At 49.7% G+C, this 71,519-nt stretch overlaps 1 protein-coding gene across 2 annotated transcripts; it reads right to left on the bottom strand.

Moving 5' to 3' along the window:
- Positions 1-10,949: 10,949 nt before the first annotated feature.
- Positions 10,950-39,500, bottom strand: WDR31 (WD repeat domain 31). Of its 2 annotated transcripts, XM_065418931.1 has the most exons (10): positions 39,454-39,500; positions 37,673-37,802; positions 37,436-37,543; positions 36,756-36,830; positions 26,385-26,529; positions 26,198-26,298; positions 22,648-22,715; positions 21,219-21,360; positions 18,516-18,678; positions 10,950-11,110 (listed from the first exon to the last, which is right to left on the bottom strand). In XM_065418931.1, the coding sequence occupies exons 1-10, from the start codon at positions 39,498-39,500 to the stop codon at positions 10,950-10,952; spliced, it is 1,140 nt and encodes a 379-aa protein (XP_065275003.1). The 2 variants fall into 2 exon arrangements, with proteins under 2 accessions (XP_065275003.1, XP_065275004.1); XM_065418932.1 differs by lacking the exon at positions 37,436-37,543.
- Between the last annotated feature and the right edge of the window lie 32,019 nt (positions 39,501-71,519).

Raw genomic sequence — 71,519 nt, 5'->3', positions numbered from 1 at the left:
TGAGGGGGGAACGTGATAACAGTTTTCAAGTACATAAAAGATTGTTACGAAGAGGGAGAAAAATTGTTCTCGTTAACCTCTGAGGACAGCACAAGAAGCAATGGACTTAAACTGCAGCAAGGGAAGTTTTAGTTGGACATTAGGAAAAAATTCCTGTCAGGGTAGTTAAGCACGGGAACAAATTTCCTAGGGAGGTTCTGGAATGTCCATCATGGGAGGTTTTTAAGAACAGGCTAGACAAATAGCTGTCAGGAATGGTCTACTTATTACTTAGACCTGCCTTGAGTGCAGGGGACTGAACTAGATGACCTTCTGAGGTCCCTTCCAGGCCTACACTTCTATGATTCTGAGGCTTGTGCCTCAGTTTCCCCAGCAGACACAAAGGGCTAAGGCCGACTTCCTTTGTAAAGCATTACGAGATCTACTGATAACAATCACTGGAGATGAGCTAGGTAGGCTGATGATGATGATTGTTGTTTGTCATTTGTATTATCATAGTGCCAGGAGGTAATTGCCCTTAGAAAGGCAGTAGTTGTCACCAGGAACCGTCCCATGGCTGCCAAGATACAGCTCTGATTCGAAGTAGAGGGTTAATCACTAGGGCTGCATGGGCTGAGTGGCATGTGGGAGAGTAACTGGGTAATATGGACCCCAGAGACTAGCAGCCAGGGCACGTGGGGCACTGAACAGCTGGTGGGACTGCTTTGGAACTAGTGACCAGGGGTGGAGGAGCTTGTGGCTGCAGGTCCCTGCTGGGAGGCTCTGGGAGAGCCACGTCCATGGATTGCAAGGGGGCAGGGCTGAAAGAAAGAACCTGATGCTACTTGGTGCCATGGGAACTCCTTCAGGCTGCTGGTGGGGGCAGAGGCAGGGCCAGCAACCACAGGGCAGGGAGCAGCAGCAGATAGTTGGTGGCAGAGGTTCAACATCGGGGCAGCAATTCCCAAAGAGAGCTTGTCACATCACACCCGGCAGCCTGGGCCATTCAGGCAGCAGCTAGCGAGGCACTAGCCCAATGTTGCCTGGGGGGTGGACGCTGAGCCCCAGTGCTAGGAAGCCAGAGGCGGATGGGTTGTGAAAGGCCATGTGCTCACCTCAGCAGAGTGCTCACCAGCTCCCCTGGGAAATCATGGCGGCAACTTCATTGCCTAAACCAGGAGCCTGACTTGAGGCCCCCATTTCTGATAATCCTGGCCAGGCTTTAGCCAATAGCAGCAGGGCCGGGAAGCCACTTATGTGCACAGAGCCTCTGGCAGACACAGAGACGGAGGGGCAGACCGTGTTCAGTGTCCCCGCTGCAGCTTTCTCTGGGGGTCATGGGGGAAGTGCACTCTTGAAGTGCCCCTTTAAGAATGGGCCATGTGTTCCCTGAAGTGCCTGCATGCTGGACAGTGGAGGAGATGGCCGCCCTGGCAGCAGTCTCACCCTGGCTCCTCAGCATTGATAGCACCACTGCCTGTGTGCTGCGGGAGCACAGACTCCAAGGCTGGCTGGCCTTTGTGTCAAGTGGGGGCTGTTGACAGGGCCTGTGTGGGCCCAGCACCAAACATATTTATGGGCCCTATGACCAGGTGAATGCACCCTGCACTGGATGGGGAAGGGTTAACTCCTCACTGTGTGTAGAGGAAGCCACACCCCCCACATCCCTACTGGGCATGCTCCAGCTGTAGCAGCAGTATAAGATGACTGCTGGAGAGGGAGGGTCCTGCCTGGGAACCACTGGAGCCCAGGAGCAAGGAAGCCAGAGGCACTGAGACCCACACAAATGCCCAGCTAGCGATGGACATCCCAGGGAGGTCCAAGCTACAGGGAGTTGCACCAGCCAAAGAACCAGAGACCCTAAAGACGCACAGATCACAGACTGGAGTGACAATGTAGGAAGTAGCCCGGGGGGGACAAGCCATTGTCCCAAGGCCGGTCAGCGTATTGTGGATGGATTCCCTCGCCACTGCAAGGGCCCTGGGCTGGGACCCAGTGGAACAGTAAGGGCGTGGGTCCCCTTACCTGGCTGCCACCCAGTGGAACAGTAAGGGCGTGGGTCCCCTTACCTGGCTGCCACCCCCCACCAACTCCCCCCAGGTGGTGGCCTACACCGCCCCACACCAACTGGCTGCTTGACCATACAGCCTCGCCCAGAGGATGACTTTATTGACTCTGGCCGCTAGGCCTTACAGCTGCACCTGGAGGGGTATCTCCATCGACTTGGGCTGCTAGACCTGGCTGCTGGCGAACCTTAATGACTCTGGCTGCTAGGCCTTACTGCCCTGTAGACCCAGGGTATCTCTACTGACTTTGGTCATTGAGCCTTACTGCCTTGCAAACTCCAGGGTACTCCTATGGACTCTGGCCGCTAGGCCTTGCTGCCCGGCAGAGAACGGCTATCCCCTGGACATGGGTCATGTGATGCTATTGCCCTGTGGAGCAACGTGATTCCAGACTCTGGCCAGTGGGCCTTAAAGCCCTGCGGACCAGGGCATCTCTGTGGCCTCCTGCCCTTAGGTCTCTGGGCCTGGAGACCGAGGGCAGCTTGAAGGATGGGGTGAACTCACCCCGTACTGGACAGGGTCTCCCCCACCCCGTCACAGCCCCCATGGAGGGAATGGAGCATGGCATGGGGACGTCAATCCCCCAGATTGAGGGGCCAGCCAGTAGCAATGGGGCATGGCATGGCAGGGATGGCCCCACTCCCCCCAGCCCAGTGCGAGGGCACTATTTACAAATAGTCAGTTTCCAGATGCACAGTGGCCTGCCTGGCCCTGTGCTGCCAGCATGCCCCTTCCCCTTGGGGGTGGGCCCATGCCACGCCACACAGCTCCCCCGCCCAACACTGCAACACCCCCTGAATTCCCTATGGCCAGAGCCCCTCCAGATCTGCTATGCCCAGCGCCCCCCCACAAATGCACAGCACCCTGGCCCAGCACCACCATGCCCACAACCCCACCACAACTGCCCAGCACCCCCCACAGAATCTCCACTCCCTAGTGCCCCAACACAGATCTTTCCTGCCACCTCACAGCCCAGTACCCACCATTCCCCCCCCCACCCCCACCCCGCCTCCTGGCCCTGCTGGGAGGCAACTGTGTCTGCCAGGCTGAGCCAGCAATGCAGCCAGAGCTGGCTGGGAATCACTCTGACCCCTCAGGAATGGCATGATCAGCCAGGCCAGGGCCTGCCCTGACCAGGCGCTCTCGATGCACTTGCCTGGAGGGGCCAGGCAAACCCCCCACACTGTCACCCCCCTCCACACCTGGCTGAGACTGGCCAGGCTTCTGCACCAGTCCCAGGCAGCTCAGCTCCGAGGGGCCCGACAGGTGGTAGGAAGCAGAGACTGCCTGGAGCCGGAGGTGCACTGGAGTCCAGCCAGGAGGAAGAGAGAGGAGTTGGGGGGTGAGACTAGGGGGCCGAGAGGAGCCCTCGGGCTGAGGAACAAGTGATGGGCAGCAGGGAGCCAGCGGGGTCTGAGAACGCAGTGCAAGCGGAGCAGGCTGGGGCCCCTTCTGAGCATGGGTGGGAGCTTTACACAACTCACCATCACAAAACACCTGTGCACTGATTTTTATTGGCTTCTGCACAGTAACATTCAATGCAGTGATGGAACAAACAAGGAATCTATAAAGCGTCTTCCATTTGTATTTGCTATGTAAAAAGTGCCAGCCGATCCGCTAAGTAGGTTACAGTAACACACGTCACTCCTTTCAGGTGAGACTAACAGGTAACACACGGGATGCCACACTCCCTGCTACAGTAACATTTATTAGCCTAACAAGAATTGCCACCAGCACAGACACTTAGACTTTACTTTAAAAGAATGTAGAAAAAGTAAGCCAAAGCATAGTACAGCAGTTCCTTGTCCTTTACAAACCAGCGCTAGCACAGACTGTAGTAGCATGTCTGAAAGAGCACGAAGAGGCCATTTCCATTTTGTGCAGATCCTACAGAAGTGACACACAAAAGTGAGGACATGTATCTTACACCTGAGTTAAAAACACATGATTGTTCAGAGCATGGGGGTGGAGGCTAGGCAAACACATCCCTGGATGACAGATACACAGAGAGCATAATTCAACGAAGGGGCACATACCAAAACTAAGGATACAATAAAACTGAGCTCAAGAGGCACTGAGCACCAGCAGCTCATCTGATGTCAGTGTCACACTCAGGATTGGGTGCATAAGAACACATTGTCTGATCCTGCCAGCTCACTCAAAGTGCACATCTTTGCTGGATGCTGGTGCAGGAGGAGCTAAAGCAATGGGAAAGGGCAAATTTCAGCAAAACAACATTGTGGGCTAAAGCCTGAAGGAAATGGGGAGCTCAGGGAGCTAAAACACGGGGCGGGGGGGGAAGAGCCATGGAAAAGGAAGGAATTAGTGCCCAGCGCAATGCTGTTGCCGAGGCCCCACATACAGTGGTGCAGGAACACTTAGAATAGTGGGGGTGCTGAAAGCCAGCCCCCTTACCCGTCTGCTCCTGAGCTGGCAGCCCAGACGCAGGGGAGGCGGGGGGAGAGGGGAGCAGTAGTGGAGCATCCCCTGCACTCCTATTTGCCGCGCCTATGCTCACACAGTAGGAGTCAGAGGAAGACGGAGAGAAAAAGGGTGGTGGTGTCAGGGAAGGGGGATTATGGAACAAGGAGCAGCAACATGGTGGGTGAAAAGGGAAGGGGCAGACTAAGAAGAAGGGATTATGTCAGGACAGTTCTCTGGCCTGTGCTACGCAGGTCAGACCAGATGATCAGAGTGGTCTAAGGCCATTCAGTGAATCAGTGACAGCAGGGAACAGGCAACTCGCTCATCAAGGGCCCAGTTCGGCAAAGTGCTGAGAACCCTCAACAGCCCCTTGCAAGCAGGGCCGTCCCTAGCCATTTGGGTCTGGTAGGCAGGAGCTGTGGGGGGCCACTTTTGGGGGCCCCACAGGCCCAGAGTGGTCCAGTGGATTAGTGGCGGGCTGGGAGGAGCCCGCTCCGCTTCCCTCGCCCCGACTGCAGCCATGTGGCTGGGGGGAGGAGGCTTGGGGGAAGGGATTCCCCTCCACTCACCGGCAGCGGCAGGAAGCAGAGCAGCCCAGCCCCAGCCCACTCTACTCTGCCAGCTCCCAGCCGCGGCGCTCCGCTTCCCGCCGCTGGTGAGAGCCGGGGGCGGTCCTTTCCCCAACTCGAGCGACATAGGCGGAGCAAGGGAAGTGGAACGGGCAGGGGCCTCGTCGCTCCACTTCCCGCTGCCGGTGAGCGTGGGTGCATCCTTTCCCCACTTCCCCGCACTCACTGGCGGCAGGAAGTGGAATGCCGCGTTGGGGAGCTGGTGGAGTAGAGCGGGCTGGGGCCGGGGCCGGGGCCGGGTTGCTCCGCTTCCTGCCAGTGAGTGCAGGGTCGCTGGGGGAAGAGCTGGAATGGGGGTGGGCTGGGGGCAGAGCAGGGGGAGGAAGGGTAAGAGGTGGAGCAGAGGGAGTTGTCCGGGGCCCCACACCCCCCTAGGGGCGGCCCTGCCCCTTGCAGTGGGTGCAGCCTGCGGGGGGCTGGCAGAGGGATACGGCTGGCTGCCAGGGCTGGTGCTACCGTGTATGCCCCAAATGTCATGGTGCCCTACGCAGCTGCGTATGCTGCATATGCCTAAGGAAGGCCCTGCTTGCAAGGGGCATTTCCTCCTCACAAGATGGCATCTAAAGCACAGGAGATTAAGAAAGACGCATTGAGACGATGCAGCAGCCGCCCTTAGCGAGTCACACAGAGAACAAGGGACAACTCTACTGGGCCAGAAACACAAGAACAGCCCTACTGGGTCAGACCAATGATCCATCCCGCCCAGTATCCTGTCTTCCGACAGTGGCCAATGGCAGGTGCTTCAGAGGGAATGAACAAAACAGGGCAATTATCGAGTGATCCATCCCCTGTCATCTAGTCCCAGCATCTGGCAGAGGTTTAGGAAACCCAGAGCATAGGGTTGCATCCCTGACAATCCTAGCTAATAGCTAATGGACCTATCTTCCATGAAAATGAAGGCTAATGAAGGTGCAAATTTAGGGTAAATTTATTTACACAGTAAAGAATGTAAAGTGCCAGTAAGAGCAACAGTTATTACAATTTACCTTTTTAAATGGAGACTGTTAGCTTTTGGCCTAATGCTTGTCTAACCTAGACCATAGCCCACAAAGAGCAGGGAAGGGAGGGAAAGGCAGTATTCGTCTGAGCTGACAGTGCTCTCTGTGTCAGGTACTCAGCCTCGCCTTCACTACAGACAGATGGAGCCTGGACTTGGGTTTGCTAATGAGCAAGGGGTATCCGGCAGGACCAGCTTTAGAACTGACATAAGAAGGCAAATCCCACTGCCGTTAATGCAGGTGTGTCCACTGCGCCAGTACAGTCAGACTTGGCAGCCATCTAAGATGATTTCATAGTTATTCAGTCTCATCTCTGCTTTGGCTAAACTCCACCACATGCAGACAGCTGCTGCTGCATATCTTGGCCTAACTTGCAGACAAACGGGTTACTCTGCAAAGCTAGGTCTCAAGTGTGACCTTTCTACACTGCTGCAACTTGGAGTCTCCTGCCTCACTGTGCATCCCTTACAAACACTCTTCTCCCTGGCTCACATGGCAGCTCCCACAACAGGGTTTGGTTACCAGGGGTCACCAGCTGGGAGTGAGGGGTTCTGTTACTCCCACGCTGCATCAATGTCAGCTTAAAGATACACTGGTAGAGTCCTTAGTGTAAAACTTTAAACCCTGGATGGTCAGTTTCCAGCCCCAGCAACCATGACACGGCCTGAAATGGGCCATGTGTCCTGTGCACTGTCTGGCCCCAGTGAGGGGCACAGTTTGACATAAATCAGAGATGGGGTTTAAAAGACCCTTTGATGTGCTGTAAGTGAAAAGGTGCCAAATTGCTACAGAAAGAGCTGTACACTGGTATTAATCCAAATCCCTACAAGAGAAAAGGGGAAAAGACAGATCACTGAGGACAGACATGAAACAACATTACACAACAAGACAACCCAGCAGCCATTTTAACTGGTGGGCATTTAGATAATTTTTTAAAAAATTGGTTGGCTCAGGTATAATCGTGCGGAAAAAGTGCCCAGAATCCAAGCCAGTGCTACAAGTGCTACCCCACTACACAGTCTCAGCAGTCTAGGCAGAGGGGTCCCAGGTGACACGCTCTGCAGTGGGCATCGCCCCTAAACCTAGCACAACCACCATGTTAGATCACATCTGGGTGTCACCATTAGGTTCAGTAGAGGGGAGCTGCTAGCATCCCCTGTATTTAGGTTGCCCTACACTCTCCATTGGCAGAAGTTCTTGTGACCTTCCTTTGAGCAGCTCTCACGTGTCTTTTGCTGGCTGCATGTAACCCTGATCAGGTCTGGCCCAGTTAGAAGGGGCTGACAATCACCATTTCCCAGCTGTGTTTTCACAGAGCACAGCTCACCTTGGAAGCATGCCCTGCAGATCCTAAAGGATCACACATGTGCCCTGCCCCAGTGCCTTATTGCAGCACCGCCCAGAGAGCTGGGTCTCTGGGCAAGACATGGACACAGTGAATCCAGGGGACATGGAGCAGGGGAAAAGGGGACATCTTTGGGGGACCACTACAGATGGGGGAGCCAAGGGCACAAAGAACATTGGGAAGCTCAGAAGGTCACAGAACCCTTGGGGAGGGGACAGAGAGGAGCAAACTATCCTTTGGGGAACAAAACGGGGGTTAGAGCTCAGGGGAGGCACAGTTTGCTCTGTGTTCCCTTCTAATGCCACAGAAGGGAACAGCCTTCTCCAGCATCCAGACCCTGCAATTAGCCTTTAGCTCATGGGGTATCAGTTCCGAATGTGGACCTATGAAAGTGTTATTAGCCAGAGTCACATACGTAGCAGGCAGCTCTGTCAGACAAGACCCGTAAGGGAACAGCAGCAGCAAGGACACAGCTAATGCTTGTGAACTGGGAGGGTTTCACCTGGTGCCATGATGGAGAAAAACCCCCAGTCACAGTTCACATGTGCTGAGGGGATCTCCCAGGAAGCCCAAAGAGGCAAGTCCTTGGGGACCAATAAGGCAGCAACTCAAAATACCATTAATTATTTAGTCAGATGGGAATATTCCAGGTATTTCAGGGATTACAGTGCAGATTAGCACCACCCAGTTTAATCTAGTTCTATCTGCAGCACAGAGAGCAGCCAGATGGGTCGGAAGCCCATAGCCCAGGGTTCCCTCCTTCCCAAAGACTCCGTCTCTGGAAATGTAGATCTACAGAACCTCACCTCTGGCCAAGGAGTGTACAGCCACATTCAGGAGGCAGCGGGAACGATGGCGCCAGCCCAGGGCCAGCTGCCAGGCCACACCCCCAACACAACTCAGAGAACCCTAAGGCAGTGCCAATTAGCCTACCAACCAATTCTCCCTTGGCCTGTCCCTGGCCAGGGACCCCCTGGCGACACCCCTATGCCACGAACGGGGAATGGCATAGCTGCCAAGTTTTATGCAGCTACATGTGTGAAATTTCTCACCAGTGAGAATCACCAATCTCCCCCTTCCGAGCAGTGGGAAGAACCTGAGAGGAGGAGGAGGAGGGGCTGTGGCAATGCAGGGGGTGTCCAAGGGCAGACTACAGGAGAGGTAACGGGCTCGTCTGCAGCAGAGAAGGACAAGTGAGCCTTAGGCAGCCTGGAGGGCTGTTACGGGTGGGGCTCTCCATCCTTCTCCCCATTACCCTGCATCTTCCATTCCTCCAGCTTCTCCTCATCCCACCAAAGCCCAGCCACATTTCCCTCTGCTCCAAACCCCCTGCTGAAAAGTGAGTGGGGCAGAGAGCTGCTTCTGTCTCCAGCCAGCTGGAGGTAGGCCGGGTATCAGCCCGGGGAGCAGGGAAGAGACTCCCTGCTTTAGTGCTGGTGTCTGGCACCACAGCTGCCCCAGGGCGATAAATGCAGGAAGAGTCTTGCTGAGTCTCCGCAGCCCTGCTGGAAGCCTGAGACTCCATCAGGGCTGCAGGCAGGCATAAGGCAGAGGGGTAATGCATGAGTGTCAGGTCCAGTGGGTGACACTGAACAGCACAGTGAAGGGGTGACACAGCAGTTGCTTTATGAGCTCTGTGCCATCACAGCGTCCCCACTGCACTGGGGTGACCCTTCCACGGGCAAGCACCCTGAGAGCATAGCACAAAGCATCTACATCACGTGATCTGGGCCGTAGCTCCTAGTGCCCAGTAATCAAGCACCAATCAAGGATATTAACCAACACAGACGGCATTTTCCAGGCTGCCAGCCAAAGATTGGCTAGCCCCTGCAAACCCCACAGGGGGAGCCCGATCTGTACATACATGGAACTCTCTCAATAGCCTTTCTTGGTGGAGAAGCACCCTGTATTATACTAAGCATCCTCCTCAACCTCTGGCACACAGAGGAGAGGAAACGTCTCTTGCCTACTTCTGCTCTCACTCAGGGCATCTCAGTCAGCAGTAACCCCACAGCAGTCACTGGAGCTGGCATTGTGAGCTCCGAGCCTATTGGATCAGGAAAAGAAGCCTCTGCCAGTGGTGGACAGACTCTCCCCATAGCACTGTGAACCTCAGAGCCAAATACACCCATGGAAAGGAAGGCATCTGAGAGCTGGTTACTGACTCACTGGACCACTTTCTGCACTGAAAAGCTGGCTACTGCCCTAGGTACCACACCAGGGCAAAAGGGGCAGGCTGAGACCAGGCAAACCTGTTAAAAACACCGGCCAAACCATCTGCAGAATCAGCTTTACCTGGAAGTTAAAACTCTCCCTAGCCCCTCTTCTGGGGTTCTCCCTGCGCCACCTCTCCCTGAATTCTTTAGCCATGGCTTCCGCTCAACAGGCTGGCAATGTGCCAAGAACATGTGATTATTTCTTCCACCCCATTAGTCTTTTTTATCAGCTTGCTTCTGCCTTGGATTGTGGAGAAATAGCTACCTTCACAGCTGCTGCCAAAGCTTTTGGTGACAGGCTAGGAGCATGAATTCTCTCCCCCTTCCAGCAGGGTGTATGTACACCAACCCTGATTGTAGAACAAGCATTCGCTTTGGGGCACAGCATTCGACACCATTAAACAGCACACTGAACCTGAGCAATGAGAACTGGGCTGAGCTTCTCTAGCCGACATCTTAGTATGTTCATTCAGTTAGCCAATCACTGGTATGTTCCGAAACAAGCCATTCATTCCACATGCTGACATCTGAAAGGTGGTTTTCAGATCTGTAGCAAGTTTGCTGCTTCACAGCACAGTACTCAGCTTCTACCCTGAGATAACAGAATGGACCCTTTGTTCCTCAGTCTGCTACTGCACACAGCATCAATAACCCAGGCTTCTCGGTGAGCCAGACTCTGCCCTGGTGGCAACAAATGGGGACGCCGACGTAACACTGATAAGGGAAGAGGGACAACGATCCATGATTTTTCCTTACCTCTGCTGACAAGCATCCAGGCCCTCTTTTATAGGTTCTTTGAAACAAGAAAAGCAACGCAACCTGCAGCGTAGCAAGGAACAGATGCTTGCACGACAGGATGGAGGCTACCCCACTGTGGTCAGCAGGATGTTCCCAGAAACACACTTCCCTGTAGGCTGGCAGCCTGTTTCACTAGAGTCTCTGCTTGTGTCTCTTTTCTCATCTAACTGTTAGACCTATAACTAGTTCGCTTGTGATTTTGTGTGTCAAATGCGCAAGGCTTATTTCAAGTTAAAATTTGGCCTAAATGCTTCTATGACTTGGCTTTAAAAATGGATGCAGCTAGTTTCCATAATCTCAGAAACTGGAACCTGATGACCCTGCTGGCTCTGCACTGTTGCTTATTTGGGGCTAGGGACATTACAGGTGCCTGGCCATTAAACCTAGTCAGCCAGGAAACGAGTACCAGCGACCGAGAGACTTCTTAACCAGAGAGGCAATTCCTGCTTTGGATTTTGACCATGATGGTCTGGGGCAGAGAGGGTCACTACGAATCAGAACGTTGCCACCTCCTGGAGCTCCAGGCCTTTAACGCTGTTTATCCTGAGTAAGTGAATTCCTGAGTTGAAGCTGGCACAGAGAAGTGTGGAACTGTCACAGACAGCCAGGGAAGCAAGGGGTCCAGATCCGTCGAGGCACAAGGTGACCAGGCAGGCTGTGGAGAGAACAGGGAAGCATTAGTCAGTCAGATGTGTTTCGGTGTAATTCAGAAGTACACTGAGACAACAAACATCTCACCTACAGAAAACAGGGGCTTTTTAAAGGGGAGGGGGGTGCAGTTATAGGGTCGTTCTACAGACACATAGGGATGACACTCAAAGGAAGCCATGGCCCAGCATATGAAATCTGGCCCCACTTTGTCTCCCAGGTCAGGCACTTCTCCCACCTGACATTACTGCCACAGCACCCTGCTGTAGGAGCCTTTTTAGGGCTCCTAGTGGCCACGGGCCCCTCTGCAAGCCAGGTGTTAGCAGCTGGTATTTCTAGGATTAAAAAAGGGACATGATCAAGATTCCCTCTTGCCTCTCTCTCAACCCAAAGAAGTGAGAGCTTCTACTGCTCAACAGTCCCATGACATATACATGAAAACCAGCACAAAACCAGGCCCCACCTGGGTCAAGTCATCTCTTTGCTCTTCCGCTCCCCCCGCAGTGGCGGATAGGAACAGAGATTAAGGGGAGATGACATGGCAAGCAGGTGCAACACGTATCTGGAGTTTAGAGACAGCAGGTCACCCAGATTGTGAGCTGGGATTCCAGACTGTTGCGGTGCTTATTTTGCAGGGGCTGCTCTCAGGATCGGCTCCTGCTGTGCCTCCGATTGGCTCTCTCAGAGTGCTGATCCGAAGCCCATTCAGGTGCCAACATAGCCTTAAGAAACTCCTGCTAGCCTGGGACAATGGAGGAGTCAGTCCTAATACGCACTGACTGCAACAGCAATGGGATTGGCACAGTTTGAGACACATTCTCAGGTACCCATTACACAAGGGGTTGTTAGGAACTGTACATCCTCTCGTAATAGCTGGTATGTTACAATAGCCTGTGGAAGGATCTATGCCTGAGGGTTAATTGTTTTGCTTAGGCGCTATCATTTAGCAGATTTCCACCTCAGGACATTCCCATCACACAGAACATGCTGTTATCACAGTGATTTGTCTGCAGGGTCCTGTTTCACCAACACATTAATTCCTTTGACCTAATTGTTGCTGGATTTATTGTTCTCAGTCATGGGGATGGGGGTGGGATCACGTTCAGAAAGAAACCTCAGAACTTTAGAGCCTTACTGCTTTGCAGAAGGTGCAGCTGAAACCCGTAACACATTAGTCTCAGAGCAGAAAACACAGTCAGCCGTCACATTAATTCATGATGATTTTGATCACCACCAATGGACATTAAAACAAGCCTCTCTTCCAATGCCAATAAAATTCTTCGTTACTGCACTTCTGGGGATAACCCTAATTAATGCCACACAGATTCCTCGCCCTCCCCCTGCTTATTTCTTTATTACATTTTTTTTGGCAATGTACATTTGATCACCAAATTGGGGGTTGGGAAGGAATTTTCCCCAGGTCAGACTGACAGGAACCTGGGGGTTTTCACTCTCTTTGCAGCATAGGGTGCAGATCACTAGCTGGGATCATCTGGGTAATATCTCACTCATTCAATTCCCTGTCATTAAAGGATCCTTGGGCATTGGCACATCTTGGTCACCCACCAGCCGCCCTGGTTCTCTGCCTATGGCACACAACAGTTCAGTCTCCTGAGGGTTGCAATACTTTGGTCTGATTCTGGTTGTGTGGACTGGTGTGCAGGGCTGTTAGAATGACTTAGACTTGAACTTATTTCCAACATGAAGGAGGTTTCAGCACAATATATATTTTAAATGGAGACTAGAACATCAGACATTTGCACCTATATCTGGAGACAGCCTAATGTCGTGTCTTCTAGGACATTTGTAGTAGCTCCTCCCATCCCAGTGGCACCAGCACTGACTTTCACAGGGTATTTACGAAACAGGCAAACAGAATCAAATTCACTCAGTGTTGTTCTGTATTTGTACAGCCCCTGGGTGCTTGGGATCCTGGGCCATGACTGGGGTCCTAGGCACCATCGTAACACAAATTAATAATACATGATTTTGCACTCAGAGTCTTAGTTTAACTACTATTTAAACAAGTGCAGTTATCAACTGCTGGTTAAGACTGAGGCTAACATACCAATAATGCCATTCAGCATACTGCACCCATGCAGGAGGATTAAGGCAGTTTATCGTGGATCCAGCCTGAGCTCAGGTTCCTTCACTGCCAGGGCTGGAGAGTGGCCTCTACAACCAGCAGACTGTGGGATGAGTGTGGGTGTGTGCAGGAAGCTGAACTGTCTGTGGGCAGAGAGAGTCTATGCAAACGCCTGTTTACAGTAGACACATTGCATGCAAGGTGTAGTCAGACGGTGGAAAGGGAAATATAAAAAGGATTGCCAGTCTCTAGAGAAAAAAGAACGAGGAGTACTTGTGGCACCTTAGAGACTAACCAATTTATTTGGGCATAAGCTTTTGTGGGCTAGAACCCACTTCATCAGTTCTACCCCACGAAAGCTTATGCCCAAATAAATTGGTTAGTCTGTAAGGTGCCACAAGTACTCCTTGTTCTTTTTGCGGATACAGACTAACACGGCTACTACTCTGAAACCAGTCTCTAGAGAGTCACTTCTGCCATTTTGTATACCTCTGCCCTCACAACATCAAGCTGAGAACAGGAAGATGGCATTTCTACAACACTCTGAGCTCTACAGGTGGGTTAAAAAAAGGCCACATACAACAGAAATTTGTACGTAACTAAATTTCATACTGGTTTATAGAACTGCACCTAGATTAAGGCTAAAATTCCATCAAAAGGTTCTGGCAACACCATGCCCCACATGACCAAAGATCCAATGCTTTGCTAACATCACCAGAGCTCTGACACATAATCACATGAGTTACTACATGGCCACAGAAGAACATGCTGGTGAAGACCGTTTCTGGGGAAGACCATCCAATTTCACTCTTTCCCAACAATTTTAAGCAACTGCATTTTAAGAGAAATGTTTAACAAAGATGTCTAATCATCATCATTTGTATTAGATACGCTCATGTGGTCTGCTCAGTAACAGGACTGTAAGTTCAGCTGTTTCCCAGCAGCTCTCTCCTCTCTGTATTCTAAACTGGATGGTAGATAAGAAGCAACTAACACAAGCCTCCGAGTATAATAATAATAATAGTGCTTAGGAGGTATTTGCTCTTTGTTCTCAGATCATTGTAAGGCCAAACCTCATCACACCCCTTGGGTGGGAGGGGCTGGGAAGCAAGCAAGATTAATTCCATAATGCCTGTAATTCCCAGTCACAAAAGTGAGTACGAACATTCAGGGCCAGGTTTTTTGCCGCCCCAAGCAAAAAAATTTTTGGCTGTCCCCCACCCCAGCCCTGGGCTCTCCCCTGCTCTCTCCTGCTGCCCCAGCCCTGGGCTCTTCCCCCCGACCCGCACCCCCTGCTGTCCCAGCTCTGGCCCCCACCCCCACCCGCACCCCCCTGCCGCCCCAGCCCTGGATCACTGGTAACTCGCTCCCAGGGCAGGTCATTCAGCAGGAATTTTGGATGTGCACAGAACACAGACAGGATTGGTTCCCATATGGTTACAGAACTGCAGTAAAGTGGAACAATTTTCAGCTTATGTGATTGAAGGATATCTGGATGCATATTATAAGACTGTCCTACATAAATGAGGAAAAGTTGAGGTGCCTTTATTATTCTTTTGTTCCACTCTTTGTTTCTATGGGGAATTTGCCAATGCAATGTCACTGTCTTCCTTTTAAACAAATAAAAAAAAAAAAAAAAAAAAAATGGCAATGGCTGTTGAAAATAGCAATTCCACTCCTAATAACCACTGGGAAGCATTTCTTGCTCAATGTTATCCTACTTTTTCTACAGCAAGTTACAGTGGATCAGTATATTTGATTTGGGAGAAATGAAGTAACAGCTGCCCAAATTGAGCTTGAGCACTCCTGAATTTTGAGGGTGTTCAAATCTGGAAGGCAGGTGCTAGATTCCCTTTCTGAATATTAGCTAAATCTGGAAAGGAAAAGTCAATTTCTGCTTCCATGGCTCAGAAGTGGAAATCCTCCTACATGCCTGGTACTATATCTAAAGCTGCCCAGGTCCTCTAGTAGAGCCTCCCCTCCCTTACTTTTCATTTTAAATTCTAGTGGGATCCACGTACCTCCCTTGCTAGGCTTCAGAGAGAGAGAGGTGCACTGTCCATTTAGTCCACCCAATTCTTTCTTTGGGGGCTGCAAGGTGAGGTCACACCAGTATCCCTAATTCAGTCTGGGGATGTCTTCTGAAGGGGGTATCTGGGCCAAAGCCTTCTACTCCTTGGACATACTTGTTCCCCGTTCTACAGTTACCTACCATAGATCTGTATTTTCACGGATATGTCTGGCTTTTTGGGTTTTAAATAGCCGTCCGGGAGGAATTTGTAAAACTCTCAAAAGGTCTGGGATTTCCCTCCCAATGCGGAGCGCAGCGCGGCTGACAGGGCGGCCGGGACGGATTGAGTCGCTTGCATCGGGGCCTCCAGCAGCCAGAGCCCCTCCTCTGCTCCCCCATGCAGCCTCAGCACGCCGCGCCGGCAGCACTCTGGGGGGACGGGGCTGTGCGCTCCGCGGGGGAGCGCAGCAGCGTGTCTGGCTGTGCTCGGAGCCAGACATGCCAGTCTGAGCGACACGCTAAGGGGGTTGGGGGGGTTGGAGAAGGGGTATGGCATCCCGGGGGGCAGTCAAGGGACAGGGAGAAGAGGGGGTTGGATGGGTCGGGGGGGCCTGTCAGGGGACGGGGGTGTGGAGAGGGGTCAGGGCAGTCAGGGGACAGGGAGCGGGGGGGTTGGATGGGGCGGAGGTTCGGGGGGGCAGTCACAGGCAGGGAGCAGGGGGGGTTAGATGGGTCAGGGGTTCTGGGGGGGGCAGTCAGGGGACAGACAGCGGTTGGATAGGCGTGGGAGTCCCGGTGGCCTGTCAGGGGGCGGGGGTGTGGATAGGGGGTGGGGCAGTCAGGGGACAGGTAGGGGGTGGGGTACTAGGGGGGCAGTTAGGGTGGGGGAGTCTCAGGAGGGGGCAGTCGGGGGACAAGGAGCCGGGTGGGTTGGATGGGTTGGGGGTTCTGTGGGGGGCAGTCAGGGGGTGGGAAGTGGGAGGGAGTGGATTGGGGCGGGGCTACCCCCGTGGAGTGTCCTCTTTTTTGAATGTTAAAATATGGTAACTCTACCATTCACAGTGCCACCCCGTTCTAGCAGTGAGCTCTCCATTCACAGCAAGCTGCAGCATGAGGTCTCAGCTACCTCACTCCCTCCCCCTCCCTTTCCTGTTGATAGCAGCCAAGGGAATGCTGGGAAATGTAGTTCTTTCCCTACTCCAGGGCTGGCTCTATAGGCAGGGAGCTAACCAAGGAACTACAGCTTCCAGGGCCCCCTGTTGGTTCTCAGCTCCTATGCTGGATCCCTGCCGTCCCTGCAAATGTGCCGCCCCAAGCACCTGCTTGCTTTGCTGGTGCCGAGAGCCAGCCCTGCGAACATCAACCAAAGTGAGCGGGAATGTTTAGTAACCAGGCCCTGGCTCCAAAATGCAATTACAGCATCTAGTCCAATTGGGACAACTCCTTGGCGTTTTCTTTCATATGTTATCCTGTCCTCCCGGCTGCCGGACTGTCTCATCTGTAAAACTCCACACTTTATAGCATCCTTTCACTTTAATCAGGATGCGACTGAGTTCCGAGGCTACAAACCTGAGCACTCATTATTTTTGTGATATAGAAACTGAGTCCAAGCTGTTTATCACAGGTCACGAAATAGCCATTTCTGTCAAAACCCCATAGGCTGGATCTGGGTCAGTGACCTACAGAATAAAGCAGAGGTCCCCAAACTGTGGGGTGCACCCCCCTATGGTAGCATGGAGGAACATCTGGGAGGGCGCGGTGGGGCCCAGGCCAGCCCCCATGGGTGGTGGGGAGGGAGCACCACCCAGCCCCTTCCTGCCCCCAGCTGCATCCCCATCCCCAGCCTCGGTGCAGCTCTGCACCCGGCCGGAGCTCCACTCCCGGCCCCTGCCAGCTCCCAGCCTCAGCTGCTGGCTGCGGCTTCGTTCCCGGCCTGGGGCCAAGGCAAGCAGTGGAGCTGCACCTGGCCACAGGCCCAGCTGCCAGCCCCCACTGCAGCCCACTTGCAGCTCCACTCCCGCTCCTGGCCGTGGCCCTGCTGATGCCGGTGAGTTCTCGACCCGCCCCTGCGCCACCCCCATTCCAACCCCTTCCCCAAATCCGCGCCCCGTCCCTGTCTCTTCCCCGCCTTCTCCCCTGAGCACGCTGCATTCCCCCTTCCTCCCAGAGCTTGTTACGCCATGAAACAGCTGTTTCGCAGTGGCAAGTGCTGGGAGGAGAAGCGTGGATGCGGCGTGCTCAGGGGAGGAGGCAGAGGCAAGGTGAGCGGGGGCGGGGAACTTGGCGAATTTTTCCCCTATGGCTCCCAGCACCAGACCCATCCCCAGTTGAGGCCCCAACCTTGGCCCCCTTAACCCTTTTTGTGTCCCCCCCACCCACCCAGAGCCATATCCCCACTCCTGGCCCTGGGGAGGAGGGGTATGGACATGGGTAAGGGAGGCGCGACCCTCCAAAGTTTGGGGACTGCTGGGATAAAGGCTCAGTAGCACATCACCAACCATCTGAGAGAGGAATAAAGAGGGACGTTTTAACACCCCATCAATACGTGGTTCCTCCTAGGGGCATGGCTACACTTGCAGATGTAGAGTGCTGGGAGTTAAAACAGCCTTCGGAGACCACAGCAGGGAAAACGCTGCCCTGTGTTTACACTCTCAGCTGGAAGCGCACTGATGTGGCCACATTAGCAGGTCTTGCAACGTGCATTATGGTAGCTATCCCAGTGTGCAAGTGGCTGCAACATGCTTTTCAAATGCGGGGGTGGGGGGTGGAGTGTGACAGGGAGTGTGTTGTGTGTATGTGGGGGAAGAGTGGGTTTTTGGGGAGCTGAGAGTGTGTGAGCATGCTGTCTTGTAAGTTCAGACAGCAGCAGACCCCCCCTCTCCCCCGGCCTCTCTCTCACTCACTCAAAGCAAGCAGCATTCCTCAGTAATGGTTGCTTTGTCCTGGAGCAGATAAGCATACGGATGTCAGAAACGGAGCTTTGAAAGGGCATATCTGCATTCCTACAGCCGAGTTCAAAACAATGACAAGAGTGGCCACTTGACCTAAGGGGATTACGGGACATTTCCGGAGGTCAATCAGAGCGCAGTGATGGAACATCTCGTTCCCACTGACGCTTGGGCGTTTCAGCCAAGGCGCAGCAAGCGCTATGCTTCTCGTGGAGCTGGATTATCAGGAGCGCTCCAGCTGCAGAGTCCAGGCGCTCTAAGTGCCTTGCCAGTGTGGATGGGTCAGGAGTTAGGGTGCCCGGGGCTGCGTTAATGCACTCTAACTCGCAAGTGTAGCCAAGCCCTAAGTCACATTTCGAGGCCATACCTCCGCTGTCTTGGTTCCAGACCTTCACCATGCAGTCATGTGATGAAGTGGCAACGACTGGGGTCAGACCCACACCGTTGGGAAGGAAGACACAGGATGCTGTGGTTTGGAAATGCCCCTTGTACTCACGCACTCGGCTTCTTGTCTGCCTTAGGTCCCATAGCTGCAAAGGAACAGACACAAAGAGCTCAACCCGAAGGCCACTTCACCAATTTACTAAACAGAAATTAAAAGTTACAGTGATTCGAGTGAAATCCCTGCAAGCTGCATGGACACTTTTCAAAGACACCATAATAGAAGCTCAATTTAAATATATACCCCAAATTAAAAAACCCAGTAAAAGAACTAAAAAAGAGCCACCGTGGCTTAACAACCATGTAAAAGAAGCAGTGAAAGATAAAAAGTCATCTTTTAAAAAGTGGAAGTCAAATCCTAGTGAGGTATATAGAAAGGAGCATAAACACTGCCAAATTAAGTGCAAAAATGTAAGAAGAAAAGCCAAAAAGGAGTTTGAAGAACAGTTAGCCAAAAACTTCCTTTTATTTGTTTTAAACCTGCTGCCCATTAATTTCATTTGGTGGCCCCTAGTTCTTATATTATGGGAACAAGTAAATAACTTTTCCTTATTCACTTTTTCCACACCACTCATGATTTTATAGACCTCTATCATATCCCCCCTTAGTCTCCTCTTTTCCAAGCTGAAAAGTCCTAGCCTCTAATCTCTCCTCATATGGGACCTGTTCCAAACCCCTAATCATTTTAGTTGCCCTTCTCTGAACCTTTTCTAATGCCAGTATATCTTTTTTGAGATGAGAAGACCACATCTGTACGCGGTATTCAAGATGTGGGCGCATCATGGATTTATATAAGGGCAATATGGGCTGGATGAATGGACTGTAAGGTGGATAGAAAGCTGGCTAGATCGTCGGGCTCAACGGGTAGTGATCAATGGCTCCATGTCTAGTTGGCAGCTGGTTTCAAGCGGAGTGCCCCAAGGGTCGGTCCTGGGGCCGGTTTTGTTTAATATCTTTATTAATGATCTGGAGGATGGTGTGGACTGCACTCTCAGCAAGTTTGCAGATGACACTAAACTGGGAGGCGTGGTAGATACACTAGAGGGTAGGGATTGGATACAGAGGGACCTAGACAAATTAGAGGATTGGGCCAAAAAAAACCTGATGAGGTTCAACAAGGACAAGTGCAGAGTCCTGCACTTAGGACGGAAGAATCCCATGCACTGCTACAGACTAGGGACCGAATGGCTGGGTAGCAGTTCTGCAGAAAAGGACCTAGGGGTCACAGTGTACGAGAAGCTGGATATGAGTCAACAGTGTGCTCTTGTTGCCAAGAAGGCTAACGGCATTTTGGGCTGTATAAGTAGGGGCATTGCCAGCAGATCAAGGAACGTGATCGTTCCCCTTTATTCGACATTGGTGAGGCCTCATCTGGAATACTGTGTCCAGTTTTGGGCCCCACACTACAAGAAGGATGTGGAAAAATTGGAAAGAGTCCAGCGGAGGGCAACAAAAATGATTAGGGGTCTGGAGCACATGACTTATGAGTAGAGGCTGAGGGAACTGGGATTGTTTAGTCTCCAGAAGAGAAGAATGAGGGGGGATTTGATAGCTGCTTTCAACTACCTGAGGGGGGGTTCCAAAGAGGATGGAGCTCGGCTGTTCTCAGTGGTGGCAGATGACAGAACAGGGAGCAATGGTCTCAAGTTGCAGTGGGGGAGGTCTAGGTTGGATATTAGGAAAAACTTTTTCACTAGGAGGGTGGTGAAGCACTGGAATGCGTTACCTAGGGAGGTGGTGGAGTCTCCTTCTTTGGAGGTTTTTAAGGCCCGGCTTGACAAAGCTCTGGCTGGGATGATTTAGTTGGGAATTGGTCCTGCTTTGAGCAGGGGGTTGGACTAGATGACCTCCTGAGGTCCCTTCCAACCCTGATATTCTATGAATATGATATTCTCAGTCTTATTCTCTATCCCGTTTTTAATGATTCCTAACATCCTGTTTGCTTTTTTGACTGCCGCTGCACACTGCATGGACGTCTTCAGAGAACTATCCACGATGACTCCAAGATCTTTTTCCTGATTAGTTGTAGCTAAATTAGCCCTCACCATATTGTATGTATAGTATGGTTATTTTTTCCAATGTGCATTACTTTACATTTATACTCATTAAATTTCATTTGCCATTTTGTTGCCCAATCACTTAGTTTTGTGAGATCTTTTTGAAGTTCTTCGCAGTCTGCTTTGGTCTTAACTATCTTGAGCAGTTTAGGATCATCTGCAAACTCACTGTTTACCCCTTTCTCCAGATCATTTATGAATAAGTTGAATAGGATTGGTCCTAGGACTGACCCTTGGGGAACACCACTAGTTACCCCTCTCCATCCTGAAAATTTACTATTAATTCCTACCCTTTGTTCCCTGTCTTTTAACCAGTTCTCAATCCATGAAAGGATCTTCCCTCTTATCCTATGACAACTTAATTTACGTAAGAGCCTTTGGTGAGGGACAGGTAATACCAAGGCTAAAGCCAGTCCAGCGCACAGGCTGCACTTCCTGGCAGGATTGCTCTCAGAGCACCAAGGTGAACCCGCTAAGCGCTGCTGCCCGCGAGACAGGTTATCATCTATAGGTATCAATTTCTGGAGAGATCTAGAACAAGCAGCAATTTGCTGCCCAGCCAGAAAACTCACTGTGGCTTCGCAGCCCTCCCCACCAAAGCCATTGCTGCTGCTGATGCAGTACCGGCCATCCTGGCTTACATCACAGTAGGTCTGAATATACTGCTTTACCGGGAACCTATGGGCCACCTGCAGCTCCCGGCTGTCCCAGATCCTGGAAAGGAGGAAAAAAGAACAAGTGAGGGAGAGTTAATACAGTGATTGAACTCCTCGCACCGTCTGGCCAGTTACTGGGGCAGAATCTACAAAAGAGAATGCAAGCTGGCTATTTTGATGCATGCTCATGACAATATGCACAACCCAATCTCTTCACACCTCCAGCCTGGGCCTCTTCTCCTCTATTTCAAGGGTTACCAAGCTCTATGACTCATCCCCATGTTCTGGCCCAGACCTGCCAATTCTCTAGTTCTTTGTGGTGTTCCACGTGTGTGAACCAGAGCCCTCCTTCCCTCCACCCAAGCTAGAGTCATTCCTCCCTTGAGATCTAGCCTCCATGCCTGCAAGCTCCATGGGCCTAGCACAACGGGCCCAGTCTTGGTTGGGGCCTTGAGGAGAAGCTACTGAAATACTCATGTTAAACAACAACACTTCCCCCTTCAGACCACAACGTGTTTTCAACCCCATTCCCTTTGCCCCATCCATCTCCCACCCTGTAGCTCGGCTGCATGGGGATTTCCATCTTGGCCACTTTGAAATGCCGGTTTCTTTTCTTTGCTGGTGGCTCCCTTTGCCTGGGAGAGGGCTGGGCAGCCCTGGACACTGCTCCTCTTATAGCTGGTCACCCTCCTGCTCTGCTGTGTATCACGCACGCTGTCTGCAAACTTACCAGCAATGGTAATAATATTGATCAGTGATGACAAAGCCATGCCAAATACAAACGTAGCTTCCACCCAGTGGCAAGCGGTATTGCTCACAGCACTGGGCCCTGATCATGCGCTACCCCACCGTAGATCATGCTCTCCATGAAATATGAGTATGTTTGCTTCTAGCAACAGAGCTTGGGAGACAACTTCACTAACCTAGAAAGCCACTCCCTGCTGTGGTTTGTGCTGCAGACTCCAAACAATAACCTCCTTATTACCCCAAGTCAAGCAGTAACGAAGTACTCTATTGGTGTATCTACTTCCTCACCAGGGTTAGAGACACCTGGCCTGCCAAAAGATGGGTTGAGGAATGAAAGATGCCACTGCCGCCCACCCAGTGAAGGAGAAAGGCGCCCGACAACCATAGTGCACTGGTCTGGGGATGCCCAGGCACTCATTCTGGACCCAAGTGAGCAGCTCTGCAGTCCAAGGCCATTAGCAGCCCCCATCCCACCAACAGGCCTAATCACCAGCACTGTCCATGGGATGGTTTTACAAAGCTCTGGGACTCCTCACCCACGTCCTCCTGAATACACCAAGTCTCACCTCTGCAGCTGGTCCCCACTGCTAGGCTTTACCTGATTGTTTTATCCTCTGACGTCTGGATGACATACGGCTCTGCAGGAACCCAGCACAGGTGTGTTACCTACCGAAGGGAAATAAGTACCAGAATCCTGTCCACCTACCACAGCCCAAACGGACCCCTGCTCACACATACACTGCTCTCGAGGCCCAGCCATCCTCTGTCCCAAGCAGCCATCACTAGAGCCAGGAGGGCTGGGTGGAGCTACCTCTGGATCCCATCAATGCTGCTCCCTTAGTAGCCAGTGTGTGATCTGAGGTGCAACGAAGGAGGAGAGGGGACTTGGTCAGTAGGTACGGGCTCTGTAGGGTTAAACTGCCCTACACAAAATCCCAACAGGACATTTCTATGAATCGACATGTCCCTGGTCCCATTACATGGGCTACAAAATAGAGGGGTCAGAAACCCTCCTGTCTCAGAGACCACCTTTAAGGGAGTCAGAAAGAAGCTTCCCCATGGTCAGGTTACACCACATTGTTCTCTCCAGGGATTCCTGCCCTTCCCTCTCAAGCAGCTGGCACTGCATGCTGTTGATGACAAGAGACGGGGCTAGCTGGACATTGAGTCTGACCCAGTCTGGCCACTTTTGCGCTGCGGAGTGGGAAGTGGGAGTTCAGGGTTCTAGTCCTGACTCATTTCAACTCTCTGCCTTTGGGCAAGTCACCTGGAGCCTGATTTTGCGATGGGCTAAGGGATGGCCCTAACCCTTCAGTGCCCCAGTCTGCCCAGCAGTACCGGGTTTACCATGGCGCCAGGCCCAGAGTCAGAAGGGGTGCCGGCCAGCCCAATCCCCCGGCCGGCTGAGATGGCCAGGAAAGCTGCCCCCGCCCCTGCTCCGCCCCTTGCCCCCCAAGCCCTCTCCCCTGAGCTAAGTGCCCTGGGAGACTGCAGCAGGGATCGGGCGCGCCCAGCCACAGGAGCAGAGAGGAGGATGCTGGGGCCGGGTCACTCCACTTCCTGCTGCCCAGTGAGTGCGGGGTCGGGCCCGCCCTCCAAATCATCGGGCGGCAGGAAGTGAAGTGACCCGGCCCCAACCCGCTCCACTCCACCGGTGAGTGCTGGGGGGCGGTTTCCTGCCTGCCCCTCAAGCCTGGGGAAATGGAGCAGTGGGGAAGGAGCATGGGAGGAGAAGGGAAGAGGATGGGGGGAGCTGGAGCCCAGCATGCTGCATCACCTTGGCAGAAGCTGGGGCTTCCCTGTTAAGCAGGCCCATCGAACCCTCACCCTAACAAGCCCCACCTCCCCTGCATCTGTACCACCCTGATGAGCCCCCCCCAGACACCCTCCCCACTGAGCCTCAACCACCTGTACCTGGACCCCCCCCCAAATAAACTCCACCTCCCCTGCACCTAGACCCCCCCCACTAGCCCCAAACACCTTCACCTGGATCCCCTGCAGAGTCCCATTGCCCCTGCACCTGGAACCCCCCAATGAGATTCTGTGCATCCAGATCTCCCACTGAGCCACCCGCACCCAGACTGCCCCCCAGAGAACTCTCTTATCCCCACCTGGATCCCCCCACACTAAGTCCCTCTGCACTGGGATCTTGCTGGCGGGCTGAGCCTGCTCACCCACACCTGGTGCGCCTGGCACAGGGGGGCAGGGGCCCAGGGTGTTTCGGGGGCAGGCCTGGCCCTTGCACTGTGTCATGGTCAGGTGCAGCCTCACTGCTGAGTCCCTATCCCGGGGTGGGGTGGTGGGAGGCTGCATGGTGATCTCCCACCGTCATGCAACCAGTGGCCTGTGCTCTCCACTGCCAGGTTGGAGCCTCCAGATTTATTTATTGACAAATAAAATTTGCAGAATTTTAAAATACCGCGCACAGAATTTTAAATTTTTTGGTGCAGAATCCCCTCAGGAATATGGGGTGCTATGCAGCTGTGATGGCGGGACTGTGAGGAAGGTGGTGGGCAGTGGGGAGGTCTATGGGCAAGGGGCGCAGGACGAGCAGTGTGGTGTGCAGGGTGCTGTGCAGTTGTGGTGGGAGGCCAGCAGGGGAGGTCTCTGGGAGGGGTGAGGGCTGGTCATAGAGGCGCTGGACATAAGGGTGGGGCACTGGGCAGAGGGGCGGTGTGGTGCAGGGCCCACCCCAAGGGGAATGGGCCCGCTGGCAACACAGGGCTGGGCAGACCAGTGTGCGTCTGGCAGCTGCAGGTTTCTAAACAGTGCCCTCCTACTGGGCTGCGCGGAGCGGGGCTGCTCCTGCTACACTGTGCCTCATTGCCCCCAGCCTGCCCTTCACTCTGGAGACTGAGCATCCCACCACCCTGCACCTTCCCCCATGGGGACCCACAAATATGTTTGGCGCCGGGCCCATAAAAAGTTAATCCGGCCCTGGGATAGGACATACCCTGCCTCACACAAGGAGCCATGAGGCTTAACTCACGTGCCAGGCAAAGGCAGACAAGGGGGCTACACGTGCAACAGGTTATCACAATTACTACTTTGTACAATGATCACACTGGCGTGAGAGCAAATCAGTGTTGCACTATCACAGCTCTCAGACGCTATAGTAGGGTCTTAAATGACGGGTAAGAAAGTGGGTGGCAGTGACAGAACAGCACGTGTGCTGCAAGTAGATGTCACCAATGCAGTAATTGAAGTGCAGAGATGATGGAATGGAAGCTGAAGCCTGCTTTACCTCACACCCCCCTGCTGGGGTCTCTTCCTGCTCTTGGGGATATGTGCAGGATTACGCTAAAATGCTGTTGCATTGTTGCTCCTCCCGTTTTGCATTGTCCACTGAGCACTCTGGGGCAGGGACCTCACTTCAGACAAGTCCAAGGTGTCCAGGACACATTCAATTTCCTCAGCACGGAAGTCACTGCTGAGTGTGACCCACGCTCCCCCAGGTAGTTACACCCATTCACTCCAGGCTGCCTCTGATCCAATGGCCTGAGTGCTAGGCTTAGGACTTTTGCTGGGATTCCTGGTTGATCAAGCTGGGACCCAGTGTGAAAGGCTTCTTCTAAAATTCACCTTAGTCATTCTGGAAAGCTAGGGCCCATGTCCTGGAGCTTTGGGTTACACCTGCACCGCTGGGTTTCCCCAGGGGAGTTTTAGGTTGGTAGATGTGCCAGACAAAGCACTGGGAAGCAAACGCTGCAGTGCACCCAGGATAGACACCTCCCAGGTACCAGCCACATGCTCTGCGGTTTTGCCATTATCTGGAGGGGCAGAGAATGTGCCCTCTCACCACTGGCCTCCTTGCAGAGGCTTCTTTCAAATATGCTGATCAGTGCAAACTGGGCATCTGGTGAGGTGGATCCACCACTTCCAGTTACCAGGGCCCCTGAAGTGCCATCCATTGTGAATAGCTTTCAGTGGCTACTGCCCTGGCCTGCCTGAGCTCAGAGCATTAATGAAACATGCAACTGGAGTTTGTGTGGGGGGCAAGGCCTGCTCTCACCACATGCACAAGGAAACCACTGCATCGCTGCTAGGGCAGCAGCAAAAATAGCTTCCCCTTTGCATAGATTCACAGGCACACGAGCCAGTGGGTAGGGAGCTGCCATTCTAGGGCAAACAGGGACATCTGCTCTTACCAGATTCCTGGAGATGGCAGCTCTCCGCAGACACTCCCCGGTCTCTATGTCCCACTTGCACATGGTGTTGTCCCGTGAACCTGTGCACAGCTGTAAAGAGTCTACAACCACAATGACTTTATGTAAGAGAGGGCAGAGAAACCAGCATTACTGCAGCTGCCAGCAGTAGGAGTCAGCTGGGCCTCACCTGGGCTCACCGCCAGTCCAGTTACAACCAAGTCATGTCCTGGGAAGTGCTGGCTCGGCCCCGAGTTCCTGTGTAGCTCCCACATCATGACTGTCTTGTCACGGGAGGCGCTGAAAAAACTGTTGGATTCAAAGACACAGGCCACCTGCACAGAACAGAATGAGAGATACAAGATCCATTTGCCAGCTCAACCCAATGGCAAGGCAAGAAAAGCCCAGCAAGTCTGCAATGGTTTCAGAGCTCTGCACTTGGCTGCAGCCATGTTCCTACCTGCGAGGCCCAGGAAACACACAGCTCTGAAAGGGGGATATTTTGATTTACAAATTCCATTTTGTACTCACATGAAGACGACTCCAAGCTGTGCAATTCAGGGCAATTACTGCAGCAAAGTGAATTCTTGTTGCTGGCTGCAGACCCTTATAGCTCCCCTCAAGAGTTAAACTAACCCAAAAACACACTCCTCAACTTATATGGAAGAACTGTGGACAAATGTTAACTAGTAGATTAACATGAGGCTCTTAAGTGATCCAGGTCACAGTCATGGGCAGAAGAGAGGAAGCAAAAGAAGAGATTTAGAATACATCCAGGACCTTGAGCTCTCAACGATTCCAAGGCAAGGACCCTACTCCACCACTGACCCGAGAGACACAATCCACGGCAGGTCTATACTTCAAACGCTGCATCGGCACAGCTGCCTGCTGTAGTGCTCCAGTGAAGACGCTCCTATGCCAACAAGACAGCTTCTCCCATTGGTGTCGTTCAGTGGGTCTCAGCCTGTGGTCCGCAGATCCGTGCGGGTCAGCAGACTTTGTCTAAGATTTCCAAAGGGGTCCACACCTCCATGTGAAAATTTTTAGGGATCCTCTCATGAAAAAAGGTTGAGAACCACTGGTGTAACTAATCCACCACTCGCTGACATAGCACTGTCTACACGGAGGGTTAGGTCGGTACATCTGTGTCGCTCAGGAGGGTGGATTTTTAACACCCCTGAGCCACGCAGTTATATCGCTATAGGTCTATAGTGTAGACCAGGCCTAAGCTTTCATTAACAAAACTAAATCACTCTCCAACCCTTCGGGGTGTGAAAGGAACTTCCCAGGTACGAACCAGACACAAACTGAGGCAGCTCTGTTCTCCTGACTCTACAGAAGCCTGAACCAAGCGCTCAGAGAGGTGTGAACAGTTCCTCTCTGGGAAGTGAGAGCTCTGATACCTAATGATGGCTATTTAAATGTCAATAACCGCTTCGCTGCTGATCAGTTTGGCAGAAACCTGCAGAGCTGTGCCTAGCCACCTTTAGTGGATGCAGGGGTATAGTAGGGAGGCAGGAAGCGGTCACAGGCTGGTAGGGCAGGGAGAAGGAAACAAGGTCCTCGATCTGTTCCCCCTCCATCCCAAAATGTCAATGATTGCTGCCATGTTCACCTAGAGAGAGGAGGAGGGGAAGCTTACAAGAAGTGGAAATTTGGACAGATAACTAGGGAGGAGTATAAAAATATTGCTAGAGCATGCAGGGGTGTAATCAGGAAGGCCAAGGCACAATTGGAGTTGCAGCTAGCAAGGGATGTGAAGGGTAACAAAAAGGGTTTCTCCAGGTATGTTAGCAACAAGAAGGTGGTCAGGGAAAGTGTGGGACCCTTACTGAATGGGGGAGGCAACATAGTGACAGATGATGTGGAAAAAGCTGAAGTACTCAACACTTTTTTTGCCTCGATCTTCACAGACAAGGTCAGCTCCCAGACTGCTGCACTGGGCAACACAGTATGGGGAGAAGGTGAGCAGCCCTCAGTGGTGAAAGAACTGGTTAAGGACTATTTAGAAAAGCTGGATGTGCACAAGTCTATGGGTCCAGATCTAATGCATCCAAGGGTGCTGAGGAAGTTGGCTGATGTGATGGCAGAGCCATTGGCCATTATCTCTGAAAATTTGTGGTGATCAGGGGAGGTCTCGGACAATTGGAAAAAGGCAAATATAGTGCCCATATTTAAAAAAGGAAAGAAAGAGAACCCGGGGAACTACAGACTCACTTCGGTCCATGGCAAAATCATGGAGCAGGTCCTCAAGGAGTCCATTCTGAAGCAGGTGGAGGAGAGGAAGATGATCAGGAAGAGTCAACATGGATTCACCAAGGGCAAGTTATGCCTGACCAACCGGAATGCCTTCTATGATCAGATAACTGGCTCTGTGAATATGGGGAAAGTGGTGGATGTGATATATCTTGACTTTAGCAAAGCTTTTGATACAGTCTGATGACAGTATTCTTACCAGCAAGTTAAAAAAGTATGGATTGGATGAATGTACTATAAAGTGGATAGAAAGCTGGCTACAATGTTGGGCTCAACGGGTAGTGATCAACGGTTCGATGTCTAGTTGGCAGCTGGTATCAAGTGGAGTGCCCCAGGTCCTGGGACTGGTTTTGTTCAACATCTTTATTAACGAACTGGATGATGGGATTAATTGCACCCTCAGCAAATGTGCAGATGATACTTAGCTGGGGGGAGAGGTAGATACGCTGGAGGGTAGGGATAGGGTCCAGAGTGCCCTAGACAAATTGGAGGATTGGGCCAAAAGAAATCTGATGAGGTTCAACAAGGACAAGTGCAGAGTCCTGCATTTAGGAAGGCAGAATCCCATGCACCGCTATAGGCTGGGGACCGACTGGCTAAGCAGCAGTTCTGCAGAAAAGGACCTGGGGATTACAGTGGATGAGAAGCTGGATATGAGTCAACAGTGTGCCCTCATTGCTAAGAAGGCCAACGGCCTATTGGGCTGTATTAGTAGGAGCATTGCCAGCAGATCGAGGGAAGTGATTATTCCCCTCTATTTGGCACTGGTGAGGCCACACCTGGAGTACTGCGTTCAGTTTTGGTCCCCGCACTACAGAAGGGATTTGGACAAATTGGAGAGAGTCCAGTGGAGGGCAACAAAAATGATTAGGGGGCTGGGGCACATGACTTATGAGGAGAGGCTGAGGGAACTGGTCTTATTTAGTCTGCAGAAGAGAAGAGAAGGGGGGGATTTGATAGCAGCCTTCTACTACCTGAAGGGGGGTTCCAAAGAGGAATGAGGTAGGCTGTTCTCAGTGGTGGTAGACGATAGAACAAGAAGCAATGGTCTCAAGTTGCAGTGGGGGAGGTCTAGGTTGGATATTAGGAAACACTAGTTCACTAGGTGGGTGGTGAAGCACTGGAAAGGGTTACCTAGGGAGGTTTTTAAGGCCAGGCTTGACAAAGCCTTGTCTGGGATGATTTAATTGGTGTTCGTCCTGCTCTGAGCAGGGGATTGGACTAGATGATCTTCTGAGGTCTCTTCCAACCCTAATATTCTATGATTCTATGCAGTCCCACCCCAGTGCCAAAACCTCCACTGAACTCGGGTGGCAAACGCCCAAACTGCCTCCCAGCCTAACGGTCCCCAACTCTGCTGCACGGATACAGGGTATACACACACGAGCGGGAGCCACACACACTCCTGCTTCCTCTCAAACCATGTCAGTCCCCACGCAGTGCAAGTACAGCATGCCGCAGCACACAAGACACTAGAGGGCAGAGTAAATCAAGACCTCCTGCAATGGAGATTATACCAAACTATCGTCACAGGCTGGCCTGTTCACCTTACATTCAACCCACTTGCCTCCTAGGGCACTGTGGGATTCAGCACTGCCATCCCTCAAGGCCTTGTCACAGGAGTTAGGCCCAGCTTGCCACAGAACAGACAGGGCGCGGGCCACATGAAATACTCTACAGCCGCATTTCTCAAACTGGGGTGCGCAAGGGCATACAGGAGGCACTGGGAGGGAGGGGGAGGTGCAAGTACAGGGCATGCTTCGGGGAGGGGGTGGAAAGAGGTGTGGAAGAGGGGCACCGTTGGAGAGGGGGTGAGGCCCGGGGCTGAGTGGGGGATTTGGGAATCTCTGAAAAATTTTAAATCAAAACGGGGATCCTCAGGTTGCTAAAGTTTGAGAACCACTGCTCTACAGAAATGCCAATGGGTTAGGAAGGAGCTGCAGTTTGCAAGAGAGCGTGTCTTTGGTTTAGAGGGGACTCTCCAGGGTACTCTGCATTTTGGTAGGGCCTCTCATCTGAGGCCAGCCCTTTTCTAAGCAGAGAGCATGTTACACTGGTCTACAATTTTTGAGAAGTCGTCTGCTTCAGAGATAAAATGTGCTATTTATTATGTATTTTGATGTGCTGAATTCAAATATGACAATTAAAACAACTGATTGGCTACTGTTTCTAAGATATTTAAGTTTTTACATTTGATGTCTATGTATATTGTGTAGATAGTAGAGTTTTAATCATAAATTGTAAACCTAGGTCTTTTCATGTGTTTATGGTTGCTTTACATGATAATATTTCACCTGTCCTGTTTATGTAACACTTTAAAAATCAGCAAAAGGGTTATATAAATAAAATGTATTATGAAACAAAAGGCAAAAAACTATTATGTACATAGTTTAGTCCTATTCAGTGTCTACTCGGCGCTTCTTGGCTTGTCTCTTGTATTCATTAAATGGAGCATCTCTTGTCACTGTCCAGCAATAGTCTGCAAGCATTGATGGGCTCCATTTGCCCTGATAGCGTTTCTCCATTGTTGCAATGTCCTGGTGAAATCGCTCGCCGTGCTCGTCGCTCACTGCTCCGCAGTTCGGTGGAAAAAAATCTAGATGAGAGTGCAAAAAATGTATCTTTAGTGACGTTGCAACCAAGGATTTTGTATGCCTTGAGGAGGTTTTCCACCAACAACCTGTAGTTGTCTGCCTTGTTGTTTCCGAGAAAATGTATTGCCACTAACTGGAAGGCTTTCCATGCCGTCTTTTCCTTGCCACGCACTGCATGGTCAAATGCATCATCTCGAAAAAGCTCACGAATCTGAGGACCAACAAAGACACCTTCCTTTATCTTAGCTTCACTTAACCTTGGAAATTTTCCACGGAGGTACTTGAAAGCTGCTTGTGTTTTGTCAATGGCCTTGACAAAGTTCTTCGTCAGACCCAGCTTGATGTGTAAGGGTGGTAACAAAATCTTCCTTGATTCAACAAGTGGTGGATGCTGAACACTTTTCCTCCCAGGCTCCAATGACTGTCAGAGTGGCCGATCTTTCTTGATGTAGTGGGAATCTCTTGCACGACTATCCCATTCGCAGAGAAAACAGCAGTACTTTGTGTATCCAGTCTGCAGACCAAGCAAGAGAGCAACAACCTTCAAATTGCCACAAAGCTGCCACTGATGTTGGTCATAGTTTATGCACCTCAAAAGTTGTTTCATGTTGTCATAGGTTTCCTTCATATGGACTGCATGACCAACTGGAATTGATGGCAAAACATTGCCATTATGCAGTAAAACAGCTTTAAGACTTGTCTTCGATGAATCAATGAACAGTCTCCACTCATCTGGATCGTGAACGATGTTGAGGGCTGCCATCACACCATCGATGTTGTTGCAGGCTACAAGATCACCTTCCACGAAGAAGAATGGGACAAGATCCTTTTGACGGTCACGGAACATGGAAACCCTAACATCACCTGCCAGGAGATTCCACTGCTGTAGTCTGGAGCCCAGCAGCTCTGCCTTACTCTTGGGTAGTTCCAAATCCCTGACAAGGTCATTCAGTTCACCTTGTGTTATGAGGTGTGGTTCAGAGGAGGAGGATGGGAGAAAATGTGGGTCCTGTGACATTGATGGTTCAGGACCAGAAGTTTCATCCTCTTCCTCGTCTGACTCAAGTGAGAATGATTCTGGTGCATCAGGAACCGGCAGTCCTTCTCCGTGGGGTACTGGGCGTATAGCTGATGGAATGTTTGAATAATGCACAGTCCACTTTTTCTTCTTTGACACACCTTTCCCAACTGGAGGCACCATGCAGAAGTAACAATTGCTGGTATGATCTGTTGGCTCACTCCAAATCAGTGGCACTGCAAAAGGCATAGATTTCCTTTTCCTGTTCAACCACTGGCGAAGATTTGTTGCACAAGTGTTGCAGCATACGTGTGGGGCCCACCTCTTGCCCTGATCTCCAATTTTGCAGCCAAAATAAAGGTGATAGGCTTTCTTAACCATAGTGGTTATACTGCGCTTTTGTGATGCAAAAGTCACTTCACCACAAACATAGCAGAAGTTATCTGCACTGTTCACACAAGTACGAGGCATCTCTGCTCACTTTGGCTAAACAGAAATGTGTCCCTTTGCAAAATCAAACACTGACAAATAAGAGAGCACGACACTGTATGATTTCTAGAGCTGATATAGGGCAATTTGTTCAGCAGAGTGATGTAAGCTTCGTTATGATTGCATCATCCATGACTTCTAGGAATAACATGATGCAATTCATATCATGTATGACGCAATACCAGCTTCAGATTGCATCATTCATTGTTTTGCCTAAAAAGCAAGTACTGTCCAAACCCAGTCATAGATTTATTCATAGATTCAGTCAAAGATGTATTTTAGTCATTTCTGGTTTAAATTGAGATCCCTTCCCTTTATAACTCACTTATCCTCTGCCATTCCCAAGTCAAGGGTCGTATATACTGACCCAATAGCATATCTTGAAAACTAGAGCCAATCAACAATTTTAAGCATCATTTTCGTTCTCAGTGACCCAGAATTACTAAAGTTTGACTACATTTATTTCAGAAGCATTTTGGCTGTAGAGCAGTGTTATTAATCCCCGTTTGCAGAGGGGGATGTTGAAGCACATGGAGGGGAAATGACTGACCCAAGCTCACCCAGGAAGGTCAGTGGCAGAGCCAGGAATAGAACTCCAGTCTCCTGAGTGCCAGCCTCCTCTCCCAGTCACTAGTTCCCATTGACAGTCAACAGGGGCTCTTGAAAATAAGGGATTACTAGCAGAGGCTAGAGCCAGGCATGACCTAACACAGTTGCACAGTTTAGCTATGTACCTGCAACACCCCATCTATTCCAGCCCTTCATGTCTGGTGAGCTGTTCAAAGTGCACAGTGGCTTTGTGATGTACACAACTGGGGACCAAGCAGCGCCATCCCTAGCTATTTTGGTGCCCTACTCAGGCCTGTGGAGGAGGGAATGGGGGGGGGGGGGTAGGCGCCACGCCTCTGTGGGGGGGAGGAGCGCTTGTAGTCAGAGCTAGCACTAAAACAACAAGGAGTCTGGTGGCACCTTAAAGACTAACAGATTTATTTGGGCATAAGCTTTCATGGGTAAAAACCTCACTTCTTCAGATGCATCACTAGTTAGCACTTAAACTTTAGTTTATGGAGGTGGCAGGGAGTGGGTAGGCAAGCAGAATTAACCTGCTTTCCCAAAATTGAGTGTACAGATGAACAGAGCTCTCCAGATCTAGATCCAGTAATGGGATTGTGTAAGCCAGGGGGCCAGTTTAGTCTCCATGGAGTAAACTGCTGCCACGATACCCCTGCAGTAATCGCTTCGATTTAATGTTTTCTATATCTGCTGTTACTCCCTGTGACCTTAGTGGTTAGTTACTATTCAGGGTCCTAAAGGTTGTTTCTGCTAGGGGGAGAAACAGATGATCGAATCAGGCATTTCTTGATGCAATCATATTTATTTACAAAGAATGTACAAAGGTTGTTTCTCTGAACACAGTAGGAATCATACAGCAGGAGACAGTTTCTTTGTCCACAGCTCCAAGCCTCCTTCCAGCCAGCACTGTACCCCAAAGCTCTCTCCCCTAGCTCAGGGTCCTGCTACAAGTGTTTCTATGGCTGTCTCTGGGGCTTGCTTGCTGCTTCTGTGGTGTTTCTGCTGCTTTTCTCCACATGCACATAGCTTCCTCAAACAGTATCCAGCCGCCCGTGTCTGCATCCAGCCCTGAGTCCACCCATGTCACCCACACATAGCTCAGATTCCTGAACAGCCTTGCACACGGCCTGCGTTTTGGGCAGCAGCTCCTATTGTTTCAACAATGTATTCCATAAAGGTGCTTAAATGTTTTGTACATTTATCCTGAGTGAAGGGCCACCTTCAAAAAGGTTTCACGCAGCGTAACAATATATCTCACACAAATCTACACTAAAAGAACATATTCAGGTTGTGAGCCAAGCACTCAAAAGTTCGCACATGCCACAATTAAGGTTGCTGGTGCAACCTTAATTCAGCTCCATTGTGTATATCCATTATGATCATCTTTAATTACACGAGCTCAAGTACTGGTTTTTGCCTCACTCAGAGCATGGTGCTCACTGAATGAACAGCTAGTCAAGGTTTTGTTTTCTCCTCCTTGTTCAATGGGTGGCCACACCCTGCATTGACAACAGAATTATTATTTTCTCAAGGGCTTTTTGATGAGGCTCATCACTATAGTATCTGAGCGTTCACCAACATTAATCTTCACAACACCCCCATAAGAAGAGAGGATGGGATTATCCCCATTTGACAGATGAGCCGCTGGGGCAGAGAAAGATTAAGGACAAAACTTCCCACTGATTTGAGGAGCCCAATTTGAGACACTTAGGACCTGATTTGCAGAGTCCTTAGCGTTCTATAGCACTTTTTATATTTATACCACAGCTCCCAGTGACTTCAGTTCCAGCTGAGAGTGCTCCACACTTCTGCAAATTAGATCCCAGGGCGCCCAGAGAATAAGGAAGCCCCACAGCATCCCAGTTCCAATCTCTGTATCCAGCCAATCCCAGTTCCCCCCTTTCCCTAGCTCCTTGTCTAACCTCCCGCACCAACTGTCTCCCAGTCCCCCTCCTGCACCTGTTCCCCTTCCCAGCTCCCAGTCTCCTCCCCTCCAGCTCTCAGTACACTCTCTTTCCTTCCCCCCACCAATTCCCAATCCTAGTTTCCTTGTTCCACTCTACTTCATTCCCTCTCCCCCACCAGACTGGCTCTTCTCCCTCTGCATCTGAGGCAAGCGGCTTCCTCCTCCAGGCTGCCTGGGTACTGGCAAGGGGGTCCTGAGAGCACAGGAGAGACTGGCTCCCTGCTCTCAGTTCCAGTGCCTAGGCCTTGGCCTAGCCAGGAGGTGCAATTACAGGGAAAGTCCAGCTTTGCCCCCTAGCTGCTCAGTCACTCTGTGAGGATGGTGCGTGCGCAGCCCGATAGCACAGAGGGGCTGGAATATCCTCAAGGAGGATGGAATCTTTGGAGATTTTAGCTGCTAAACTCTAGGAAACTTTGGACATGGGCAAACTGAGATTTTTTTCCCAAAGGCTTATTACTAGGCCAGATGATGGCAGATTTTCCCAGGAACACCAAAACACTCATCCCTGACACAAAGGCCATTTTCTGCCAAAGTTTATGTTCCTGCTCCAATGCATAGATGCGCTAGAGCCTCTTGATGAAATAGTCACCAGCATTTCAACATTTTGCAAAACAATGCATTTGCCCCAGCCTCGCTCACAGAAACAGCTGACCCATTTTGGCTGAAACTTTGCAAAACAAGTTAGCCTGGGGCCAGCATGGAAAATTTCAACCAAAATGGTTAAAGTTTGGCAAAGTTATAAGCAACGGAAAAATTATCTTAGGCAACCTTAATAATAAGTGGTGCTACCAGTCCTGCCTCGCTATATAACAAATGGGTGGTGGTGGGGGGGGAGGGTGCATGCATGTGTGCACATTCACATGCTATTTGCTACAAAGAAAGCCTAATTGCAGAGCCGTAACTAGGGATTTTTGCGCCCGAGGCAAGGGACAGGAGCGGCGGGTCCCTCTCGGAGGGAAGGACCCACCGCCGAATTGCCGCCGAAGAGCCGGACGTGCCGCCCCTCTCCCTTGCTGACGACCGGTGGCAATTCGGCGGTGGGGCCCTCAGTCCTTCTTGGAGGGAAGGACTTGCCGCCGAATTGCAGCCGAAGGAGAGACTTTCTGCGCCCCTCACCTTCCGCACCTGAGGCAAGTGCCTCACTCGCCTTGCCCTCGTTACGGCACTGCCTAATTGGCTTCACAAATAGAATACCAGGTCTCAGATCAAAGCTCTCTGGGGGCTGTGAGTAGCTATTAGTCTGTACCCATAATCTAGTAGCATAAGACTTGAAGACAAACTGATATCGTCCCTGAAATAAAAACCTGACCCAACAATTCATCCTGCTGTCATGGTATCTTGATATGAAGGAATGAATACATATTAAAGCTGCATAGAGCCAGTGCTGTTTGGATGTTGTCACTGCATATTCATCTCTAGGAAGCAGAAACTCACTCTTCCTAGTTGTGAAAAATCAACTCATATTATGCAGCAAGAGGATCTATCCAGGGCACCTGAGGCAGCTTGCAGGGTACCTGGCATGTTCCATCCCTTCCTTGCTGACCAAGCAAAGTCACATCAGCTCTGGATGATGACTAATCACTGTCCCTTGTTACGTCTGTCTTTGACGGAAGTCAGTGATCCACATAAAACTCACCCTGCACTTTTGACAAGTCTGAAATTTACCTTAGTCACTTCGCGTTGATGTCCCACGAACCTCTTCAGCACTGCTCCCGATCTCCAGTTATACACAACTACAGTCTGGAGAGAGAAACGTCTATGTGAATTCAGCCAGCACATCCATGCATGCTGACTGACATTACTTCCTACCTGTCAGAACAGTAGGACAATGAGATTGCCTAGGGAGGCTGTGGAAGCTCCTTCACTGGAGGTTTTCAAAAGGAGGCTGGAGAGCCAGCTGTCTTGGATGGTTTAGATACAACAAATCCTGCGTCTTAACAGGGGCTTAGACTAGATGACCATTGCGGCCCCTTCTAACCCTTTGGTTCTATGATGCCCTTTGAATTGGAGGATTGCACAGCTGTGTTGCGTGGCATTCCAGGCACCCTGGTAAGGGGGCAGTGATTTAAAAATAAACATTATTTGAAACACTATTGCCACATCTTAATGTCCTCCTGACTTCACAGCCTAACTCAGTCTCTGAGGTGGGCTGGGTAATTCGTTGCCAACAAAGGTGAATTTCATGGAGCCATGATAGTTGGTTTTGAGTTCCTCACTCTGAAATAAAGGGATGTTTCACGGTTTGAAATGCTTCAGAGCCAATGAATTGCCCCACAAGAGCTGTTTGTCTAGCACAGGTGCCAACAATGGCTCATGGCCGCTGTGTCCCTCCCCATCACAAGTACCTGGAAATGGGAGGGGCACTCCTTCCCCAGCCCAACTGGTGGACAGTCAGTGGCCTGGAGTACTGACAGCCTTTGCATTTTTATTTTAACCAACTGTCGGTCTGATGCCTGTGAACACATAAACCCTGTTGTTTGAATCTCGCCAAGTCATTTGCCCTTATCTCTATGGCAGGGAGTTCCAGAAACACTTGATTTCCTTGCATTCATTTTGTTCCTGTGAATTTTGACCCACCCTACCTTGTCCTTTCCCCCCGACACACAGAGATCTGATGTTAGAGCAGCCACAGAAGTGACGGCGCCAGTGTGAGCAGGGCTGTATTGCTGAACAGCCTGCGCAGGACTGTCCTCTTCCACATAATCATCAGGCCTGCCAAAGAGGGAAAGACACACAGCAGCAGGAACTTCAGTACATGTTACAGAGAAGTCACTGTATGCCATAGATCACTCATCCCACTTCTCAAACCACATGGCATTGGCTCCAATTAGACTGAATTTAAGGATAGCAGCGCCTTGTTTTAGGAAGAAACGCTGCATGTTGAGATGCTGGAGAAAGGCAAGCCAACACTCAAGCTCTGGACAATGCAGAGATCAGCTCTCCGGGGACATAAATGTGTTTCCTAGATGTGACATAATAGGGTCTCTTCCACCTCTAATTTCTAAACCTGCAGAACGGTTACTCACCTCCACTATGGTGCATGGAATCGACTTTAACAGAACTTCACCAGTCTCCCTACTACAGCTGGCAGATGATGGTCTGACTCAGCCACTGTTCCAACAGTTCAGACATTTTTTGCTCTCTCAAATATCCCTCACAATAACAATCCTGCTGCTCTGTGCCCTTGGCTTATCTCCAGTACTTATGGGCCAGTACGCCCATCTCCCTACTCATGGAGAAAGGGAGAATTTAACCCTTTCTTTGCAGGGGGAGCCATGCATGTCACTTGCTCAGGCTACTGAGGGTGTCTCTCTCACTCTCAGAGACTAGACTGCTCACCATTTCTCCTATGCACAGGTACGTCCCCTCCTACAGTAGCATATCCCCACCCCTCCAGCAGGAGTTCCCCTCTCCCTCCCACACAAATAGCTTGCAGCACATCATTCTGGCTCAGGAATACAGGAACTGCTCCCAACACAGGCTGTCAGCACCACCACTTGGTTCATTACGAGTGCAAGACAAAGCTGAATGGGTTGCTGTTAGGATACTCTCAAACCAGAGATCCCCTTTTTGCTGCCAGATACTTTGATACAGCTTCCAGACCATTCAGTTTGAGGGAAGCTCTCCATTTCCATGTGTGGTTGGGGGAGGGAGAGGAGGGGAACTATATCTGAAACTCTCTCTGATCTCTTCCATGGTGGCACCAGCACCTCCCTTGGATTAACACTGGAGAGTAAGGGATCATTGCTTGCCAGTGCCCACCGGAATTCCCCCTTTGCCCTGGCTAATAGCTATGAAAAGAAAAGAACGTGTGTGTGACAGTGCAGCTATTCGCATCCCAGCTGTCCTAGTAGACACTATACTGCAGGGCTAAGGACAATTGTTTACTAGATGACCCAGGGTACAGGACTAGCAGAGCAGTATCTCCTTTGTCAAGAGGAGCCATATTCCACCCAAGATAGTACACCCAGGTCCTTTGCACCCTTGCCTAGGAACTGCCCAGGTGGATGTCAGTGACACTCTCTCTCGAGAGAGGATAGATTAGTTTGAGTGAGCTGCCAACACACTCCATCCACTAAAGCAACTTTTAATGTTCAGGGCTACAAGCAAATGCAGAGTGGGGGTGGAGTTGCCATTTTAGCCACACAGTCATTGCAGTGCTGGGATCTAGGCCACTGCTTTCGAATGTGTGTGGAGGCAGAGACAGGTATTTTAGACCATTGAGAAATTAAGAACCTTTAGAATCAAAAGGAAAAGTTACAGTTCATAAAACCCAGATTACATATGATCACTAACCTCCCTGCCATGATCGGTGGGGTTTAGTAACTTAACATGGAGCTGGCATTCCCAGGAGATTGTTTACCTGTATTTGGAGGTGCTGCAGTTGATTTTACTCTGCAGTTTCCCCATGAGCCAAGGTGAGCAGCTCCGTAATACAGCATGTAGTGCTCAGCATCGAAACCTCAGCATCTCAGTCAATCTCTGGGAGCTGGGGGATTAGGAGAGGACACATTATGGAGAATTTATAAATAGATTCTGATCTTTACAGCCATTGGATCCAATGCCGATAATGCATCACTTTCACTATAGACCCAGTCATTAGCTTCCTTGCATTTCCCTTACTCCTCTTCCCATTCCCATATCCATCACTTCTGACAACATATGCTTGCTGCTTCTCTCTGCACAGTTCCAGCTGGGAGGTGTGGCCAGCAGATGCTGCTTTATGGGCAACTCAATCAGCATCTTATTAGCAAACAGCCCAAATGAGAATGGCCCATAGTACTAGCTGAAAGGAGTGTGTTTTTCCTGGGAGCATGCTGTCTGGGTTTTACTGTTGTTTTGTTGGTCTTTGTGACTAGTTTATTGTAATTAACTGAATTCTGTGCTAGTGCCAGGCTGGCAGATCGTTACCCTGTGGCTGCAGAACATAGGTACATAGTCCTCATTATGTACCTCAGTCCCTACTTGAACTACCTCAGCCTTACCCAGTCAATATGGGCATTCAGTCCTTGACCTTCACGGTGCCAGTTTCTGGCAAGTTTTATGACGTGGACAACTACCAACTCACTTATCTGATTGAGACTCCTAAGCTGCCTACATTAAGGATGACGTTGGTCACAGCAAGACTAGAGATGAGCCAGAGACCTAGAACTGTAAGTCTCTGTGTCCCATTACCAGGCCCCCGATCCACCCAGGCTCCCAGACAGCATCACGCTAATCTTCGGGGAAAGCCCAAATAACGCTAACCAGAGGAAAAAATAGGCTGTTGTTCAAGAGGTTTAAGTAATGCTGAACCCACCTGGCCCTGTGTCACCCAGAACCCAACGAATGTGCCATTCCCAGCAGCAGGGAACAAACAAGCATCAAATGGGTCCTGGGGCCAGTCACCTTGGGGTGATCTCTCCAACTAACAGTTGATACACGCTGGCAAAGCAGCAAAGGGGAAGCCTACACTGTTGTGCCCATGTTCTAACTGTTCTGGGGTAAAGGCTCCAATCACTCCACTGCCTTTTACTAGTACTAAACTCACTAAAAGCATTAAATCAATACAGGAGAGGTGCAGCTGTCCATAGGCTGGTTTCAATGGTCGTGAATTACCAGGTACAGTAATCGGATTCTTCTCAGCTGGAGATGCTCTAACTGGATTAATTTCAGTCTGACCTAGCTGTATGCTAAAGCTCCTGTCTTCCAGGTCAGTAGGAATCTGCTGAAAATTCACTGACTGCATTTACCTGTTTGGCAGAGCAAACAAATCAAAATAACCTTCATGTCACTGATTACAGAAGCCTGAAGCACAGATGCTGGAATTGCTAGGTCAGAAAGAGTACTGGTTTCCTGGCAGACATTCCCCTACTAATTTTACCCTGCTGTCCTTTGCAATTAGCAATGAGTAAAACCTAGTTAAACTCTGCTTGTTCAATCCAGATGTTTATAAAGCCAAAAGGTTTAAAGTGTTTAAACCAATCTCATAGGCCAGGGAGTGTATTAATTGGGTAACTGACTTTCGTTCAGTCAGAACAAGACTGAGTTTGCAAACTATTTCAGTGTCCTAGGAATAGAGGTGATTTATTTTTATTTATTTTTTTGGCAACAGGAAGAAGCTGGAAACTCAGTCTGTATTTTATTTAATAGAATTTAACTTTGATTATTTCCTTGGCTTTTAATTAAACTGATATTGCAAATATTAAATTTAACTGCATGAAACAGTGAACTGGCAGAAAGAAAGCAAAACGACAACAGTGCCTTTTCCTGGGGGTTTGCTTGCATCTGCAAAATGCTTTGAAGATGTGAAGGGACTGTCATTTACTATATGTCTGTATAGTGCCTATTACAATGTGAGCCCCTGAGCTGGTGTAAAAAAAGTAATAATGGTAACAGTGCTAAGTGTTATTAATAAAGTGAATCTGGGAAGTCCAGCATATTTATAAGATTTGCTTTAACAAACCCTCTAGCAATCTACTAGTAACAGACATTCATAGCCATTTTGCAGACTAGTTTTCCTTGTGGCTAATTATTCCTCATTACATGCAAGCAGCACAAGTTTTCCATTCATAAACACCTTCAGATTTTAATTGCACTATAGAATCAAGGCAGATAGTTAGCACTGTGAGAAAAGAAGGATTCAAGGAATAAAAATACAAATTGCATTTTGTACCTCGAGAATGCTTCCTTGCAACTGGCTAACTATAGCATAAATTTGCAGATCCCTCTGCAACTTTGAATGCTTAATAAGAATGCAAGCTTCCAGAGTCTTGCTGCATTTTGGGCAAGCCCTCTGGTACCCCAATACAGTATGTCATTTCTTGGCAGACTTTCCATGTAAATTTACCATCCTCCTGTATGTATGCCAGGCACTATTGTAACAGTCTACTAGAATGAAGTTCTACTGTCAGGGCTCCCATGGTAATTGAATGACACCTAGGTATGCTTCATAAAGAGTGCATTTCATCATAGGGATTTATTTTTTTAAATGTACATTGCTCTTTAGCAACCCATTCCTGGCAGCTGAAAGTATTTGCATTTAAACAAGCTTTAATCTCCTCATTCTATTGTGACACAGCAGTGAAATCTGCATGCTGGCTTTGGGAAGCAACAACAATATCCCTAATAGCAAACAGTCATGGTATAACACACAGATGTGAAACTAAACCACATAATCAGACCCCAACATTTGATTATCCAGGTTCGTGGCAGTGTCACAGCACCCTCAGGTCATGCACTGAGCAACATGGCTAAATATCTGTCACCTGTGGCTTGTTCTCTCTCTCATCCTCTCCCCAAGGAGAGCTGTATACACAGTGGAGCGTTTTGATGGGTTTGCTGTTTTTTTGTTTTGTTTTTAATATGTACACACTAATTGGACCAGGCCATGAAAGAGAAGGTGCTTGGCCAGCCAGATCTCTTTGGGACTTACATATGATTATGAAGGAGAGAATCAACACAAAGTGAGAGCATAATGTATGTGATTGAAAGAAAACTACTCTGTTTAAGCTAATCAGTACTGTTTTTCTTTCCTCCCTCTATGCAGACACAAAACACCCATTTACAAAGCCAATAACATCATTTGAAGATTTTGGGAAACCTTAAGTAAATTATTTGGGGTTCTTAAAGGGCTCCTTTGACCCATTTTACAATGGTGCTGGCTAGCAGAATCCTGGATTATTCTCTGTTCCAGCAAATACACTGCAGTATTAAAGCCTCATTAACATATTGTAATATTTTAAGACCATCAACCAGACATTTTAAAGATATTATCAGCAGTACCATACATTATTTAGACATAGAAGGTTGGGGTTTTCAAATCCCACTGAAATCTGGGCACTGAACTTTCTCAAAGTGCTTGGAAAATTCCAGCAAAAATAAAAGCCTCTTTGTTTAAATTAAGTCACACTGGTTTGGCATTTCCTCTTGTGCAGCTAGGGCCATGTCTCCACTGCAACAAACGTGGCTTTTTTACACCTGTTCACTATCACACAGTAAGATCCTAGTGGACACAAAGCATTGTCACTTTTACTGCAAGGTAAATAAGCGAGGTCAACCCTGGAGAGGGCACCGTGTTTATCTCGCAACGAACACTACGGTGCCATCCCTTCGCAGAGATTTTGCAGTAGGATAGCTAATATACATTCATTATTCCATGGTAAAAACACACTGGTTTTGGAGGTGAAGACAAAGCCTAGAAGTTTGATTCCTGCTACTCCCCCTCCCCCCTTTTCAATGCTTGTCTTATTGTAATGATCTTCCCACTAGACCCTGGGAAATTATGGAGGGAGTTGTGAATGGTGCTAACTACATATTAGCCATTTGTTATTAGTTAACTGGCCTTATTTTTGTAAAAGGGAATATTACATGCTGTTTCCCTGGGAAAATGGGTCCCTCTAGTCTCCACTCCAAATGCCCCATATTAATAACCTGTACATGTTAGCAACTACACTCACAAATACAGGGCCACAAGTCACTGTTTCTATGCACCTCGTGCGATTGATTCACCAAACCAGAGGCGGCAGAATGGCACCGTTTGCACCAGTGCCAATGACTCCACAACATACAAGGCAGCAGTCAGGGCTTGTCTACGCATGCGGTGCTGCCATAGCTCTTAGCAGACAGGAGAGCTTCTCCCGCCCGCGTCGGAACTCCACCGCCCCCCGAGGACGGACTATAGCTGCGTGGAGGAGAGAAGCGCTGTCTACAGCAGGAGCTGCGTCGCTCGGGGGTCTACTCTATTCCCACACAGCTCTAGCCACAAGTCTGCAGTGCAGACCCAGCCCAACTCCGGACCGATAAGTGCTGAGCCAGGGCTGCGTCTCTCACTCTCGCTGGCCAATACCTGTCCGGTAGGACGCATAAGGATATCGTGACCAGTGCCCTAGGCTGCTCCTGACCTGTACTGAACAACTGATATACCGACCCAGGGCACCTTCTTCCCCACAGCCCGGCCTCGTGGGCCTTCAGGGAGAGCACTGGTGAGCCCGGTTATCGCCCCGCAGGGCCGGCCCACCCGGGAGCAGGAGGAGCCGGGCTCTACGCCCACCATCGCCCCGCAGGGCCAACCCGGTGTGGGGGGGTGGGAAGCATACTCTATGCCCATCATCGCCCCGTGGGGCTGGTCCGCCCGGGCGGGAGCAAGGCTCCATACCCATCATCGCCCCGTGGGGCTGGTCCGCCCGGGCGGGAGCAAGGCTCCATACCCATCATCGCCCCGTGGGGCTGGTCCGCCCGGGCGGGAGCAAGGCTCCATACCCATCATCGCCCCGTGGGGCTGGTCCGCCCGGGCGGGAGCAAGGCTCCATACCCATCATCGCCCCGTGGGGCTGGCGTGGCGAAGTGGGGGGAGGAACCGCGCTCCTGACCACCATCGCCCCGTGGGGCCGTCCCGATCTCTCCGCCGGAGCGCGCCGCGGGGGGTGCCCAGGGCAACAAGCGGGGCCCGGCCCGGCAACGCGTTCCCAGCGCCACCCCGCACTCACTTGCCCGACCGGGCCCGGCCCGCTCCGCTCCGCTCCTTAGCGACCAGCGCCGGAGTCGGGGGTGGGGCTGCGCCGGGAGCCAGCTCCGCCCCTGGCCCCCATAGGACAGCGCCGCCCCCCCTCCCTCGAGGCCCCGCCTCCAATGCAGCTCCCCAGTACTTCCCCTGCACGCCTCTCACTGTACCCCCGCACCCCCACTGTCTCTGCGCCCAGTACTGCTCCCCAGTATAGCCTCCCAGGCACCCTGCACTGCCTCCAGCCTACTCAGTATGTGGCAAACACCATAACAACCCTTTTACACTTTTTACTGGAGATACAGAAAAGACGTTTGAAATGTAAAGTATTAAGCGTGGCTTTTATTTGAACAGCGTCCTTTGTTTCCCTTCCCTTTAGCTGCAGAGAGTTTTAGAAGGAAACCCCCCCTGATTTGGCAGTCTCTTAAAGGGGATCAAAGACGATCATAGCTACCCTTTCGGGTTTAGAGTGACCAGACAGCAAATGTGAAAAATCGGGACAGTGGGTGGGGGGTAATAGGCACCTATATAAGATAAAGTCCCAAATATCGGGACTGTCCCTATAAAATCGGGACATCTGGTCACCCTATTCGGGTTAAAAATAAGGAAAAGTTTGCTGAGCTGGCAAATGCTGTTGTTGCTATTGTCAAAAGTCCAACTGCAGGCGCCGACTTCCTCTCTACCTGGGGGGTGTGCAGAATAAGATTAAGGGCAGTAGCCACAGTTAGGGTTGCCAACTTTCTAATTGCACAAAATTGAACACCACTACCCTACCCCTGCCTTGCCCCTTCTCTGAGGCCCTGCCCCCACTCATTCCAGCCCCCTTCCGTCCATCATTATCTCTCCCTGGCTCACCCTCACTCACTTTTACTTGGCGGGGGCAAGGGGTTGGAGTGCGGGAGGGGCTCAGGGCATGGGGTTGGGATGCAGAACAGGGTTTGGGATGCGGGCTCCAGGAGGGAGTTTGGGTGTGAGAGGGGGCTCAGGGCTCGGGCAGGTGTGCGGGGGGGGGGCAGGGTGCGGGCTCTGGGAGGGAGTTTGGGTGTGGGAGGGGGTTCCGTCTAGGCAGCGCTTACCTCAGGTGGCTCCCAGTCGGTGTTGCTCCTGGAAGCAGCCAGAATGTCTGCCCCCTAGGCGGAGGCAGGGCCAGATGGCTCTGCGTGGTGCATGCTGCCCTCACCCACAGGCCCCACCCCCGCAGCTCTCACTGGCTGTGGTTCCTGGCCAATGGGAGCTGTGGAGCCAGTGCTTGGGGTGGGGGCACCTAGGGGCCACAGAGACGTCTTGCTTCTGGGAGCTGCGTGGAGCCAGGGCAGGCAGGGAGCCTGCCTTAGCCCCACTGTGCCGCCAGCTGGACTTTTAAAGGCCTGGTCAGCGGTGCAGACCGGAGCTGCCAGGGTCCCTTTTTAACTGGGTGTTCTAGTTGAAAACCAGATGCCTGGAAACCCTAGACATGGTGTAAGCTCTAAGGCCTTTTTCTGCAGCCACATTAGGACAGCAGCAGCCATGAGCCAAAAAAACAGAAAGTCACATCTGCACATTCCATCTAAATTACATTAAAACAATGAAATATCAGGCTGTTAAGAAAGCTGCTCCTGTCCTGTACCCAGCACCACCAGATAAAGAAACAGATCTTAATATGTTTAAAGAAAACTTTGTTTGATAAGTGATTCCTTGCAAGACAGAATACTATCAACAGTTGTGATTGTGAAATCTCTACTTCTTTATTGTTTTGCCTTTCTGGTCCCTACTTCTCTATTGTTTATCTGTATGGTTTCTGACTCGTTCTTTGATTGTCTATGCCTGTTGCATAACTGATTATGCAAGATTTAAATCAACTAAGGTGGTGCGTATGATTGGGTAAAGAATTGTTTTGCAACGTGTTAGGATTGGTTAGAGAATTATTTTGTAATATTTTAATAAAATGATTGGTTAAGGTACGCAGGACTCAAGTTTCACTATATAAACTGGGGTCCAAGGAGGAGACCAACTGGGAAAGAAAGGAAAAGGAAAAACGAAGAATAAGAAGGAAATACCTGGAAGAAGAAGAAGAACTCACCTCCAAGACACAGCCCAAGATCAGAGCTGCTAGAATCCTCCACACAACTGTGACGTACAGCAACCAGCACCCAGATGAGACCGACCTTGCCGGGCCAACAGGGAAAGTCCTGATGGCTCCCATTGATCAGGACAATTGGTTGTAAATGGCTCTGTTTACTTGTAAGCCGTCCTGTGTTCCTGTGAGTCAGGCGGGAAGAACAGAGACTTTGGGCTGGGCTACACTATGGGGGGAGGTTCAAACTAAGATACGCAACTTCAGCTATGCGAATAGCGTAGCTGAAGTCGGGGTATCTTAGTTCGACTTACCTGGCCGTCCTCACGGCAGCAAGTCGACCGCGGCTGCTCCCCCGTCGACTCCGCTTCCTCCTTTTGCGGAGGTGGAGTTCCGGAGTCGACGGGGAGTGCGTTCGGGGATCGATTTATCACATCTAGACGAGACACGATAAATCGATCCCCGATACATCGAATAGACATACCCTTGGAGTCTCACAGGACATGTGACCATGTCACCTGGTACTGGAATCCATCTTAAACCTGGTGCTTTTTCATTTAGAAAGAGGGGTGGGGACCCAGAGAGACAAAAGATTCCCACCTTGTGCCAAAGCCATAAAAGGGGGTGGAACAGAACAAAGAGGGCTGCCAGTATATTTATATGTATATAGCACCTCTATATTTACAGAGGCGATCTGAACCGATGTAAACCAGATTTCAAATGATGTAAGAATGTCCACACTCAAGGCTTCACAGCTTTCACTAACTCAGATTCAAATCACACCTTAGGTAACCTGCTGCAACTCTGTGTGCAAGGCAGGCCTGAGACTATAAAGTAGGGTTACCATACGTCCGGCTTTTCCCGGACATGTCCTGCTTTTTGGTCCTCAAATCCCCGTCCGGGAGGAATTTCCAAAAAGCAGGACATGTCCGGGAAAATAGGGAGGCATGGTAAGGGGACCGCCTCCTCCCCAGGTTCCAACTTTCCGGGGCCAGGCGGCAGCTGTTCGTTCTCCCCACCTGGGCAGCCGGACTCGGGAGCAGCCACTGCTGCAGCTCCCACTGCCATGGGGGGAAGCAGCCAAGCATGTGGCGCTCGGCGGCTGCGGCTCTGGGGTGAACCCCCTGAGCCCGGGCCTGCTGTGGGGACCCCGCTGGTGCAATCCTGCGGGAGGCCCCGGAGTGGGGGCAGCAGGCCCCAGACCCCCCGTCCCGCTCGGGTCCCGCAGGGGAAAGAACAGGGCTGCCGATGCTTCCGCCCCGGGGCCGCCCGCGGGATTGCACCAGCTGGGCATCCAGCCCAGACGCAACTGGCCAGAGGCTGGGCGCGCGCAGCATGCGCGCTGGGTTGCCGCAGCAGGCCCGGGCTCGGAGGGTTCGGGCCCGGGCGCCAGAGCCGCAGCCGCCGAGCGCCACGTGCTTGGCCGCTTCCTCCCCCCGTGGCAGTGGGAGCTGCAGCAGCTGCTGCTCCCGAATCCGGCTGCCCAGGTGGGGAGAACGAACAGCCGCCGCCTGGCCCCACGGGCCTCCCCCCTACTCTCCCTCCAGGTACCGCCCGAGTCCTGCCTACACTCGGGGCCAGGCCGGACTCACTCACCCCGGCCCCGCGCTCCCCCTGCGTCTCCCGGGCCTCCCTCCAGCGCTTGCGGAGGGAGGAGGAATGGTGTGTGGGGGGGTATTGGGTTTTTTTTTTTTTTTTTTTTGCTCTGGTCACCCTGGGGGCGGAGTTGGGGCGGGGACTTTGGGGTAGGGGTGGAGTTGGGGCGGGGCTGGGGCGGGGCGGAGTTGGGGCGGGGCCGGGGCCCCGTGGAGTGTCCTCTTTTTGCAGGATTGAAATATGGTAACCCTACTATAAAGTCACTGCACAGAGTGAATGGTAGCACAGCACATGAAGGTGAAACCCCTCCTGCCCCTGCCTGTGCCGCAGCTTGCGACTCCATGGCTTATGCCTGCACTTAGACCTGCACTGAGGTGTGTGCCCAACATCTGCCCCAGACCGGCCAGAAGAGGTGGGGTATGGGGTTAGCCTCTCCAAGGGGAAGCTTCACCCGCCACCCATGATCAACAGTACTACGTCAGCTAAACTTCTAATCTCATTGGGAAAAAAAGATATGAAGTTAGTTTGACAGGACCTATTTTCCATGAATCCATGTTAATTTACATTAATTACCCTCCTTTAGCAAATTGAGTCCCATATCAGCCACTCTATTATCTCATCTGGGATTAATGTCAGACTGACAGGCCTATAACTACCCACGTCATCCTATTTACCCTTTTGAATTTGGTTAGAAAGGACTGAAAATTGTTTTCATCAGATGGTGGCTTGTATGAAACAAATCTGGTGGGTCTCAGTCCAGATCCCAGCAGACAGGTGTCCCCATCACAAAGCCACCCCAACTGGCACTAGTTGGCAGCCTCAGCAGAGAGGTTAATGGCTGAATGAGCCCAGGAGAGTGAGCCCCATGCTCTGCCCAGGAGCGGCGCCAGGGTTTTTGCCACCCTAGGCAGCAGCGCTCCTCCTCAGAGCATTCAGCGGCGGGGGTCCTTCCGCTCCGTGTCTTCAGGGCACTTCGGCAGCGGGTCCCAGAGCGAGTGAAGGACCCACTGCCAAAGCGCCCCGAAGACGCGGAGCGAAAGGACCCCCGCTGCCGAATTGCCGCTGGGGACGGCAAAATGCCGCCCCCCAAATCCTGCCGCCCTAGGCGACCGCCTAGGGTCGCCTAGTGGAAGCGCTGGCCCTGGCTCTGCCCTAGATCAGAGTTAGGTACATGCTGGCAGCACAGTATGTGAAAAGTTACTCGGCTGCTATCTGGACTGTGTATCTGTCATGAAGTGTTAGGGAGTCAGGGCCCTGCACCCCCCCACTTCCTGCGATTCACCGTGACTCTCAGCCAGCCAGTAAAACAGACGGTTTATTAGATGACAGGAACATAGTCTAAAACAGGGGTCTCAAACACACGGCCGGCGGGGTTCTTCCGTGCGCCCCCCGCCCCTCTGCCTACCCCGTGGCACCGCGAGCCCCGCACCGCTCCCTGAAGCGGCTGGAACTATGTCTCTGCAGCCCCGGGCAGGGGTGGAATAGAGGGCTCCGTGCTCTCGCTTCCAGGCACTGCCCCCCCCCGCAGCTCCCGTTGGCCGGGAACGGGGAACCATAAGAACAAAAGAAAGGCCATACCGGGTCAGACCAAAGGTCCATCTAGCCCAGTATCCTGTCTACCGACAGTGGCCAATGCCAGGTGCCCCAGAGGGAGTGAACCTAACAGGCAATGATCAAGTGATCTCTCTCCTGCCATCCATCTCCACCCTCTGACAGACAGAGGCTAGGGACACCATTCCTTACCCGTCCTGGCTAATAGCCATTAATGGACTTAATCACCATGAATTTATCCAGTTCTCTTTTAAACTCTGTTATAGTCCTAGCCTTCACAACCTCCTCAGGTAAGGAGTTCCACAAGTTGACTGTGCACTGCGTGAAGAAGAACTTCCTTTTATTTGTTTTAATCCTGCTGCCTATTAATTTCATTTGATGACCCCTAGTTCCTGTATTATGGGAATAAGTAAATAACTTTTCCTTATCCACTTTCTCCACATCACTCATGATTTTATATACCTCTATCATATCCCCTCTTAGTCTCCTCTTTTCCAAGCTGAAGAGTCTTTAATCTCTCCTCATATGGGACCCGTTCCAAACCCTTAATCATTTTAGTTGCCCTTTTCTGAACCTTTTCTAGTGCCAGTATATCTTTTTTGAGATGAGGAGACCACATCTGTACGCAGTATTCGAGATGAGGGCGTACCATCGATTTATATAAGGGCAATAATATATTCTCAGTCTTATTCTCTATCCCCTTTTTAATGATTCCTAACATCCTGTTTGCTTTTTTGACCACCTCTGCACACTGCGTGGACATTTTCAGAGAACTATCCACGATGACTCCAAGATCTTTTTCCTGACGTGTTGTAGCTAAATTAGCCCCCATCATATTGTATGTATAGTTGGGGTTATTTTTTCCAATGTGCATTACTTTACATTTATCCACATTAAATTTCATTTGCCATTTTGTTGCCCAATCACTTAGTTTTGTGAGATCTTTTTGAAGTTCTTCACAGTCTGCTTTGGTCTTAACTATCTTTAGCAGTTTAGTATCATCTGCAAACTTTGCCACCTCACTGTTTACCCCTTTCTCCAGATCATTTATGAATAAGTTGAATAGGATCGGTCCTAGGACTGACCCTTGGGGAACACCACTAGTTACCCCTCTCCATTCTGAGAATTTACCATTAATTCCTACCCTTTGTTCCCTGTCTTTTAACCAGTTCTCAATCCATGAAAGGACCTTCCCTTTTATCCCATGGCAGCTTAATTTACATAAGAGCCTTTGGTGAGGGACCTTGTCAAAGGCTTTCTGGAAATCTAAGTACACTATGTCCACTGGATCCCCCTTGTCCACATGTTTGTTGACCCCTTCAAAGAATTCTAATAGATTAGTAAGACACGATTTCCCTTTACAGAAACCATGTTGACTGTTGCTCAACAGTTTATGTTTTCCTATGTGTCGGACAATTTTATTCTTAACTATTGTTTTGACTAATTTGCCTGGTACAGATGTTAGACTTACCAGTCTGTAATTGCCGGGATCACCTCTAGAGCCCTTTTTAAATATTGGCGTTACATTAGCTAACTTCCAGTCATTGGGTACAGAAGCCGATTTAAAGGACAGGTTACAAACCTTAGTTAACAGTTCCGCAACTTCACTTTTGAGTTCTTTCAGAACTCTTGGGTGAATGCCATCTGGTCCCAGTGACTTGTTAATGTTAAGTTTATCAATTAATTCCAAAACCTCCTCTCGTGACACTTCAATCCATGACAGTTCCTCAGATTTGTCACCTACAAAAGCCAGCTCAGGTTTGGGAATCTCCCTAACATCCTCAGCCGTGAAGACTGAAGCAAAGAATCCATTTAGTTTCTCCGCAATGACTTTATCGTCTTTAAGCGCTCCTTTTGTATCTCGATCATCAAGGGGCCCCACTGGTTGTTTAGCAGGTTTCCTACTTCTGATGTACTTAAAAAAATTTTATTACCACCTTTGGAGTTTTTGGCTAGCCATTCTTCAAACTCCTCTTTGGCTTTTCTTATTACATTCTTGCACTTAATTTGGCAGTGTTTATGCTCCTTTCTATTTGCCTCACTAGGATTTGACTTCCACTTTTTAAAGGAAGTCTTTTTATCTCTCACTGCTTCTTTTACATGGTTGTTAAGCCACGGTGGCTCTTTTTTAGTTCTTTTACTGTGTTTCTTAATTTGGGGGTATACATTGAAGTTGGGCCTCTATTATGGTGTCTTTAAAAAGCGCCCATGCAGTTTGCAGGGATTTCACTTTAGTCACTGTACCTTTTAACTTCTGTTTAACTAACCCCCTCATTTTTGCATAGTTCCCCCTTTTGAAATTAAATGCCACAGTGTTGGGCTGTTGAGATGTTCTTCCCACCCCGGAATGATTGTGTCCCATTGATTGCTCTCAGTCCACCAGGTTTCTGTGATGCCTATTATATCAATATCCTCCTTTATCACAAGGCACTCTAGTTCACCCATCTTATTATTATTTAGACTTCTAGCATTTGTGTACAAGCACTTTAAAAACTTGTCACTGTTTATTTGTCTGCCCTTTTCTGATGTGTCAGATTCTTTTTTATGTGAATGTTTATCATCTGATCTGGCCCCTACTTTATCCTCTTCCATCCTCTGCTCCTGACTATAACCTGGAGATTCTCTATCATTAGACTCTCCCCTAAGAGAAGTCTCTGTCCGATCCACATGCTCCTCTGCAGGAGCGGCCAATGGGAGCTTTGGGGGAGGTACCTGGAGGAGCAAGAGCAGCACATGGCGCCGTCCCCCGTCCCCCCCCCGGGACTCCGGCTGCTTCCTGGAGCGGAACGGGGCCAGGGGCCAGGGCAGGCAGGCAGGCAGGGAGCCTGCCCTGGCCACGGTGTGCGGTGCTGCCACCCCAGAGCCGCTCTAGGTAAGCGGCACTGGGCAGGAGCCTGCACCCCAACCCCCTGTCCGGAGCCCCCTGCCACATCCCACACCCTCCCGCACCCCAACTCCCTGCCCTGAGCCCCCTGCCACACCCTGCACCCCAACCCCCTGCTGCACCCCTCACCCCTCCTGCATCCCACACCCCAACTCCCTGCCCTGAGCCACCTGCCGCACTCTGCACCCCAACCCCCTGCCGCACCCCTCACCCCTCCTGCACCCTACACCCCAATTCCCTGCCCTGAGCCCCCTGCCATACCCTGCACACCTCCTGCACCTCAACTCCCTGCCCTGAGCCCCCATCACAGCCCGCACCCCTCCTGCGCCCCCTGGGGGCAGGGAGGGGGCAGAGTTGGGGTGAGGACTTCTAGGAAGGGGTTGGAATGGGGGCAGGGAAGAGGCGGGGCGGGGCCGGGGCCTCATGGAAGGGGTGGAGTGGGGGCAGGGCCGGGGGAAGCAAGGGGTGGGTGTCAGTGATGCGGCCCTCGGGCCAATGCAGTAGTCCTCATGTGGCCCTCGTGGTCATTTGAGTTTGAGACCCCTGGTCTAAAACAGAGCTTGTAGGAACAGAGTATAGGACCCCTCAGTCAGGTCCATCTTAGGGAGTAGGCAGGGCCGTCCCTAGACACTGTGGTGCCCTGGGGGCTAGCCCCAGGACTCCCAGTGCCCTATGCAGGGGTGGAGGGCTGCACCCAAGGTCTGTGGGAGGCAGGAGCAGGCTTGGGTGGCAGGGGGGAAATCGCCCCCCAGCATGAGCCAGTGGAGCCGAGCAGGTTGGAGCTGGGTCGCTCCACTTCCTGCTGCCCAGTGATTGCAGGGCGGGCCCGACCCCACACTCACAGGGCGGCAGGAAATGGAGTGACCCAGACCCAGCCCGCTCCGCTCTGCTCCCCTGGCTCCAGCCTTGGGACTTGGGGGAACTGCCCCCCAGCACTCACCAGCAGGGGAGCAGGCAGAGCGGAGCCAGCTGGGGCCGGGTCGCTCCACTTCCCGCTGCCCAGTGAGTGCAGGGTACACCCGACCCCTGCTGCAGTCCCCTGGGACTTAGCTCAGGGGTGGGGCGGGGCTGGGGCAGAGCAGGGGTGGGGGCTTTGGAGAAGAGGCAGGGTGGAGCAGGCGTGGGGGCAGCTTTCCTGGCTGGCTCAGCCGGCCGAGAGATCAGGCTGGCCACGGGAGCAGCACGCAGCTGCGTGGGGCACCAGGAAATTTGGGGCAATTTGCATCCCAAGAAAGGGGGAAAAAGTTAATAGGCAGGAATTGTAGACCAAGCTGGATGAGCAAGCATCTCAGGGAGGTGATTAAGAAAAAGCAGAAAGCATATAAGTAGTGGAAGATGGGAGGGATCAGCAAGGAAAGCTACCTTATTGAGGTCAGAACATGTAAGGATAAAGTGAGAAAGGCTAAAAGCCATGTAGAGTTGGACCTTGCAAAGGGAATTAAAACCAATAGTAGCCATATAAATAAGAAGAAAACAAGGAAAGAAGAAGTGGGACCGCTAAACACTGAGGATGGAGTGGAGGCTAAAGGATAATCTAGGCATGGCCCAATATCTAAACAAATACTTTGCCTCAGTCTTTAATGAGGCTAATGAGGAGCTTAGGGATAATAGTAGGATGACAAATGGGAATGAGGATATGGAGGTAGATATTACCACATCCGAGGTAGAAGCCAAACTTGAACAGTTTAATGGGACTAAATCGAGGGGCCCAGATAATCTTCATCCAAGAATATTAAAGGAACTGGCACATGAAATTGCAAGCCCATTAGCAAGAATTTTTAATGAATCTGTAAATTCAGGAGTTGTACCGTATGAATGGAGAATTGCTAACATAGTTCCTATTTTTAAGAAAGGGGGGAAAAAGTGATCCGGGCAACTACAGGCCTGTTAGTTTGACATCTGTAGTATGCAAGGTCTTGGAAAATTTTTTGAAGGAGAAAGTAGTTAAGGACATTGAGGTCAATGGTAATTGGGACAAAATACAACATGGTTTTACAAAAGGTAGATCGTGCCAAACCAACGTGATCTCCTTCTTTGAGAAAATAACAGATTTTTTTAGACAAAGGAAATGCAGTGGATCTAATTTACCATGATTTCAGTAAGGCATTTGTTACGGTTCCACATGGGGAATTATTAGTTAAATTGGAAAAGACGGGGATCAATATGAAAATTCAAAGGTGGATAAGGAACTGGTTAAAGGGGAGATTGCCAGGCTGGAGGAAGGTTACTAGTGGAGTTCCTCAGGGATCAGTTTTGGGACCAATCTTATTATTACTGACCTCGGCACAAAAAGTGGGAATGTGCTAATAAAGTTTGCAGATGACACAAAGCTGGGAAGTGTTGCCAATTCAGAGAAGGACCGGGATATCATACAGGAAGATCTGGATGACCTTGTAAACTGGAGTAATAGTAATAGGATGAAATTTAATAGTGAAAATGTAGGGATTAATAACAAGAATTTTAGTTATAAGCTGGGGACACATCAATTGGAAGTAATGGAGGAGGAGAAGGACCTCGGAGTATTGGTTGACCACAGGATGACTATGAGCCATCAATGTGATATGGCCGTGAAAAAAGCTAATGCGGTTTTGGGATGCATCAGGCGAGGTATTTCCAGTAGAGATAAGGAGGTGTTAGTACCGTTATACAAGGCACTGATGAAACCTCATCTGGAATACTGTGTGCAGTTCTGGTCTCCCATATTTAAGAAGGATGAAGTCAAACTGGAACAGGTACAGAGAAGGGCTACTAGGATGATCTGAGGAATGGAAAACCTGTCTTATGAAAGGAGACTCAAAGAGCTTTGCTTGTTTAGCCTAACCAAAAGAAGGCTGAGGGGAGATATTATTGTTCTCTATAAATATATCAGAGGGATAAATACCAGGGAGGGAGAGGAATTATTTAAGCTCAGTACCAATGTGGACACAAGAACAAATGGATGTAAACTGGCCAGCAGGACGTTTAGACTGGAAATTAGACGAAGGTTTCTAACCATCAGAGGAGTGAAGTTCTGCAACAGCCTTCCAAGGGGAGCAGTGGGGGCAAAAGACCTAAGATCTGGCTTCAAGACTAAGCTTGATGAGTTTATGGGGGAGATGGTATGATGGGATAGCCTAATTTTGGCAATTAATTAATCTTTGACTATTAGCTGCAAATATGCCCAATGACCTGTGATGGGATGTTAGATGGGGTGGGATCTGAGTTACTACAGAGAATTCTTTCCTGGGTGTCTGGCTGGTGAGTCTTGTCCACATGCTCAGGGTTTAGCTGATTGCCATCTGTGGGGTCAAGAAGGAATTTTCCTCCAGGGCAGATTTTCACTTTCCTCTGCAGCATAGGGCACAATTCACTTACTGGAGGATTCTCTGCACCTTGAAATCTTTAAACCATGATTTGAGGACTTCAATATCTCAGACATAAGCTAGGGGTTTACTACAGGAGTGGGTGGGTGAGATTCTGTGGTCTGCATTGTGCAGAAGGTCAGACTAGATGATCATAATGGTCCCTTCTGACCTTAAAGTCTATGAATCTATGAGTAAGGGTAAGGACGGCCCTGGGGTAGGGAGCCCAGACCCTGGTTCTGGGCCTCCCTCCGTTTCTCCAGCCAGCGCCAAACTGAAACCCCCTCCAGCAGTCTTACCCAGCTATACACCCCGACTCCTCCTTCAGCCTTTGTCCAGTTTCCCAGGCAGGAGGTGTCACCTGGCCCCAACTGCCTCCTGGGCTCAGGTTATGTGCTGGCCATCAAGTATTCTCCCTCAAGTGAAGTCACACCCTTATATCCCACCACCATCTAGTATTAATGCAAACAGTAAACTAGTAAAACTCCCATGCAACATTATCAGGTTAATACTCCGTCACATCTCTCCCCCCTTCAAGACTGAACTAAGAGGGGTCACTCTAACCAGTGACCTGGGGAAGTCCAGGCCCCCCCTCTCCGGGACAACATATCAGCTATTACGTTGGCACTCCCCTTCACATTGACCACCTCCATATCGTAATCCTGGAGGAGCAGGCTCCACCTCAGGAGCTTGGCATTGGCTCCTTTCATCTGGTGTAGCCAGGTCAGGGGAGAGTGGTCAGTATGCATACACAGTGAAGTGTCGCCCAAATAAATATGGCTGGAGTTTCTTAAGAGCCCATACCATATCCAGGCATTCCTTCTCTATAGCCGCATAGTTTTGCTCCCGAGGTAACAACTTCTCGCTCAAGTACATGATGGGATGTCTCTCCCCCTTTTCATCAACCTGCATTAACACACACCCAGCCCCATGTCTGAGGCGTCGGTGAACACCATAGAGGGGTTGTCAAAGTCTGGGTTTACCAGAACTGTGCCACTGACCAGAGCCTCCTTCAGCGCACAGAGAGCCCTCTGGCACTGCTTGGTCCAGACCACCTTGTCTGGCTTTCCCTTCTTGCATAGCTCAGTGATGGTGGCGGCTATGGAGCTAAAGTGTGGCACAAATCTTTGATAATACCTCACCATCCCAATAAAGGCCTGTTCCTGCTTTTTGCTCTGGGGAGGGGGCGAGTCTCTGATCACCTGCACCTTGGCTGGTTCTGGCTTTAGGCAGCTGCTCCCCACCCGCCCAGGTAAGATGGTAACTTCGGCCATCCCCACCTTGCACTTCTCAGCTTTTATGGTCAGCCCAGCCTCTTGGAGTCGGTCCAGCACTTGTTTAACCTGGGACAGATGGTCCTCTCAGGTCTGATGTGTCTAAAGACACAGATGTCATCAATGTACGCCACAGCAAAACTCTCCATCCCCCTCAGTAGCTGATCCACCAGGCGCTGGAAGGTAGCCAGCGCCCCCTTGAGGCTGAAAGGCAGGGTCAGGAACCAGAGCCCCAGAGGGGTGATAAAGGCAGATTTCAGCCTGGCATCTGCATCCAGTGGCACTTGCCAGTAGCCCTTTGTAAGATCCATAGTGCCTGTTTTTCCACAGTTGCTATCTGGTAACCCTACATAGTGGTAAGGTAGTGAGCTCCTCCCAGCTTATCTAGGAGCTCGTCAGGCCTGGGCATGGGGTAGGCATCAGACATGGTGATTGTAGTAAGCTTCCGATAGTCCACACAGAACCAGATTGAGCTGTTCTTTCAGGTGGGGGGGGGGAGGGATAGCTCAGTGGTTTGAGCATTGGCCTACTAAATCCAGGGTTATGAGTTCAATTCTCAAGGGGGCCATTTAGGGATCTGGGTCAAAAATCTGTCTGGGGTTTGGTCCTGCTTTGAGCAGGGGGTAGGACTTGATGATCTCCTGAGGTCCCTTCCAACCCTGATATTCTATGTTTTGAGGACCCAAGGGCTGGAAGATGGCTGGATCACCCCCAAAGCCAGCATGTCACTGACCTCTCTTTCCAGGTCCTGAGCAGGGGAGCATCTTATAATAGGATGCGATCCTGTCTCCACCTGGTGGACAGTCAGATTAGTGAGTCCAGGCTGGTTGGAAAACAGCTGTCGGTACAAATGCAGCACCTCTCTGATCTCAGCTTGCTGGGCAGGGGTTAGCTGATCAGAGAGGGAAATTGTTTCCAGGGAGGAGCCAGATCCTGCCTCAGGGAATAAATCAACTAAAGGGTCATTTCCCTGCTCCTCCCACTGTCCACACACAGCCAACACCACATTTCCCCTGTCATAATATGGCTTAATCATATTAACATGGTACACCTGGTGGCAGTGTGCTTGGTTAGACAGTTCTACCACATAGAAATGAGGTAAACCTCATTTAATTGCTTGACAACCTTGAAAGGGCCTTCCCGGGCAGCTTATAGTTTGTTTTTTCTCACAGGGATGGGAACCATCACCTGGTCTCTGGTGGCATAGGCGCAGGCCCGTGCCATGTGGTCATATCAGATCTTCTGTTTCCTCTGGGCTCTGGCCAGATTCTCCTTGGCCAAGCCCATGAGCTCAGCAAGTCTTTCTCAGAAGGTCAAGACGTACTCCACCACTGATTCTCCATCAGGAGTGGCCTTCCCCTCCCATTCATCTCTCATCAGGTCCAGGGCCCCCTTATCCTTCTTCCATATGACAGTTCAAAAGGCGAAAACCTGGTAGACTCCTGGGGCACTTCCCTGTACACGAACAGCAGGTAAGGTAAGTACTTGTTCCAATCCTGCAGGTTCATAAAGGTTTTCAGCATCATCTTTAGAGTTTTCAGCATCATCTTTGAACCTCTCCACCACCCCATTGGACTAGGGGTGATATGCTGAGGCCCAGATGTGCCAGACCCCACAATTCTCCCACAAGAACTGGAGCACGACTGACATGAAGTTGGATCCTTGATCTGTCAAGACTTCCTTGGGGAACCCCACTAAGCTGAAAATGGTCAGCGGTGCATCTGCCACTGCGACTGCTTCGATAGAAGACAAGGCCACAGCCTCAGGGTAACGGGTAGCAAAATCTACCACCACCAGAATGTATTTCTTCCCCAACCAGGTCGTCTTGCTGAGAGGCCTCACTATGTACACAGCCACATTCTGAAAAGGCTCTTCTATGATGGGCAAAGGTCTCAAAGCTGCTTTCCCCTTGTCCTGGGCCTTCCCCACCCTCTGACAGGGGTCACAGGATCGGCAATACTCTTGGACAGTGGTAAAGACCCCAGCCCAGTAAAAGTTCTGTAGCAGCCTCTGCCTGGTGCGCCGGATTTCCTGGTGCCCTGAGAGAGGGATGTCATGGGCCAGGTACAGTAGCTTGCAGCGATACTTCAGGGGGACCACCAGCTGCCTCCGGATCCCCCATGACTCCACTTCCCCTGGGAGAGCCCATTCCCGGTACAGGAATCCCTTCTCTCACAGGAACTTCTCAAAGGCCATCAGGAATTCATCTATGTACTTCCCTTCCTTAAACTGGGACAGGATGCGCTTATCAAAGCTCCATGCAGTCCTGGGTCCCCCTCCCCTCACTCACCACAGCAGGGGGCTCTCTGCTCCTCAGTCTTACCAACTCCAGTTCATGCTGCTGCTGTTTCTCCTGATCCTCCAGCTCTAGCTCTTTCAGTTTTATCTCCCTCTCCTATTCCAGCCCCCTCAGCTCCAGTGACGGGAAGCTTGGCCGTGCAGATTCCCTGCTGGCCACGAGGGCAGGGATTTCCCTACACCCCCCCTGAATTTTCCCAATACCCCCCCCCCCCGTTTTGTGAACTAGTTACATGCAGTGTGGCCAATTTAGTGATTGTTTGGAAATTTGAATTGAAATTGAAACATTAATACACACCTTAAAAGCATATTAAGTGTATGTTCATTAGGAACTGGGGAAACTTCTGGGATGGGAGGAGCCTATACAGGAGAGATGGGCTCCACCTAAACCAAAGTGGAACCAGACTGCTGGCACTAAACATTAAAAAGGTTGTAGAGCAGTTTTTAAACTAGGAGATGGGGGAAAGCCGACTGCTGCAGAGGAGCGTGTGGATCGGACACAGACTTCTCTTAGGGGAGAGTCAGATGATAGAGAATCTCCAGGTTATAGTCAGGAGCAGAGGACTGAAAAGTATAATGTAAGGGCCGGATCAGATGATAAACAGTCACATAAAAAAGAATCTGGCACATCAGAAAAAGGCAGGCTAATAAACAGGGACAAGTTTTTAAAGTGCTTGTACACAAATGCCAGAAGTCTAAATAATAAGATGGGTGAACTAGAGTGCCTTGTGATAAAGGAGGATATAGATATAATAGGCATCACAGAAACCTGGTGGACTGAGAGCAATCAATGGGACACAATCATTCCGGGGTACAAAATATATCGGAAGGACAGAACAGGCCGTGCAGGGGGAGGAGTGGCACTATATGTTAAAGAAAGTGTAGATTCAAATGAAGTAAAAATCTTAAGCGAATCCACAGGTTCCATAGAGTCTCTATGGATAGAAATTTCATGCTCTAGTAAAAATATAACATTAGGGATCTATTATCGACCACCTGACCAGGACAGTAATAGTGATGATGAAATGCTAAGGGAAATTAGAGAGGCTATCAAAATTAAGAACCCAATAATAGTGGGGGATTTCAATTATCCCCATATTGACTGGGAACATTTCACTTCAGGACGAAATGCAGAGATAAAATTTCTCGATACTTTAAATGACTGCTTCATGGAGCAGCTGGTACGGGAACCCACAAGGGGAGAGGCGACTCTAGATTTAATCCTGAGTGGAGCGCAGGAGCTGGTCCAAGAGGTAACTATAGCGGGACCGCTTGGAAATAGTGACCATAATACAATAGCATTCAACATCCCTGTGGTGGGAAGAACACCTCAACTGCCCAACACTGTGGCCTTTAATTTCAAAAGGGGGAACTATACAAAAATGAGGGGGTTAGTTAGACAAAAGTTAAAAGGTACAGTGACTAAAGTGAAATCCCTGCAAGTTGCGTGGGCCCTTTTTAAAGACACCATAATAGAGGCTCAACTTCAATGTATACCCCAAATTAAGAAAAACAGTAAAAGAACTAAAAAAGAGCCACCATGGCTTAACAACCATGTAAAAGAAGCAGTGAGAGATAAAAAGACTTCCTTTAAAAAGTGGAAGTCAAATCCTAGTGAGGCAAATAGAAAGGAGTACAAACACTGCCAACTTAAGTGCAAGAGTGTAATAAGAAAAGCCAAAGAGGAGTTTGAAGAACGGCTAGCCAAAAACTCCAAAGGTAATAACAAAATGTTTTTTAAGTACATCAGAAGCAGGAAGCCTGCTAAACAACCAGTGGGGCCCCTTGATGATGAAAATACAAAAGGAGCGCTTAAAGATGATAAAGTCATTGCGGAGAAACTAAATGGATTCTTTGCTTCAGTCTTCACGGCTGAGGATGTTAGGGAGATTCCCAAACCTGAGCTGGCTTTTGTAGGTGACAAATCTGAGGAACTGTCACAGATTGAAGTATCACTAGAGGAGGTTTTGGAATTAATTGATAAACTCAACATTAACAAGTCACCGGGACCAGATGGCATTCACCCAAGAGTTCTGAAAGAACTCAAATGTGAAGTTGCGGAACTATTAACTAAGGTTGTAACCTGTCCTTTAAATCGGCTTCGGTACCCAATGACTGGAAGTTAGCTAATGTAACGCCAATATTTAAAAAGGGCTCTAGGGGTGATCCCGGCAATTACAGACCGGTAAGTCTAACGTCGGTACCGGGCAAATTAGTTGAAACAATAGTAAAGAACAAAATTGTCAGACACATAGAAAAACATAAACTCTTGAGCAATAGTCAACATGGTTTCTGTAAAGGGAAATCGTGTCTTACTAATCTATTAGAGTTCTTTGAAGGGGTTAACAAACATGTGCACAAGGGGGATCCGGTGGACATAGTGTACTTAGATTTCCAGAAAGCCTTTGACAAGGTCCCTCACCAAAGGCTCTTACGTAAATTAAGCTGTCATGGGATAAAAGGGAAGGTCCTTTCATGGATTGAGAACTGGTTAAAGGACAAGGAACAAAGGGTAGGAATTAATGGTAAATTCTCAGAATGGAGAGGGGTAACTAGTGGTGTTCTCCAAGGGTCAGTCCTAGGACCAATCCTATTCAATTTATTCATAAATGATCTGGAGAAAGGGGTAAACAGTGAGGTGGCAAAGTTTGCAGATGATACTAAACTACTCAAGATAGTTAAGACCAAAGCAGATTGTGAAGAACTTCAAAAAGATCTCACAAAACTAAGTGATTGGGCAGCAAAATGGCAAATGAAATTTAATGTGGATAAATGTAAAGTAATGCACATTGGAAAAAATAACCCCAACTATACATACAACATGATGGGGGCTAATTTAGCTACAACGAGTCAGGAAAAAGATCTTGGCGTCATCGTGGATAGTTCTCTAAAGATGTCCACGCAGTGTGCAGAGGCGGTCAAAAAAGCAAACAGGATGTTAGGAATCATTAAAAAGGGGATAGAGAATAAGACTGAGAATATATTATTGCCCTTATATAAATCCATGGTACGCCCACATCTCGAATACTGTGTACAGATGTGGTCTCCTCACCTCAAAAAAGATATTCTAGCACTAGAAAAGGTTCAGAAAAGAGCAACTAAAATGATTAAGGGTTTAGAGAGGGTCCCATATGAGGAAAGATTAAAGAGGCTAGGACTCTTCAGTTTGGAAAAGAGAAGACTAAGGGGGGACATGATAGAGGTATATAAAATCATGAGTGATGTTGAGAAAGTGGATAAGGAAAAGTTATTTACTTATTCCCATAATACAAGAACTAGGGGTCACCAAATGAAATTAATAGGCAGCAGGTTTAAAACAAATAAAAGGAAGTTCTTCTTCACGCAGCGCACAGTCAACTTGTGGAACTCCTTACCTGAGGAGGTTGTGAAGGCTAGGACTATAACAATGTTTAAAAGGGGACTGGATAAATTAATGGTGGCTAAGTCCATAAATGGCTATTAGCCAGGATGGGTAAGAATGGTGTCCCTAGCCTCTGTTCGTCAGAGGATGGAGATGGATGGCAGGAGAGAGATCACTTGATCATTGCCTGTTAGGTTCACTCCCTCTGGGGCACCTGGCATTGGCCACTGTCGGTAGACAGATACTGGGCTAGATGGACCTTTGGTCTGACCCAGTACGGCCTTTCTTATGTTCTTATGTTCTTATGTATGATAAAATACGTGTATCTGAAAAAGTATAATAGATTTGAAAAGTATGAACATAGACTAGCTTCCTTATACAGCGTTTGTTTTTTGTGACTGTCAGTGCATTCATTTCAGTGATGTTGGCCAACCTAATAATTTCAAATTATGATTTGTAAGCAAAGTCAAAATGAGCTCTCCCTGACAGCTAGTGATGAGCTAAGGGCTGGGGGAAAAGGCTTCAGAACCAGATTGTATTTACATTCACACCTAATCTACCTAGGTATCCAGAAAACAGAGCTGTGTTGCCCAAGTGACAGATTTTGGCTGGGTTTGGGTTACAAATCACTTGAATGTGTGGGGGGGGGCGGGGGGTAATGAAATGTTGTTGTTTTTATTGTATGAGTAAAGGGCAGTAGAACTGTCCTTAGCCTGTGCTGATTGAGGGCATCAAGAGAGAGGGTGGGGACAGGTGTTTTGCTTGATGGTCTGCCTGAGTCACAAGTACTATTTGACCTTCCCCTCTGCACTGTTAAAGACAGAGCTGATTAGGCTTCATAGAGAGTCTTTTGTTTCGTTAAGTGACCACTAGAGCTGAAATCTCTGATAATCAGGGCTAAGTGCTTAGACCTGCTGTGGGACAGTGTTTCTGTGGAAGAGATGGCCCAGTCTGCACTAGCACCGAGGTCCCCTCCCCCCCTTGAGATCTGAAATCACTGAGAGTCGGGTGGAACCACGAGAGACCGATTTGCAGAGGTCACAGTAGCAGGTGACAGCAGAAGGTGACAGTGCAGGGCCATTGGGACAGAGCAATAGAGTGAACGGTGGCAAGACAAACAACAGCGTCCAGAGCATTGGACTATGTTTTAGTGACTTTTCTCCAGAAGCTAGATTTGTGACGGGGAAACTTAAATAAATATATGTTTCCTAGTAGTCCAAGATTTTTAAAATGCATTATTTGCCAAGCTCATTATCTTACATCATAGCTATCTCAAGAGGTCATTATCTTGGGGAGTTTCTGTACTAAACCTTTTAATTATTATAATTATTTTTTTATGTAAGAATGGCTATATTGGGTCAGATCAATGGTCCATCTATCCCAGTATCCTGTCTTCTGACAGTGACTATTCTAGGTGCTTCAGAAGGAATGAACAGAACAGGGAATCATCAATTGATCCATTCCCTGTCATCCACTCCTAGCTTCTGGCGAACAGAGGCTAGGGACACTCAGATCATGATGTTGCATCCCTGCCCATCCTGGCTAATAGCCATTGATGGACCTATCCTCCATGAACGTATCTAGTTCTTTTTTGAACCCTGTTATAATTTTGGCCTTCACAACATCCCTGGCAAAAAGTTCCACAAGTGACTGTGCGTTGTTGAAGAAATACTTCCTTTTGTTTGTTTTAAACTTACTGCCTATTAATTTCATTGGATGACTCCTGGTTCTTGTGTTAAGTGAAGGGGTAAATAACACTTCTTTATTCATTTTCTACAAACCAATCAAGATTTTATAAGACTCTATCATATCCACTCTTAGTCATCTCTTTTCCAAGCTGAAAAGGCCCAGTCTTTTTAATCTCTCCTCATATGGAATCTGTTCCATACCCCTAATCATTTTTGTTGCCCTTCTCTGTACCTTTTCCAATTCCAATATATCTTTTTTGAGATGGTGTGACCAGAACTACACACAGTATTTAAGATGTGGGCATGTCATGGATTTGTATAGTAAAAGTGGAGGAGCTTGGTTTGCCACTGATCAGCTAAGCCAATACTGACAACCTATTTGAAAAGGCTGCAAAACACCATGCCTCTGGACTGCATCAACATGCAGAAAGCCTTATAAGCCAGTCACCGTCAAAGCCAATTTTACAAGAACTTAATGAGGCTGTTAAGAATGCTGGAGACACAACTCAGTTTATGTGAACCAACATGGCAATTGCATCATACTTTCTATTTAAGCAAAAGATACCACACACTACAAACTAGAGGCCTATGTTAAGTGCATTGTCACTTGTTAATCCTGAAGTTGGACACTGGTTCCGAACAAGACTGGCAAATGCTCACTATCTTTCTGCAAAAAACTCAGCTGACTCTCTTGAAACATACAGTGCAACAGTGAAAGACTCAGGAGTTGAAAAAGTGAAGAATTCTCTCACCATATTCAAAATATGTGCATACATGGCTGATGAAAGCACCAATGCAAATAGGCATCAAGTATTAAGTCATTGTGTATGTTATCTTGATGTCTGTGGTAGGCCAGTAGATGCATACTAGATTTTCAGGTTATAGAAGACACATCAGCTGCATCTGTGACATCTTAGAAGAGTTAAATGCTTGTAAATTGAACCCCAAACAGATGGCTGCTTGTGCATTTGATGGAGCTACAAATTTCTCTGGAAGACATAGTGGAGTACAAACTTTGCTCAGAGAAAAGTGTAACCCTAATATTTCCTATACACATTGTAGAGGCCATCTACTCCAGCTAGCATTAGTACAAGCTGCAGAATCATCAAAATGGCTTTTTTATACTCTTTTTTCAGCAAGAGTCCAAAAGGACTGAACATTTTGGAAACAAACAGAAGATACACTGGGATTGAAGTTCATATGAGTCCAACCTGGGAAAACCTGCTGGCTTTCTCATGAGTGATTCTTGGCAGTTGTTTTAAAATTACTGCAACTGTTATTACTGGCTTTGGAAAGTATCCACCAAGATAGGACAGTAGTGAGAATGGTGGACTACTTTTGTTACTAAGTTCAGAGAAGACTATCACCATTCTCTCTCTTGTAAGTCTACTGTTGAAACCACTTGGGTCATTAAACAATGTCATCCAGGCATCTGCTACAACAGTAGTAGATCTTTGTCCAGAAATAGAAGCTATCCTTGGATCAATCAGAGATACCCATTGAAAATGTATTGGAAGAAGCAAATTCTTCAGTCAAGAAGTTGACTAATGAAGGTACTTATATTGACTCCATAAGTAAAGAGGAAAAGAAATGTTTGTTAAGAGAGCTGAAAAAGTACACAGACTTGATTCTTACAAATCTACAATAGAGATTTATGGATTCTATTCAACCTTCACATAGCTTTTACAGATGCCTGTCTTATAAAACACCTACAGTTGAGTGGAGTGAGGCACTACCAGCAATGGGGCTGCTATGTGATTAGGACAGAATAGAGAATTTTGAACGAATGAAGATTTAACTTCAACTTCTTTATCATCAGTAGTGGTTCGACCCAATCTTTGTGCTATGTTTCCTGGGATGAAAGTAGGAATTCATCTCTTGCTAATCCCAGTCACAACAGCTACAATTGAGCATATTTTTTCCTCATTGAATAGAATTTTGTATTCTGAAAGAAGTCGCCTTCTGCCTGATCATGAGCATATCATGAAGGACTGGAAGTAACGGACACACAAGAAGACACCAAGGAGTGCAAAATTACAACAAGAAACCAAGACAGATGTAGATGTAGTGCTTCATAGTAGGCTTGAGTAGCCAACTTTAATTTTTGTTAAATGAGTTAAATCTAATAAAATGGTTGTGAAACATTTTGCAGTTTTTACTATGGTGCCATACAGCCCACCTTTGCCCTCATGGTCTCAGCCCTCATCGGCCTTGCTCCTGAATATTCCAACACCCCCCCTAATATCAATTCCTGGGGAAAACACTGTGTGGAGGTCACAGTGCCCCTGGAGTTCGCCGGGCTCCTTCCAGCCCCTTCCCTAGCCATAGGTAGGAGGGGCCTCAGAGTGCCCTTGGCAGCAGTCTGATCACTCCCAGCCTGGACAGACACCGGCACTGGCACTGCATCTGCCGGGCTGCTTCCCTCCTGGGCAGGAATCAGCTCCTCTGAGCGATCCTCCTCCTCCATCTGGGCAATCAGCTGTGCTTTGGTGAGCTTTCCAATGCACAGTCCTCTCTGCACAGCTCTACAAGGTCCATCTTAAGGAGATGGTTATACATCTGCCTGCTGTTCCCAAGTTGTGTGCTCTCAGTGCCCCATGGTTTCCAGGAAGAACCCCTACTGTGCCAGCCCTTCTCCTGGTCACCACCTCTCTCCCAGGGTCAAGCTGCAGACTCCTCCACCCCTGGACCTGCTCACCAGGAGGACCCCGTTCCTGCAGCAGTCCTTCTCTCTCCCAGGGTCAAGCTGCAGACACCTCTGCCCCTGGAACCACTAACCGCAGTCCTCAGGGGGACCCCATTACTGCAACAGTCCTTCTCAGTGGTCACACACTCCCAGGGGTTAAGCGTAGCTCCTTCATCTCCTGAAACCGCTCTTAGCCTTCAGCACACCTGGTTCTCATTAATCCCCCTTCGTTTTACTGTTCCCCAGTCACTCACTGCAGAAATGTCCATCCACGGGGTGCAGTACATCTCACCCTGGCCACCAGTTGTCACGCAGCATATGGGAGTCAGGGCCTTGCACCCCCCCAATTCCTGCAATTCACCATGACTCTCAGACAGCCAGTAAAACAGAAGATTTATTAGACGACAGGAACATAGGCTAAATAGGTACAGAGAACAGGACCCCTCAGTCAGGTCCTTCTTGGGGAGTAGGGAGCCCAGATCCCAGTTCTGGGCCCCCTTCCATTTCCCCAGCCAGTTCCAAACTGAAACCCTCTCCAGCAGTCTCACCCAGCCACACACCCCAGCTCCTCCTCCAGCCTTTGTCCAATTTCCTGGACAGAAGGTGTCACCTGGCCCCAACAGCCTCCTGGGCTCAGTTTATGTGCTAGCCATCAAATATCATCCCTCAAGTGAAGTCACACCCTTATATCCCATCACCATCTAGTATTAGTGCAGACAGTAAACTAGTAAAACTCCCATGCAACATTATCAGGTTAATACTCCCTACTCTGTCACAGTATCTCTGCCATGGATGGACAGAGGACTCCAGCCTCTGGAGAGATTGATTCATTATGAAATCTAGAGAAATAATCTCAATCCCTAGTTGTTTATATTAAACTCCTAAAGGATCTATATTTGTTGGGGCCGGGTTATCTCACTTGGAAAGCAGAACGGGGAAGAGAGCTTTGTGGCTGCATGCTCCGAACAGATGTATTTACACCCCAGTCTACAGAGTCCATCCTGGGGGGATGCTTTCAGAAAGAGGGCCAATGCCATGTGAATTCATATAAGGCTTTGTCTTCACTACCCGCCGATCCGGCGGGTAGCAATCGGTCTATCGGGGATCGACTTACCGCATCTAGTGAAGACGCGGTAAAATCGATCCCTGATCGCTCTGCCGTCGACTCTGGAAATCCACCTCGGCAAGAGGCGGCAGCGGAGTCGGCGGCAGCGCGGCAGCGGTCGACTTTCCCGCGTCCTCACCGCCAGGTAAGCCGACCTAAAATACGCAACTTCAGCTACGGTATTCACGTAGCTGAAGTTGCGTATCTTAGGTCGGACCCCCGCTGCAGTGTAGACCTAGCCTTAGTGTTATGCCTTGTAATGGACTCACCAGTAGGTGGTGCTGCTGAGACTGACAAATAAACCACCAGGTGGTTTTCACTCTGAGCAAGGAGGCAGTTACCTGTGTCTGCAGGCGAATGTTCAGCCCAGTACATAGCTAGGGACTGATCTAAATAAAAAGGTTTGTACTTGTTATGTCTCTGAAAGGCTCACTGTGCCCTTGGCTTTGAACAATGGAACATTTTCTGGAAATATACATAGATAAATACAGAGTCACCGAGAAAAGAGTGAAAACTGTACACTACAGTCCTGCAAAGGAAGAAAGATACTAACTGTCACGGAGCCACAAAACAGAAATATTTATTGAACACAGCTGCCTTTTCTGCATCATTAACCTGTTTGCTGTCTCCATCTAGGCCATTGTAAGATTGCTTTTGTTCCTAATATACTTAAAGTGCTTATTGTCTTTAGCCCTGCCAGCCCCAGTTCTACACCACCACCCCATCCCACCCGTCAGTGCAGACTGGCCAGGCCCAGAAGCAGTGCTCCACTGAATAAAGCTACTCCAGAGTTCTGCTCCCTGCAGAAATAATGACTTGATTTCCTCCTCCTCCTCCTCCACTCTTCAGGGACAAGCGGAGTGTTTCTCAAATGAAGCCACCAAGGTCTTTTCTTGTGAACACAGCCTCCTATGCAGTGATGTGTGTGTGTGTGGGGGAAGCAGTGGCCCCCTCCCCGAGTGCTCCCAGCAGGGGTTGGGCCCTGCCTCCCTCTAGAGACACAAATGCTGGAGAAGCAGGCAACCAGTGAGTTCCCCACCTTCCCAGAGGCAGTGGGGTCAGACTTCAGTCTTGGGGTGACAGGCAGCAGGCTCCAGCCCTGGGGCTTTGGCCCCTGAGCTCACCTCCCTCACGTCCCATCACCCCTGACCCCCACTGCCTCCATGCCCACCTCCCCATCCAGGGCTTAATTTGTCCCTGGAATTGCCAAGGCTGAGTAAATCTGCTGTGAAAAGTTATATTTGTTTGTTTGTTAATATCACTTTTCTTGTCAGACTTAGTAGCTAGCTGGGAGGTTATGAAAAGTGACATTAATACACAAGTATCACTTTTCACAGTAGACTTACTAGCAGGTCAAAAAAATCATCTAAAAAGAACAAGAAATAACAAAAAGCACCTTATTTGTGTTTCTATTCTGTTTAGCTCCAGTAAAGAATAGAGACAACTGTACATTATTTTGATTATTCAGTCTGTAAAAAAGCCCTACATAAATAAATGACAATGACTTGGATGTGGATATGTACATTTCCTCCCCCCCCCCCCAAAGTTAAGTATTTTAGGAAAAATTGTTAGCACTGCCACCAAAAAATGTGTCGTGAGAACCCCTAGTGCCCTTCAGCAAGTATTCGCAGTGACAGTGACACCCCCAGGCAGCATTTTCAGAACAGAGGAGGATTTATTAGTCAATTGGAACACAGCACTGGAAGTCCTTAGCATAAAAGAAAAGAAGGTTAAAGCATAGTCCACTCTGGTCAAGCCACAATGCACAAGCCAAGCTGTAGTGAACTCCATTCTCAGGCTCTGTCTCTGTCTCCCTCTGACTTCCTTCTTTCAGCCCAGGTGAGAGCCCCAAGCTTCTTCCAGAACCCACATTTATACTTTGCTAGACACGTCTGTCCTTTGTTTCTCCATGCAGAGTGATGCTGAGTTCACCATCCTGCTGGCCAGAGTTTCCACTGTTGAGTATCGATTCATGAGTCACTGGAGCGTGCGTTAGTTGATCTGGGTTGGTTTCAGTCAGTTATTTAACAACTATATTTATGCCACCCAGCCAGCAGAGTGACACATACACATACAATACTATGTCTCTGCCCTGAGAGCAAACTTAATCCCCCCGCCCCACCCCACACTGCTGGGTAGCAGTGCAGCGTAACAAGCCTTGGGGATAGAGGAAGCGATATATATCTCAGCTCTAGTAAGGCTTTTGATACTATTTGATACTATTTCACATGACCTACTTATAAGGAAACTAGGGAACTACAGCCTAGGTGGATGCACAACTGTCTGGAAAAGCGTACTTAGTGTGAACAATAAGGTTATGTTGTCACGGTAATGTCCAGTAAAAGCTACTGACAGGTCATGGGCAATAGAAAGAAATTCAAAGAAGTCTGTCTGTGATGTTTACTAAAAACAAAGGAGCGGATGACTGGAGGGGACTAACAGCTCCAGCCCCCATCCCCTGTGGCAATGGCTCAGAGCTCCAGAGCCCCCGCTGCAGCTCAGAGCTCTGGGGTCAGCATCTTGGAGCTCTGGGGTCCCCGCAGCGGCTGACAGCTTTTGCCCCCACCCTCCACTCTAGGGCACGGGCAAAGCATGGAATACAAGAGGTGCAACACCTTTGCAGTTAGATACACCCAGAGAAGATCCCACAATCCCTCTGGACCACGTGGGAGACCCCAGCACTTTCATTTGGACACATTTTAAGCCTCTTGTACCACAGTCCTCCCTGGCAGAGCAGCTCTGAGTTGCATCAGGGTTGCATTGTGCCCTTTGTCTTCATGACACACCATGGATACAGGACTGGCAGTTGCTGTTGGTAGTTGCTGGGACACAGAAATGGCTGGTTGCTTTAACAGTGGCCACAGCTTTCCAAGGAGGAACAAGTACAGCAAAAGACCATTCAGGTTCTGCACCGAGGACCCTCTTGCAACTTAGTCGATTCAAGTTTCTTATAATGTGGCTGCCACAGATGGGGGATGATGGCTGGAGTTTTCGAGTGAGGAGAAGAGCTGCCAGGAACCGGCAGAGCTGATATGAAAAACAACAAAACCCATAACATTATTTAAAAACTGTAGCCAGTGACACAGGAAGGCAAAGGCAAAGATAAAGGGC

The sequence above is a fragment of the Emys orbicularis genome, chromosome 18 (genome assembly GCF_028017835.1).
Source record: "Emys orbicularis isolate rEmyOrb1 chromosome 18, rEmyOrb1.hap1, whole genome shotgun sequence".
In the NCBI taxonomy this organism is placed as follows: domain Eukaryota; kingdom Metazoa; phylum Chordata; order Testudines; family Emydidae; genus Emys; species Emys orbicularis.
Note: the sequence above shows the minus strand (reverse complement) of the source record. Positions and strands in the feature narration are given on the sequence as shown.

Excerpts from the sequence above, each read along its gene's own strand:
- WDR31 (XM_065418931.1), bottom strand. The coding sequence starts at position 39,500 with ATGGGGAAACTGCAGAGTAAAATCAACTGCAGCACCTCCAAATACAG. Across the intron at positions 37,803-39,453 it reads TGCAGCACCTCCAAATACAG|GCCTGATGATTATGTGGAAG; the intron begins GTAAACAATCTC and ends CCTCTTTGGCAG. Across the intron at positions 36,831-37,435 it reads AGTGCCCCTCCCATTTCCAG|ACTGTAGTTGTGTATAACTG; the intron begins GTACTTGTGATG and ends TTCTCTCTCCAG.